The 72,089-nt window shown below is 41.9% G+C and overlaps 1 protein-coding gene across 1 annotated transcript; it reads right to left on the bottom strand.

Annotated features, from left to right (window-relative positions):
• Positions 1-21,993: 21,993 nt before the first annotated feature.
• On the bottom strand, positions 21,994-62,061 carry MINDY4B (MINDY family member 4B). Its single transcript, XM_061192763.1, has 12 exons — positions 61,955-62,061; positions 61,689-61,716; positions 59,711-59,878; positions 51,574-51,693; positions 50,750-50,841; positions 47,940-48,105; positions 46,998-47,063; positions 42,386-42,456; positions 40,541-40,613; positions 39,790-39,951; positions 23,806-23,986; positions 21,994-22,136 (listed from the first exon to the last, which is right to left on the bottom strand). The coding sequence occupies exons 1-12, from the start codon at positions 62,059-62,061 to the stop codon at positions 21,994-21,996; spliced, it is 1,377 nt and encodes a 458-aa protein (XP_061048746.1).
• Positions 62,062-72,089: the final 10,028 nt, after the last annotated feature.

Here is a 72,089-nt window from a genome sequence, read left to right as displayed (position 1 = left end):
GATTTATGTCGTAGAGTGTTCTGCCTATGTTTTCTTCTAAGAGTTTTATAGTGTCTGGCCTTACATTTAAGTCTTTAATACGTTATGAGTTTATTTTTGCGTATGGTGTTAGGAAATGTTCTAATTTCATTCTTTTACATGTAGCTGTCCATTTTCCCCAGCATCACTTATTGAAGAGGCTGTGTTTTCTCCCTTGTATATTCTTGCCTCCTTTGTCAAAGATAAGGTGACCATATGTGTGTGGGCTTATCTCTGGGCTTTCTATCCTGTTCCATTGAATCTATATTTCTGTTTTTGTGCCAGTACCATACTGTCTTGATTACTGTAGCTTTGTAGTGTAGTCTGAAGTCAGCGAGCCTGATTCCTCCAGCTCCGTTTTTCGTTCTCAAGATTGCTTTGGCTATTCGGGGTCTTTTGTGTTTCCATACAAATTGTGAAATTTTTTGTTCTAGTTCTGTGAAAAATGCCATTCGTAATTCCTAAAGATGCCTCCAGAAAACTACTAGGGCTAATCAAAGAATTTGGTAAAGTAGTAGGGTACAAAATTAATGCACAGAAATCTCTTGCATTCCTATACACTAACAATGAAAAATCAGAAAGAGAAATTAAGGAAACACTCCCATTTACCATTGCAACAAAAAGAATAAAATACCTAGGAATAAACCTACCTAAGGAGGCAAAAGACCTCTATGCAGAAAACTATAAGGCACTGATGAAAGAAATCAAAGATGATACAAACTGATGGAGAGATATACCATGTTCTTGGATTGGAAGAATCAACATTGTGAAAATGACTATACTACCCAAAGCAGAAACTGTTTTGTATTGCTGGCGGGAGTGTAAAACTGTAGAACCCCTATGGAGGGGATTTGATGAAATCTAGCAATATTACATATGCATTTACCTAATATCCCAGAAATTCATTTTAAAGATTCACTGGCAAAAATACAAAATGATAAATATACAGACTCTTCTCATCGTAGCACCAAACTCAAAATGCAAATGGAAAGAATGCAAAAGTCAACAAATAAAGGACTAGTTGAATAACTATGGTACACACACAGTGGAATACTAGAAAGCTATAAAAAGAAGGGACTTCTATAGGACAAACAGTCCATTTCTTTCAATAAGGGTCAGGAATAAAAAAAAGAGAACTGGAAACTGTTATAGGTTAAAATAGATTGAATGAAGTCAAATGCAATGTACGAATTTTGTTTGGAACCTGATTCCAAGAAGTCAACTGGAAAAAAGACATTTTTGAGATAATTAGGAAAATTTAAATATGGCATAGGTATTAAATGATATTAAGGGATCATTATTTTTGTTAGGTGTGATAATGACATTGTGCTTATATTTAGAGAGAGGTATAGAAAGATGTATCTGCTGAGATATGTACAGAAATAGCTATGGATAATATGATATGTAAGATATAGTGTTTGCTTTAAAATATCCCTTCCCCACTACTAATAAAGTATGTGTGTTTGTGTGTATGTCTGTGTATGTGTGTGTAGGGAAAGAAATGAAACAAGGGTGGAAAGATGCCTATTTTCATTGAGGTTGGGTGATGGGTACTTGGTTTATCACACTATTCTTTATTTTTGTATATGTTTGAAAATTTCCATAATAAAAAGTTAAATATTTTCAAATTCAAAGAAAATGGATAGAGCCTTTTTAAATAAAAATGATTATTCCCACCCTCTACTTGACTATGTATTTTAATTCACAACATCCCAACACAAGCCAAACTACTCAGTTGCATTTCACAATTATAGTTCTATTTGACAGAATCCCTAATCCATTGGCTTTCACTGTTCTGCATTTCGTGCACCCCAACACCAGCTGGCCCGCTTAAAGGTTGAGCTCCGCCTTTAACCTTAGAGCTGTATAAGACAGAGAAAGGCAGGAGGAGTTATGGGTTCCTGATTGATTAATTAACAAAGAGAGAGGTTTTTATACCCTGGGGCAATGCAACCGTAAGATTTGGAATAGGTGAGGGCTAGTGTGGGAGGGGACTATTGTGATTCAGCCCCCTCTCCTAGGTGGATCGGTTTTAGCAGAGTACCTAATGAAGCATAGGGTCTAGAAATCCGATACCTTAAAATAATCCCTGCTCTAGTTTCTCTGGAAAGGTCTTTGTCTGCAGAGGTGCAGGCTCTCGTGTGAAGACTGCTCATCTACAGCTTGGCGTGGGTCCTCAGCATCCCCTGATGTCCTGCTTCTCTGGCCAGGTCTCAGTGCAGGGTGGCAGTTCGTGCCCTGTACAAAGGAGCCAGAGTGCAAGAGTAGGGACAAAGTCCAGCCCCAGGCTCGCCAATCTTGCAGCCTGGCAAGGAAGGGTCTTCAGGTACCTCATCTTCTGCGGAGTTTTCTGTAACTTGTGCAGAGGTGGCATCTGTGCTAGTGGAGACCCAGGTGCTGGGTGCCCATCCTTAACATTCTCCTGGTTCCATCATCTTCCCAGTATCCGGGCTTTAGGCCTCAATGGTAGGAACCCCGAATCATCTGCATTTTGGGGTTTCAGTGGCTTTGTGTTGATTGTAGAAGTGGGGGGTCTTTCTTATATCATCTACTCAGTCATGTTCAGAGGGCAGCAGTTCTTGGAGTCTCAGGGAAACGCAGACTGTAAAGTAATCTTCATCGTATCCTCCCTTTTCTCCTTTAAACTCTTACTCCCTCACTGCAAAATCAGATGCTTTCAGCATCTTGAAAATTATACATGGATCCTTTTAACAATTTAGATATGCAATGCTTGCTACAGAAATATTTTTAGAATAACATTTTCCTGATTATAAAAATTATACGAGTTCATCATAAAAAAACCTTGGAAATTTTTTGAATGAAGACAAAAAATTCTACCGTTCAGAATAAGTATTAACGTTTTCTAATTATCTACTTTTCATGCGTAGATGTCTATGTAGCTCTATTTGACAATATTAGGAATGACCTGTATTAACAGTTTTACATCTTGCTTTTGTCATTAAGTGTTTAAACAATTTGTTAAAAAATAATTAAAGACTGTACTAGGAAAGGCACTGTGCTGGGCTGTAGGGTATACAATGTGTGTGTGTGTGTGTGAACTCATATATGCATGATTATATTTTCCAGCTTGTTCCCCAAAGAGGCAATAGATGTTATCTCTGCCCTCCCAGACTTTCCAATCTAGTAGAAGAAATAATACATGTACATAATTAACTTCAATACAGTGGCAGCATATAATAAATCATGAATTCCTCAGAGATAACTTGGAGATGGGATGAATCTACACATGCATATTCTGGGCATTTTCCTGTTCTAGTATCTGACATTGAAGAGCTATAACAATAGTCTTGGAGCTTCCCCCCATCTGTGAATGAACAATTTCTGCTTTTCAAATGTAGAAATCATTGAAAAGTTTGGTATGCTCATGACAAAGGGTTGTTGGGATCAATGGAATTTGTCTCATTTTCATTGTTCCCCGCCTCTGAAAGGGGGACACTCTGTCTACCAACACTCTGTTTTGTCAGAGGCAGCTAGAGTCCTGGGGAGCTCTGCCACCTGTCTCTGGAACGTTTTGAAGGTGAGGAATAGATGAGACATTCAAAGAATGAGAAGAGGTTTTGCTCCTCCCTCCTTGGTGTGCCATGGGAAAACACTAATCTAGAGTAATTAGAGCTAAGTAATGGAGAAGGCATAATGGGACATTAGCCATGCATATGACACAACAGGAGATTGCCCCTGCTAATGAGGAGAGAAGACCCAGTCTCCAGTAATTCAGAGACTGCACAGTGAAGTCCCATCTGAAAAGTGAGACTTCCAGGTGGGAGGGGACTGGGAGATCAGAAGTGAGCCTATGATGGGTGAATGTACCCTTTACAGAGGCAGAGAATTCCCAGTGTGTCTCCTGGTGTGTTTCATGTAATTTTCTCCTGCTTCAGTGTCTGATCACCATTATTTATAAAAGGGATAATCCAAAGACCAAGGGGTCACCTATGCCTTTGCAGCTGAGGCTCTGCAGACTTAACTGGTTACCCTTCCAGAAAATGGAGGTGGTATTTCTAGTGCTTTTTATTGTCTTTCCTGGGAAGCTTTCAGGATTTTGGTGAATTTGCTTACACTCATACTCATGGAAAAAATCCCATTAAATCTTGCTTCCGGGTGATTTGATTTTATTTGGGAAAGACAGCTCTCCCCCCACCTTCCAGCAAGGATTTGCATACGTTATTTATTCCCCCTTAGTGCAGATATGCAGATATTTTATAGGAAACTGTGCAGACCTTATTTGGCATTCTTTATTTAAGGGAAAGAATCACTATTTTGTTGGCACTCACCATTTCTGCAGGGAGGAAAGTCATTACATGACAGGAGCTGAGCCATCCAATACCAGGTGGAGAAATTTCAGAGAAAGCCGCCACGGAAGTGCACTGCTCCCAGAGCGCTGTTCGGAGCGCGAATACACTTGGGTCGTCTGAGGGATGTAAACAGCCGGGCCAACTTCGGAGTATTTTTTGGATATGCTTGCATGGAATAATCAGACTAAGAAAGTAAGTCAGGTTCCACCTTGAGAAAAGCTTCAGTGAATTTATCCCTGACTGCAAGGGAGCCCCCTGTAATGACTTAACCCCATTCAGGTGGAAAATGATATTCTTGGTCATCTGACCATGGAAATTTTTCTTAGCAAGACAGGAAGTGGAAATTTAGTTTGTTATGGAATAATAGTGGCAAAAGCAATAAAAGTCTCCCTCTGAGACAGGGACAAGGCAGTGAGGCTCCGCCAGAAGGCATGCTGAATTGTCATTACCAGGGTGGTCATCTGTATTTGGTCCACCCATTTTCTCAGTCTACAGTTCACAAAAAATATTTGCCCAGGGGGTGCGATGTGTGGAGTAAATGCTTTTCTTTGTGCAAAGCCAAGATTCATTTAGAAAGGAGGACTGACCCCTGGTGACCTCTGTGTCCCTCTGCCATCAAACTGAGCTCTTGGAAGGCAGAAATCTTTCTGACCACGTGAACTTCCTGCTTAAAATCCCTTAGGCTTCCGGATGATACCCACACTCTTTGATGATCTGGTCACGGGCTATCCCTTTAGCCTCTTCTCTGATAACTCTTCACTCTGCTCTCTGGGTGCCAGTCATACCTACTTCTTTCTTTTTTTAAATCTAATATTTACCGAGCCTGTTCTGTACTACAAGTCAAACACTGTGCTAAGGATTTTTACATGGGTTAGCTCATGCAGTCCTGATGGCAACTCTACGAGGTAGGCACACAGAGGTTAAGTGACTCACCTAAGGTCCAGCAGTTAATAAGTGCTAAAGCAGGATTTGAATCTGAGCAGTTTGACCACCGAGCCCATTCCCGTCACTGCTGGGCTCCACCGCCTTCTCACCTGAAGGCACCACGCTCTCTCACCTCACTGTCTTTGTTTATGCTGTTCTTTTTGTTTTTCTTCCTCATGGATTCCTTTCCTTGTTTAGAAATCATATGGACGTCACCTCCTTCAGGAAGCCCTCTCACACGCACTCTCCCAGCACCTATACTAAATTGTCATAGCCCTTGTCACACTTGTGTGTGTGTGTGTGGTATTTTTTATAGTCTCCCTTGTCACTAGGCCAACAGCTTCTTTTAGGTAAGAATGACATCTTTGATCTCCACAGTTCTACTCTGAGTTCCCAGAACTTAGGAAGTCCTAAGTATATAGTAAGGCAGTAAATACAGTTTTTTCTTTTAGGCAATGAATGCGTGATGTGTACCTTTTTCTCACCAAACAGTCTGGATATAAGGGTCCAGGGCGGGGGTAGCAGCACTAGGGTGAAGGGTCCTAGTTTCCTATCTTTTTGATTCACTGTCTTGAAGGTGCTGCTTTCGTCCATGTGGGCCTAGATGGACCATCTCCACAGTGTCCACCCACATTCAAACCAGTGGGAAGGGTGAAGGGAATGACGGAGCCCTCACTCTTTCCCTTTAAGGACCCAACTTGGTATTTGCACTCCTGGCTTCTGCTCGCATACCATTGGCTGGAACTGAGTTACGTGGCTGCATCTCGCTGCAAGGGGGCCTGGGAAATGTATTCTGGGAGGCCATCTGCCCAGATAAAAACTATTAGTATAACTGTATTACTGTAGAAGGAGGGAAATGAAGATTTGGGGATAACTATCAATTTCTGCCACAGTGAACAAGAATTTAAAAACCACCAGACAGTCTATCTTGGGCATGTTAAGTTAAAACAGCAGGTGGAGTGTTGAATTTTTAGTTTACTAAATAGTAATTTATTTTATAGAGTCTAAAGCCTTTAATAATTTTCTGGCTGGAATCATTTGTCAGTGAACATAGTATTAATGAATCAATTTAGTGGAACCATGGAGGAGTGGCCTGTCGGGGAAGGTTTCCTGGTGGAGGAGCATCCGATCTGATATTTGAGGCATGTGTAGGAGTTAAGCCAGCTGATGACCAACCCACGTCTCCAGGTCCAGAGGCTGCAGTGGTGACCAGCTATGCCTGGGCCACCCCCAGCTTCACGCTTGCCCCTCAGACTTCTTGCCTTCTGTTCTGGGCCCTCCCTGTTGACACTAATGCATGGGAAGTTGTAAAACCCCCATACATACACAACCAGAAATGCAGGGCAGAAAACACCCCCTGGAATAAACCTTCAACCTGAGAGGAGGGCTGCTAGATACATTTTTTTCCCCTTTCTCACCCAGCTGAACAGTCCTGAGGCACATTTTAAATGGCTTCTCAGGATTTTCCCGGCGGTCCAGTGGTTAAGACTCTGTGCTTCCAATGCAGGAGGCACCGGTTCGATACCTGGTCGGGGAACTAAGATCCCACATGCTACATGGCGTGGCAAAAAAAAAAAAAGGCTTCTCAGAGGAGTGGCAGGAGGTCAAGCTTCTAGTGCCTTCCATGCATCTCACCCTCGCGTGGCACTCCTCCTTCCCTGCCTCCCTCCCCGTGTCCCTTGCTCCTGCTCCGTGGAGTTTCCACCCCTAAATAAAGGAGAAGCACGGAAGCCTTCACCTCTCAGGCTCTGCTTGCTGGAGAACGCGTTGTTTCCTCAAATCGCATTTCCCATTCCGTCAGCAGCATAAATCCATTCTCCTCTGTGCTATCTCTGTGGAAGGGGTAAGGTGCACAATAGCCATCCACATGAGTACCCACCCCAACTTGCCCTGAAGGAGAGTGTAACTTCTGCAAAGATTCAGAGGCACAGGACATTTTCAGAAAGCCATTCAACCACACATTTCAATTTAGATCTCATTGATCCCATGTTAGCATGGAGAGAGAGAGTTATTAAAGACTGCGGTAGAGTGGTTCCTGCCCTGACCTCTGTCTCTCACAGAGGAGTTGTCATTGGCATGGGGTCGGGGCGGGGGGAAGACAGGGGGGTGCAGCTGCTGGCATCAGCGTCCCTCACAGCTTTCAGGAGTGGAGACAGATTTCTCTAGAGTCAAACTAATGTTAGGATAGAAGTCCCTCTCCCCTACCCCATAGCCACAAAAAAATCTCCCACAGAGACTCAGCAAGGCACAAGAGTCTCATCTTGACTGTGGAGTCCCTACTTTTAAAAAAAGTCGCTTTAATTTTTATTTTTTTTTGAAGTATTGTTGATTTACAATGCTGTGTTAGTTTCAGGTGTACAGCAAAGTGATTCAGTCATATGTATATATATATGTATATATACACACACACACACAAACATACAGTAGGTCCTTAGAGTTCCTACTTTACATAAAACCCAGAGGAAATCTTATAAAGTTTCACCCGTTGACCAATCTTGTTTTTGCCTTTTATTTGTTTAATTGTGAGAATATGACGTTAAAGAAATTGAAGAAAAAAGATCAAAGATCAGTCACAGTCCCTCTCACCGAATACAGTGCCAGGGAGCAGCTGGGGTAGGTGGTCTACATGGTGTCGTCTGCATCCAGGGGCCTGCGGATCTTGACTGTGACTGTGCTTCTCTTCCCTGTCCTGGTGAGGCTGGTGACAGCCCATCACCTTCGCGAGCCCCCCAGTTGGCCCCAGGAGGGCCCCTGCGCTGCCATTCTCCCCTGTGCCTGGAGTGGAGCGGATCCTGGCAAGGTCTGAACTGGAGGGTACAATCCAGGTGGTTCCCTTATTAGCCCTACAGGGGCAACCCTCTGGGTGTGGAGGCATCTTCCTGCCCTTGGGAAGAACTTGAATGTTTTTGATACAACAGCAAAACCCATGGGCTTGCGATTTACTTTTCTTATAGAATCGTAAAAACTAAAGTGTAAAGAGAATCATCCGCAATTCCCTCATCTCCTGATAATCATTCTTACTATCTGAATATATTTTCTCGTATATGTACATATAAAATGTTCTCTGCTTATCAGGTGATTGCTTGAGCATCCATGCTACCTTGTTAACAAGAAGCCCAGAATCTCCCCCTGGAATTCTGTTCTATAGGATGCCCCACTCCCCATACTTATTTGTTGAAAAACTCCAGGACCTTACTTGGGATAGAGTAGCTTAGTCCTGTTTCCAGATGCCAGGTGTGAGTACCCCCAGAAAATGTGATCATTCCTCTCCCACTCATTGCATCATAGAATTGCTCTTGAAGACTGATTCTGTGCTATTGGACAGATGACCTTGGTACTCTCTGAAGCATTACAGAGGTGCTTCACATGTTAGCTTCAAGGTCAGAGTCATGGAGTCCCAAAGCATGAAACAGCTGAAGAATGGCACAGCTGGGAAGTAGCCCATCCCAAGGCCTTTGTGTTGAGTCTGGACCAACTCTAAACTCCCCCCAGCATTCATAGCAGCATTATTTACAATAGCCAAGACATGGAAGCACCCTAAGTGTCCATCGACAAAGGAATGGATGAAGAAGTTATGGTATATATACACAATGGAATACTCAGCCATAAAAAAGAATGAAATAATGTCATTTATAGCAACATGAATGAACCTAGAGATTATCATACTAACTGAGGTAAATCAGACAAAGAGAAATATCATATGATATCACTTATATTTGGGATCTAAAAAAATGATACAAATGAGCTTATTTACAAAACAGAAACAGACCCACAGACATAGAAAGCAAACATGGTTACCAAACGGGAAAGGTAGGGGGGAGGGATAAATTAGGAGTTTGGGATTAAAATATATACACTACTATATGTAAAATAGATAAATATCAAGGACCTACTGTGTAGCACAGGGAATTTTACTCAATATCTTGTAATTTATAATAGAAAAGAATCTAAAAAAGTATATATATTGATATATGTATATATATATATATATATATATATGACTGAATCACTTTGCCGTATACCTGAAATGAATACAACATTGTAAATCAACTATATTTCAATAAAAATTAAAAAAAATAAACTACCCCCTTCTCCTCAGGGTAATTTTGTATCATGGCATCATTGCCCTGTGCTGATAGTACTGGATCTTGCTTAGGATCACACCATGATTCTCCTAACAAGTTTCCCTAACTTGAATTTCAGTAAACAGGGGTGGGGCATTACAGTACCTTCTTCTTTTTTTTTTTTTTTTAATTAATTAATTTTATTTTTATTTAGTTTTGGCTGTGTTGGGTCTTCGTTGCTGTGCGCGGGCTTTCTCTAGTTGTGGCCAGCGGGGGCCACTCTTCGTTGCGGTGCCCAGGCTTCACTGCGGTGGCTTCCCTTGTTGCAGAGCACGGGCTCCAGGCATGCGGGCTTCAGCAATTGTGGCCCGCGGGCTCCAGAGCGCAAGCTCAGCAGTTGTGGTGCACAGGGCCCAGTTGCTCCGCGGCATGTGGGATCCTCCCGGACCAGGGCTCGAACCCACGTCCTCTGCATTGGCAGGCAGACTCCTAACCACTGCGCCACCAGGGAAGCCCTACAATACCTTCTTATCCAGAAGGAGGCTGGGCACTTGATGCTCGTGGCTCTACCCATCCCCACAATTCTCCAGTCCTCCCTACTACGGGGAGGGGAGCTTTTGCTAAACTCCATGAAAGGTAGAGACCAATCACACCCTTCTCTCCAGGGTCATGGCTGGCCACCACCTACACTTCTATAATTAACAGGACTCCTCAAGCAGTGGTATATTGGTCAGTGTTTAACCGGCAGATCTCTGAAAAGATAAAAAGCCCTGAGTTTTTGTTTGCCAGTTTTTGTGACGGAAATATTCGTACCAATTTCAACCTATCCAGGTGATGCCACAGGACTTGGAGTTGGGTGTTGACGCACACACTTGGCACACTCTGCCCTGGGAGTCCAGCCAGCTGCAGGACACCACTGCCTCACGTGACTGGGCAGGACAGAGATCTGCTCTGAGTGCATCTTTCGTCTTTGCCTACGGAGAACTGCTAGAAGCATTTTCTAAGTAAGTGCATACGTAACTAAAGTATACCACATTATACACTTAAAAACTGAGACCATACCAAACAATATATTCTTTTAACATTGAAACAAGCCTTCTGGTATCTAGTTGTTTTTTGTACTCATCAAATATCTTAGAGGAGGTTGATTATTTTGTTTAATTATCAGGTTTAAAAAACTGTGCCCATCACTCGAAGCACCTCCTTCCTCCCTCCCCCTGCCCGTAACTTAGTAGGGCCCCTAGTGCAGAGAACACCCTCTTCTGGGGCAGCTCCCTCCACCACGTTTCCCTTGTTTTCTGGGGATTTTGCCCATGGCCTTAAAAATACATTGTGGTAAGATGTGATTTAGTTAAAATAGGAAAACCTTATAAGATCTGTGTATTGATTCAACATATTTTTATTCAGAACTGATGGTGTGCCAGGCACTGTTTTTAAGTGCTGAGATTTATCAGTGGACAAAACAGACAAAATTCCTGTCCTCATGGAGCTAACATCCTAGCGAGGAGAGGCAGACAATGAATGAAAGAATGAATGAATCAGTGCAGGCAACAAGGACCAATGGCTTGCTGGGGCAGAATTCACTTTTTGCTGGAGGAAACAGGAGTCCTGGCACCTTTCAGAAAGATTCCAAAAGTTGGTTAACCTGCTGTGGACTCTTGAAGGGCACTGTCTGAGGTCAGGGAGATGGCAGAACAGCATTCAGCTCTGAAGTCTCCCTTTCTATCAACCCTCAACACTCAGACTCAATGATTTGAGAGCAGTACCAGGGACCCTGGTCTAAGGGCCCTGAGAAAGGATGGGCTGGCCCCCCTCCCCTGTGCACTGCCACCCACCCCCCCCTTACCCAGTGAGCCTTGAACTAATTAGCGAACAGAGGGAGGGGTCGGGGAAGGAGTCCTGGAGGAAACCAGAAGCTCCCAGTCCTGGCCTTGGAGGTCACTAGATATAACACGTTGGGCAGCTTGCTTACCTTCTCTGAATCCACTTCCTCACCTGGAAAACAGGTTACTAAGTCCAACTTCAAGATCGTTGTGAAGCTTACAATAGCAGCTGATACATGGGAAAGCATATTGCAAACCTAACACAATTTAAGTGCCATCTATTTCATATCCTTTTGATTATGAGCTAAAAATATAGTGACAGAGGTGAGTTAGGCTGGAAATTGGTCATGTGCTTTCTTTGTGATTCTCTCTCTTGCTATGTAAACAGCATTTCCAATACAATACTAGATTCTGAAGCTATTTTCAAGTAGGGATTTAAAGCAGAGATTGAAGAAGCATGGATGGTAGCCGGTGGGAGTGTGAGACTTCAGATTAAGTGTGGACCTCCTCTGTTGTAGCAGAGGGCTCTTGGGATTTGACCTAATTGGAAGGTTGCAGCGGGTGCTTCCTTGTTCCTGGATGCTGGAAGGAAGGGAGAGGTTCCCATGGTGTGGGACTCGGGTGGAGGTGAGATGTGTGGGCTGACAGAACGTTCAGGTGCCGGAGTGTTGGGGGAAAGACCCAGTCAGTGTGGACAGTGGCCGTTTTACACGTCTCAACCTTTCTGCCGTCTTGCATTAAATTCCATTCTGTGGAGTTTAAGGGAAAGCCATTTCCTGCAGTTGTAAGTTGCACACACAAGGTGACCCTTGTTGTAACTTAATAACAAACTTAATTTGGGGTCATTATTTGCCTGATACCACAATGCTACTATCATTTCATACGCAGCTCGGCATGCTCTAAAAACATCCAATTTATGTCAAGGCATTTGCATGAATGAAATGGTCACCTTTAAAATTTGGTAATAGCAATTGGCAGAATGTGGACCTAAGTCAGTGTTAGGAAATATTATCTATAGTCTTCAATACCATGTCTTTAAAGTACACGGACACGTTGTGTTTAAAAACGTACGCGAAGTTCTTAACTATTAAACTTCCACTAAAGCGTGAAGCATTTTTTTTCTCTCCTTGATGATTGTTTCACTATTGTCTGAAGGAGCCTAAAGTAGTTAATGTAACTGCTGTCATCCTAATAATTTTGGAAACAGATTGTGGGTTGTAGTTATTTAAAAATGAGAAAATTGGAGCTCAAGAAGGGAATGCTATTTTCTTCTGGTGCAAAATATCAAGGCAGACTAATTACAAGAAATCAGCTTTTCTGACTAAACAGGTATCTGTTATGTCTTTTCCATAAAACATGTGCACAATTACTGGGCTGTACTGTTCTTTTTCTTCTCAGTTTAGCTCTCTGGGCAGCTTGTCCCTTACCAGTCTGTCTTGAGACCTCTGGAGGTTCTTCCTCTCTCCCTCCCTCCTTCCCACCCTCCCTCCCTCCCTTCCTTCCTCCCTCCCTCCCTCTCTCCCTCCCTCCCTCCCTTCCTTCCTCCTTCCTTCCCTCCCTTCCTTCCTCCCTCCCCCCTTCCTTCCTTCCTCCCCCTTCCTTCCTCCCTTCCTTCCTCCCTCCCTCCCTCCCTCCCTTCCTCCCTCCCTCCCTCCCCCTTTCCTTCCTCCCTCCCTCCCTCCCTCCCTCCCTCCCTCCCTTCCTTCCTTCCTTCCTTCCTTCCTTTCTCTCTCTCTCACACCCATCAGCGTCAGCCCTGCTTCACTCCCTATTCTTTTCATCAGTAAAGGGAACTGTCTTGGTTAGATCACCAAAAGATACCTTTTTATCAACATCAAATGACTGATTAAATGTATCTCTCAGACCAATAAATGACTTATAAGGCAGTGTGTGAGAAGGAGGTACTGAGAAGAATAGAAGCGACTAGACGGCTTTAAGAGTTATTGACTCACAGACATGGAAAACAAATTTATGGTTACCAGAGTGTTAGCAGGGGGTGGGCGAGGTAAATTAGGAGCTGGGGATGAACATATACACACTACTATGTATAAAATAGATAAACGACAAGGACCTATGGTATAGCACAGGAACTATATTCAAAGTCTTATAATAAACTATAATGGAAAATAATCTGAAAAAGCGTGTGTGTATATATGTATATGGGAAGAAAGTAGAAAAAAACCCAGCCTGGGTATGGCCTGTACGTTGGAATGGCAGTTGTTCACACAAATTTCTTCGGTTGTTCCCGGGAAGGGGTAGCACTTTGAGGGGCAGAGCAAGGAGATCCGTCACACCTTACATAGTTGGATCTCTTAAATTCTTGGACAATGATTTCATCCTTTCCATTACGCTAGCAGCTGCAACCTGGGTATGCAGGGCAACATGACCTAGATCATTGCAAGGAGCAAAGTATTTTCTATGGTGTACTGTTCCTTTTTTCAAATGGGAAATCTCATTCTATGGAAAAGACTCCAAATTGGTTTTTCATTTTACACGCTAATAGCCGGGGCAGCTACAAACGGCTTTAAGCAGTGATTGCAGCTCTGTGCGTGGAACAACTTTCTGCCTTTTGATTACGCTGGAAGTTCAGGCTCTGGAGTATATCTGAGGTTACTCTGAGCTGGACTCACCATTCGGAAAGGGCTCGTGGTGTGCACGCTTTCCCTCACCTCACCCGTGACCTGGTACCGATTGTACTCTGAGACTGTCCTGTGAACTGCCCACCAGCCAGGGGCTATTTTACTTTCTATGGTGACAGTTGAGTACACTTAGCCAGCTCATTTGCACAGCTCTTTCCACACAGGTGGCTTTAAATTGCTCAGTTAGTGAATCTGTCTTACTTTTAAGCAGCAGTCAAGCGGGTTGCTCACCTTCTACTTTCGTTTTGCCCGTCAGGGCTGCCCTGTCTTTCTGCCTGGTCAAGTCTGATTAGTTCTTGCACATTGTGGCTTCTTCGGCTGCTGCTGAGAGGCAACCTGTGTGTTCACTGCAGCACATCTCTCGTGGATGGTAGTCAGCCATTCAGGCACCCAGGGGAGAAAGGCGAAAGAGAGCAGTGAAGCTGGGGTCCTCTGGGAGAGGAAGGGGCCATTTGCATTGCTGCCCCCCTCCTCATGGGGTTATAATCTCATGCAAAACAAAAGCTAATTAGAGGTGAAGGGGCTTTATCAAGTAGGGGAGGGTCTGATTTCAGCATGTGAAATAGGCCAAAGTACCAGTTTCTTTTTAGGGAACAGTGTTGGTTATGTTAGGGAGCAGGGGATGGTGATGAAATTTTCACCCTCTCCCTCCACCATAACAGTCATGCCTCTCAAAACACGTTGGTCAGAGGCAAAGACTTTCTGTCTTTGCAACTCTATCAGATCCTTATTATTTTACTATGGCCCCTTTCAAACAAATGGTGTTAGTACCCCTTATAAATAGCTATTTTTTTACAAACAGCTTTATTGAGATATAATTTACATTCTATAAAGTTCATCTGTTTACATGTTCTTTAGTGTATGTACAGAGTGTATATTCAGTGCTATGATCTAATTTTAGAACATTTTCATCATCCAGAAAAGAAACCTTGTACCCTTAGCAGTCACTCTCCACCCATCCTCCCTGCCTACCCTCTCCTCCCAGCCCTCGGCAACCACTAATCTACTTTCTGCCTCTATAGATTTGTCTTTTCTGGTCATTTTATATAAATGGAATCATATAGTATGTGGTCTTTTGTGACTAACTTCTTTCACTTCTCATAATTTTTTGAAGTTCATCTATGTTATAGTCAACTGTGATGTGGTCATCTATGTAGGCCATTCCTTTTTATGGCTGAATAATATTCCATGGTATGGATATACAATATGTTGTTTATTTATCAGTTGATGGACCTTTGGGTTGTTTCTACTTTTTGACTATTATAAATAGTCATTTATAATCTAATGCTGATATAAACATTTGCATGAAAGTTTTTGTGTGGACACAGGCTTTTGTTTTTCTGGGGTACATATCTAGGAGTGAATTGCTGGCTAATGTGGTAACTTCATGCTTAACATTTTGAGGAACTACCAAACTGGTTTCCAAAGTGGCTGTACCATTTTACATTTCCACCAGCAATGAAGCAATCAGCATCCTTACCAACACTTGTCTTTTTGATTACAGCCATCCTAGTGGGTGTGAAGTAATATTTCTTAGGGTGTTAATTTGCATTTCCCTAATGGATAATGATGTTGAAGATCTTTTTGTGTGCTTATTTAGACATTTGTAGATCTTGTTTGGAGAAATCTCTATTCAAATCACTTGCACATTTAAAACTGAATTATTATTGAGTTATACAAGTTCTTTACATATTCTGCGTACAAGTCTCTTATCAGATGCATGATTGTCAAATATTTTCTCCCAGTGTGTGGTTGTCTTTTCTTGACGGTGTTCTCTGAAGAACAAATGTCTTTAATTTTGAGAGGTTCAGCTTATCAATCTTTTCTTTTACTGCTTGCGCTTTTGGTATTGTATCTAAGATACCATGGCCTAATACAAAATCTCAGATTTATTCCTATGTTTTCTTCTAAGAGTCCTGTAGTTTCAACTTTTACATTTAAATCTATGACCCACTTTGAGTTAAATTTTGTGTATTGTGTGAGATAAGGGTCCAACTTCATCTGTTGCATGTGAATATCTAGTTATCCCACCACCATTTATTGAAAAGACTGTTCTTTCTCCCATTTAATTGTTTTGTCCTCTTTGTCAAAAATAAATTGACCATGAAATTTAGGGTTTATTTCTGGACTCATAATTCCCTTTCATTGATCTATATGTCTATCCTCAAATGTCCTAGTTCAGAAAAATCTTTTTTTTAATTATAATATGCATATAGAAAAGAGCATACATTTAAATGTATAATTCTGATTAATTTTTGCAAGTGAACACAGCTGTGTCGCCAGTGCTCAGACTTGGAAATATAACATTACTAGCACCCCACAACCCTCTTGTACGCCTTCTAGTCACTAGTCCCACAGGTTACCACTCTCCTGACCTTTATCACCGCAGATTAGTTCCGTCTATTTTTGAACTATATATAGACGGAACTGTGTAGCACGTAGTGTTTCCTGTCTGGCTTCTTTCCTTCAACATTATGTTTATGAGCTCCATCCATGTTGTTTCATGTAGCAATAGTTCATTAGTAACTAATATGAGTTTTTGATATGGCATTATAAAATACGACAACATTTAATGATCTACATAATTCAACAAAGCAATATTTTCCAAATGACTAGTGCATGGGAAAGATGCGTTGAAAGTGCAAGATACACCAATGAATTTTAATATAACAGAGTTTGAAAAGCTCATTGATACGGTTTCGCTTTCTGCATTGCAACTAACCTTTCAGAAATGGCTACTTGTAGAGTTCTGGTGTAGTATCAAAGAAGAAGAGCCACAGAGCTATTACATTTCTCCTTTGTTTTCCAGCTAAATATCTATGTGAGGCCAGATTTTCTTCATGTATTTCAGCCTAAAAGTGTATCACAACAGATTGAAATAAGAGGCACATATGAGAATATATAGCCATCTCATGTTAAGCTGGCCATGAAAGAGATTTACGGAAATGTAATAAAGTAATGCCACTGCTTCCTTTGGAAAATATAGTTGTCTTTCATAAGATAGGTTAACATGTAATAGGTTTATTATTGTTATTTTAAATAAATAGATAAATATTTAAACAAATTTTCAGCTTTAATTTCTAACAGGATAAATATTAACAGAATAACCCTGATAAACAAAAGGTTTTTGGGGTCATTGATCATTTTCAGAGCATAAAGGGGTCCTGAGACCAAAAAGTTTGAGAACCACTGGGCTAGTGGGTAGTTTGGCATTCAACGCGTAAGCATACAAATAAGTATGTAATTATTAACCACCACAGTGAGTGTATAAGGGAGAACAAGGTGCTAAGAGAGACAAACCAGGGAGAGCTAGTAGATGGGGGCATTGTCAGAGAAGGCCCATCTGAGGAAGTGGTTTTTAAGCAGAGATCTGAAGAGTGAGATAGGGGTGAACATCGTTGTTGGCAGAGGGAGCAGGATGGGCAAAGCTCCTCAGGTGGGGGTGAGTTTGGCTTGGCTGGAGCGTGGTGATGAGGGAGGCATGAGATGAATCAGAAGTTAAATCCCACAGGCTCTTGGAGATCATGTTAAGATTTTGGCATTTTGTCCAAAGTCCATAAACATGACTCTACTATATAATATGATCAGATTCAAAGTTTTAAAAGGTAACTGTTGTGTTGAAAACAGAAGTGGAAAAGAGAGAAGGGGAGGGGAGCATCTGGGCAGCTATTTTAATAGTGCAGTGGTGTCTGCACCAGGAAGGCGGCAATGCAAATGGAAGTATTTTAGAGGTAACATTTATAGTTCTTGCTGCACCTCCTCCACACCCCTCCCCCCCCACCGCCATTGGAGCTGAAGAGAGAGGAAGACTCCAAGGAGAGCAGTACTACCCACCATGCTTAGTGACACCAGTTCTAAGTATCACAAAAATTAAATATCCGTCGCATCAGTTTTATAATTATTTGCTAATTTTTGTGTGTGTGATTGAATTGACCACATTTACTTAATTATTTTTGATGAGATTGAAAAAGTCACTCTCATAGCACCACCTTGTGGACAGTAGTGAGAAGTTTTAAAAATTGGGTTTAATAACTGGAGGGGAAAAAAAAAAAAAGACACACCAAGTTCTCCAGAAAGTTTACCAGTTATCAGCCACCCCAAGTCCTTCTTGGAAAGAGAGGGGATATGAACACATTCAACAGAATTAATTCCAGGCTATCCTGAAACTGACTGGCTGTATTTATTCGAAGTCCATTCTCTCTGGTTGAGTTTTGACATAAAAGAGTCACTGACTGAAAATACCTTTTATTTAGATGTCATTTGAGGGCCACCTCCTATATCTCTGGCTGCTCCTTCTCTGTCTCTTTTCCAGGCTCATCAGAACTTGCCTGACCACTAACAATGGAACTCCTCGGGGCTCAGATTCAGGCCCAGTTCTCTTCTTACATCATACTCTCCTCAGGCAAATTTATTACCGACCATCATGTTCCCCACCACTGGTGCCTCGCAAATGTATTTATGTGGTTCAAACCTCTCCTCTGAGGTCCAGATCTTTATTTCTAACCCACTATTCTATCTCTGCTTGTGAATGTTTCACATCCAAGACTGAACTTGGGATTTCCTCCCCTCCAAAACTGCTGTTCTTTTAGTGTTTTTAAATTCAATGAAGACACAAACTTCCGTCCAACTTTCAAACCAGAAACTTAGAAGCAATTCCTGATGCCTCCTTCTCCCTCATCTCCCCCGCCCCCCACCCCCGCCCCAGCAATCAATCTCTTGGCCTTGTCTGCTTTACCCACCACGTAGTCTCACCTGAGTGGCCCACTTTAGTCTACCTTTATTGCCACCACTCTGCTCTGGTCATTTCTTGTCTAGACCCCTGCTGTAGCCTTCTAACTAGTCTCCGTGTCCACTGTGGGCTCTCTAATCCATTCTCCACACTGAGGCATTTTCTCAAAATGCACATCTTCTCAGGCCACTGCAAACCTTCCAAGGCTGCCCATGCCTCCTAGTCTACAGTGCCTCGTGGTGGGTCCTTCCCTGCCCCTCCAGCTGCTTCTCAGCCACGCTCCACCCCACGCTCTGCACGGCAGACCCACTGCCTCTCTGTTCCTCAAGCGTGTCCACTGCAGGGATTGGCACCTGCTCTCCCCTCTGCCCCTCCCCTGCTTATCTCCACTCAGCCTTCCTACCTCAGCTTAGCCGTCTGTTCCTCGGAGATGCCTTTTCCTGAACTTCCAGCCTTTATTATAAGCTATTACACGTCAAGAAATACCTTCCCTTTGAACACTTATCTCAGTTTCCAAGTTTATATTCACTAAAGTGGTTTCTTGATGAATGCCTTTGCTTCAAAAGAGCTCCAGAGAGGAGGGCCCATGGCTAATTTTGCTCACTGTGTCTCTCCAGCACCCAGCCAAGTGCCTGGCACATAGGTGATGTTTAAAAACCTCCCTGAGTGAATGAGTGAACTGTTGTGTCTCTGAGGCCCTGACGAGGCAATGACAACAGTCCACAGTGAATATCCATAGTTTGTGTTACCTACTTATAAATAAAATCAGGTCCAAGTGTGACGGAAGGTTGAACATAACGTGCAGATGCCAAACCTGGCCAGGGAAACTCAGGCCCGCCTGCCCCCCGGCCTGGTCCCGCCTGGTCTTGTGACATTGGTGAGCGTACCCTTGACAAAAATGATACATGCATCTTCGCTAAGAACAAACAATGATTTTTTTTTTTTAATGGAAATGCTTATTTCACCTTGAGGATTATGCGTGGATTTTTTTTTTTTTTTTTAAGTATTTGTTTTTATTTATTTATTTCTGGCTGTGTTGGGTCTTCGTTTCTGTGCGAGGGCTTTCTCTAGTTGCGGCAAGCGGAGGCCACTCTTCATCGCGGTGCGCGGGCCTTTCACTGTCGCGGCCTCTCCCGTTGCGGGGCACAGGCTCCAGACGCGCAGGCTCAGTAGTTGTGGCTCACGGGCCTAGTCGCTCCGCGGCATGTGGGATCTTCCCAGACCAGGGCTCGAACCCGTGTCCCCTGCATCGGCAGGCAGACTCTCAACCACTGCGCCACCAGGGAAGCCCACAAACAATGATTTTGAGGGACATACCAAAAGTATTTGCCGTCTCCTCAGGGGCATGGTCTCACTAAAAACACATTCAGTTTAGGTAACTGTTCAGAAAAATTATTATCTCTATCTGCATGCAAATAGCTTTCTCCTGCTTTATGTTTTAGAAGCTGACAGGACAATTAAAGTCATTTATCTCAAAACACAGAAAGTTCAAAGGTGAACTGCCAGTCCTAGGAAATTTCTAGCTACTTTTAAATAACATGTTTCCACGTTACAAAAAAAATCAAACATTATTGGGTGCCGTGTTCATAAGTTGAAATAAACACTCATTTTCACTGGATATTGACATACAAAGTGATTAATGCCTTTCTATGTCAAAATTATTATACAACTATATATAAAACATGTTCTTAATCTTTCCTCTATTATTTTACTTATTAATACATTTGTTCCAGGAATAATTTAAGACATTATAACAGCACACAAAATACAGCAAAATAACATAAATTATAAATCAATTAAGAATTCAAAAGAAAAATAGGGTAGGATAGAAAATAGATTCAGAAATGAGGCCAATTAAAAAATACCTTTTGTAAGGACTAATATACTGCCAGGCAACACTGCTGGTTGTCTACACAACAGTCATCCTACCCTTCTTCCTTCTACAGAGCCCTGATTATGTTCTGATATCGAGTATCCTGTGCTCAGTCCTGGAGGATGAACCATGGTTGATCTAAGAGAGTCATGGACCCCTATCTGGACCATTCTTGTTAGAAAGGAATGTCCTTACTGTGTGAGACACTTTTAGTGAGATCTCTTACTTGTGGCTGGGAGGTTTCTGACTGAGGCACTTGCTATGGTTCTCATTAGGCGCTAAGCTTTCCAGCAGTCCACACCAAAAGGGAGATTTAGTTAGAAATAAGTCAGTGTCCGTAAAACGAAAACAGGTTAGCACCTCAGGAAAAGCACAATATTGATAAGACTAAGAAATATGCTGAGGGTCTGTAGGGATCCACTCACTTGTCCAATGTATTTAAAATCCTGAATGAAAGCATCAATGATGAGGATACTGTAATCAGCAATCCAAGCCATATTGCCTTTTTCTTTTGACATAATTTATTATTCACCTTGAAGTTTCATTTTCTATATGCTTCTCAAGTTGAAACATTATTCTCTGAGCCAAAAGAAAATGCATTTAACAAATTAATTTGGACAACGGGTGCAGACAAGTTGTTCTTTGCAAACGAACCTTTGGCTTATGAATACAAAGCCCTAATTCTATGAGTCGGTACACCAGTGGGGTGGGTAGGAAAAAGGTCTAGATGGTCCCCATGTGCTTCTTTTAGAAAGAATATGTGTCTTGCTCTGTGTATTTCTACAGAAAAAGTGTAAGCATTCAGCAGGACAGGGAAAGATCATATTCTAAAAAGAATTGTTTTCGCCCTTGAACAATGACATAAGAAGACTTTTTTTTGTATATAATTTTATTTTGTCTAGGAATCAGACTTCTTTCTCAGTTTATCTGTTTGTCCGTCTATGTATTTATATCCAGCTTATAGAGAAACGAAGCAAACATAGCACTGATAGAAAGAATCTCTCCTTCTGTGTGCTCTCCTTGATGGCTTGAACTCCCAGCCAGCTGCAATAGCCAGCCTACCAGGAATAGACCCCACTTCAAGCCCATTTACTATTTTAATGACAAGAACTTGCTAATGTGGGCACTCAAAATATAACCTTGGAAGGGGATGCTCTTCATACCAGGAAATCTTTGAGAAGGCTTGAGTTCTTGCCATAACTAAAAATCTGATGATGTATTACTGATGACTTCATCCCCAAATGAAAGCTAGCTCCCTGCTTCCATAATCCCCGGGGAGAATCACACTGAGAAGAGAGGAATTTGGAGAGGACTTGAAGGAAAGAGACTTCAGTTTCTCTTTTGAATAAAAATGAAGGCACCAGTCTAGGTGAGTATAGAGGACACACCTTCCAGGTGCTGCAGTAAGTGGCCTGTATGTCTCCTACAGCACTGATATAGCAACTGCAGAGAGTTCACAGAGGACCAAAGAAAGAACAGACTGCTCACGGGGGGCGGGGTTTGGTGGGGCTTCAGCATGAGGAATGTAGATGTGAAATGGTCTCTCCCCCAGTTAGGCTTTGTATCCCAGCGGTGCTGACACTTCAGACGTCATGCACATCCTGGCTTTCTCTTTAGAAAAGGGGAACAGTTCCATTCCAGTTGATGGTGGCCTCTCTCCACTTGCTTCTGATTGCCATCTCCACTGGAGAAAACCGTCTTACTGGCCTGTGTTCATCTTCATGTCGGACTCTTTCCCAGTGATGAGAGTGAGTATCTGAGGGGGGAAACAGCCAGCATTTGGACCCCAGCCTATGTATACCATTTTGGAGGAAGCCAGGAAGGAAGGAATGTAGGATGGGTGGGCAGGAGTTGGGCTCAGCAAGCTGTGTTCCTAGAACTGGGTAAGCAGAGGGGGATTCTAGTAGATGATGGTATTTAGACTCACCCCATACAAAACACGACCATGATAACCTGGGTTGTTGTAGATTTTGGAAACGGAATATTGATGACATGTAATGGCATGGTCCAGCACCACATGGGACACGTAGAGCCGGGTGTAGGTCACTGGATGTTGTCAGGAAAAACAAGAAAAGAGAGAGCTTACCACTTCTCAATGCTTCTAAGAGTACCTTTGCATTTTGGGGTGAAGGGCAAAGTATTCTCATGAGGTAGTCAAGAACTGAGTTCCAGGCCCAGGTTGGTCTCAAATGACATTGACACCAACTTGAGAGGGTACTTAAGGGTACTTAACATCTCTCAGCCTCATTTACTCAATTAGAAATCAGTTTTTGGCCACTTCAGTTTCCTCTACGTAAAATAAATATCATAGTATCTACCTCAGCTGACTGTTGGGAGAATTTAATGGGATAATGTACGTAAAGTTTTCAACACAGCGCCCGGAACAGAATGCTTGCCATGCATGTGAGCTAATAAAAACAAAAAACGATGCTTTCCTCGAAGAAGAGAGTAAAGTAGAAACAATAATATATTTTAAGGAATGTATTGTCAATGTCCCACTAAATGAAATGGGCTCATGTATATCTATATATCTATATAGATATTTCTCATGATTAAAGAAAAAGAATTAGGAGTTACACAGATAAAGCAGTCACTAAGATACTTTTCCAAATTTAGTCATGATAATGAAAAGTTGCTTAACACCAGACCTGTGATACTAAATGCAAAGAGTCAGACATCAAATCAACAAGGTTCCATCTATGGTGCCGAGGTACCAGATACAGCCTCCCAGTCTCATCATGGTTTTTCCCTTGTCCAAAAGGCTAATGTTTAAAGACATCTTAAGATTAGTCTTTTTTCCTCATGTGTTTAAAAAAATATGGTGGGAATTGAAATGGATTGTGTGGTCGCCCTTGGACCAGAACCTCTAAGGTTTGCTGGGACTGTGCCTTCATTATCATTGCTTTCCTAGTGGCTGGCACGGTGGCTGCCTCTTAGTAGGCCTCAAAAATGCTTTTTGAACTAATCTGAACACAAATGCCCTCTCAGTTTCGTTACTATGTCCCGGGATGATTGATCATCTGATGTTTGTTCTTGGGATAGACTAGACCAATTGGAACCCCCCTGCCCCTATCCCTTTGTTTTTCTAGTTCTTTCCTTGGGCATTACATGCCTTGTGCTCACAGATAGAAGACCCCAGGGAAGACTTTTTTGGAAATCTGACTCTCAACCTTTTGTTTTTTCTCTTACCTAAAAGTTGTTGGTTCCTCTGTGCTACTTCTAGACCCCCGACCCTTATTTAAAGCAGGTTTAGAATTCCCACGTTACAATGCTTAGGTTAGGCCCATGGGATTGATGCCTAGGTTTCATTTCAGAGATCACACTTCTACGCCTTCCTGCAGAGCTAGCATGAGCTGTGAACCGGCGGTAGCTGCATCTCTCTGAGCACATTAAAGCTCAGGGCACTTGGGGTCTGGAATGCTCACCTACGGTAAGGTGCGCAGGCTTGTTCTGTGCGGGCTGGCCACTGTAGAAGTACAGATCAAACAGGCGCTCCACTTTCCAGTCTGATAACAGCTGCCTGTTTGTGCTAAAAAGGACGCTGTAATTTCCGTTGATGTTGCACAGCCAAATAGGTAACTTGGGAGTCTTCAGCATGCTGCCCACCTGCAAGGGGAGAGGGGGATACAGATGAACGTAGAGATTTGGCCACACTGTGAAAGATGCTGATATGGCATCAGGATCAAAAAGCAGCTTGGAGGCTCGGCGTTGCGCGGGGAGCTGTGCAGGGTGCAGTGTGTGAAGGAAGATTTCAAACGAAAGCTTCATCATGAATGAATTTACATTTATGAATGGCGTGGTGGTGATGCTGCAGTTTTTCTCTGCATGGATTGTATTTTAAAACATTTTGGGGATGGGCTCACGGAGGAGGTGGGACCACCTCAGTTCAGTTTGGAAGGGAGGTGGAGAATAAATAGATAAACTGAAATAGAAATGTAGGGGTGGAACAGGAGAACGTCAAGTGGTCTTTGTTGTTGACTAGTGTATTTATTTACCCCTGTTCCCAAGGTAGGTCAGTATTTCATTCAGCAGGTGGTCATTCTGGCAGCACTAACCATTTAGAATATAGGAAAAAGAGACTATTTAGAATATGGAAATAGTGAATATTTTGAATACAGAAAAAAGCTTCTGGGAAATAAGGGGGACACACACACCCTCACACTCACACAGATATACATATATCTGCGTGTTAACGTGTAGATCGATTGTGAAGAGGTACTTAGAGCTGAGTGTACTAGTTTAATATTACTTATAATGTTAAGTTCACTGTTTTAAGCAGCTTGTTATCTGGTTTTTCCAGGCAACTGTCGATTCAGCCTTGAATTTTCAAGTTACTGCATTAGATTCACAAAAACACCACTCTGGGAGGTGCCGTAATAAAGGGTCCTGCACACTGCAGTAGCCCCTGAGGGTATCTCGATATTACAGTGTATTTTTCTTAATGATGTCTCCCATTTTGTTTGAAGAGGTAGGGAAGCACATTTTTTTAAATGCCATTGAAACTCATTAATGTTAAAAAAAATTCTTTTTTTCTACTTAAAGAGACAAACATGAGCTACATGGAAACCCCCATCATTTTCACACGATGCCAGGGAGAGCTCTGGACCCTCAGCCCTGGCATGTCTTCCCATAACAAAAGGATTCAGTTCTGTTTCTTTTCTTCTCAGTCCTTCAAGTTGTCCTGTGTGCTCAGGAGCAAATTCTTTTGTGTGGAAAATCCAGCTTTGAGAAAATGATCACGTGTTTTGTAAACCCAAGTACTAAAGGCTAATAACTTGACATTTTGATTTCTCAATAGTTCTATTCAAATCTCTTCCTTTTTCTAGAGTTTAAATTCTTCAGTTGTGGGTGAGTGGGTGAATCAGAGGTGCTTTTGTCTTTAAGCTTTTCTCTTCAGCTACTGGAGAAAAATTATATTACTGTGTTTAAAAGAAATGACCTCAGTTTTAGTTGATAGTTGGAAAAAGGGGTGCAAGCCCAGCACCCCAGTCTGGGTATGCTCATAGTGGGTGCAGGAGTTGCTCGTCTGCCACACCAGCACTGGCCCCTCTGGGCTGAGTATAACATGAGCCTCTCACACAACAAGCGTGGGGCAAGTCGCCCACTGGCTACGTCGGAAATAAAACACAGAGGATGTGCCACTGAAGCAGCCCCATGTGTTTACGTTCCAGGAGCCACCCCCAAGTTCCAAAGAACACTGTCACCATTCATAGTTATAAAATAAGCTCTTTCTTTCTCAGGCCTTCTTGCGATGGTACCTCCTGTACTAAGGTTATGTGTAATCAAAATATGATCCGTATGAATTGGGATTGTTAAGGTTGGAACACATGGATAAACCAATTAGGAAACTGAGGGCTGTTTGTAATAAAAAGCCACTCCATTTGAACTTCAGGTCGATGTTCTGGCTGATTTTAAACCAACGAAATTTCCTGTAAATTATGTGTGGGTGGATGTAATAGACTGGAGGCATATATGATATTGTTTCATGGAATCTTTGTAACGTAGGCAAAATTCAACAGGCGCTCAGATTCATACTCTGCAAGGGGCTGACACCACACTGTTGTGATTTTATGCAACAATGCAATGGTTTTCTTTCCTGAACTCAAAGCTACTCAAGATTTTATTAAAGTAGGAGGAAAATGAAGTAGTCATAAATATAACAATCTCCAGCACCCAAAGTGACCATCCAGAGACCCCACACTAAGCAGGCAGAGTCCCGCTTGCCTTGAGAGATTCTGGTCAAGAGGAAAATGTCTGTCACAGCACTTTGGGTTTTAACTCCAAGGGGTGAGCCTTTGGATTACAGCTGAGAACATACCTTGTTTAAAGGGAGTCCCACAAAACCAAAACTGAGCACCTCCCAATGGAACCCAGCCAAATATCATGCCCCTTTCATTCCTCTGAGCACCATGTAATCTGTTTGACTGGAATCTTCTGTTAAGAATTTGTATTGCGGGTTCAAGATGGCGGAGTAGAAGGATGTGCGCTCACTCCCTCTTGCGAGAGCATGGGAATCACAACTAAAGGCTGAACAGTCATCGACAGGAAGACACTGGAACCCACCAAAAAAGATACCCCACATCCAAAGAAAAAGAAGCCACAGTGAGATGGTGGGAGGGGCGCAATCACAATAAAATCAAATTCCATAACTTATGGGTGGGTGACTCACAAACTGGAGAACACTTATACCACAGAAGTCCACCCACTGGAGTGAAGGTTCTGAGCCCCATGTCAGGCTTCCCAACCTGGGGGTCCGGCAACGGGTGGAGGAATTCCTAGAGAATCAAACTTTGAAGGCTAGCAGGATTTGATTGCAGGCCTTTGACAGGACTGGGGGAAACAGAGACTCCACTCTTGGAGGGCACACACAAAGTAGTGTGCGCATTGGGACTCAGGGGAAGGAGCAGTGACCCCATAGGAGACTGAACCAGACCTACCTGCTAGTGTTGGATGGTCTCCTGCAGAGGTGGGGGGTGGCTGTGGCTCACCACAGGGCAAGGACACTGGCAGCAGCAGTTCTGGGAAGTACGCCTTAGCGTGAGCGCTCCCAGAGTCTGCCATTAGCCCCACCAAAGAGCCAGGTAGGCTCCAGCATTGGGTCGCCTCAGACAAAACAACCAACAGGGAGGGAACTCAGCCCCACCCATTAGGAAGCTTGCACAAGCCTCTTAGATAGCCTCATCACCAGAGGGCAGACAGCAGAAGAAAGAAGAACTACAATCCTGCAGCCTGTGGAACAAAAACCACATTCACATAAAGATAGACAAGATGAAAAGGCAGAGGGCTATGTACCAGATGAAGGAACAAGATAAAACCCCAGAAAAACAACTGAATGAAGTGGAGATAGGCAACCTTCCAGAAAAAGAATTCAGAATAATGATAGTGAAGATGATCCAGGACCTCGGAAAAAGAATGGAGGCAAAGATCGAGAAGATGCAAGAAATGTTTAACAAAGACCTAGAAGAATTAAAGAACAAAACCTAGAAGAATTAAAGAACAAACAAACAGAGATGAACAATACAATGACTGAAATGAAAAATACACTAGAAGGAATCAATAGCAGAATAACTGAGGCAGAAGAATGGATAAGTGACCTGGAAGACAGAATGGTGGAATCCACTGCTGCAGAACAGAATAAAGAAAAAAAAATGAAAAGAAATGAAAACAGCCTAAAAGACCTCTGGGACAACATTAAACACAACAACATTTGCATTATAGGGGTCCCAGAAGGAGAAGAGAGAGAGAAAGGACCCGAGAAAATATTTGAAGAGATTATAGTTGAAAACTTCCCTAACATGGGAAAGGAAATAGCCACTCAAGTCCAGGAAGCGCAGAGAGTCCCAGGCAGGATAACCCAAGGAGAAACATGCCGAGACACATAGTAGTCAAATTGACAAAAATTAAAGACAAAGAAAAATTATTGAAAGCAACAAGGGAAAAATGACAAATAACATACAAGGGAACGCCCATAAGGTTAACAGCTGACTTCTAGGCAGAAACTCTACAAGCCAGAAGGGAGTGGCATGATATATTTAAAGTGATGAAAGGGAAGAACCTACAACCAAGATTACTCTATCTGGCAAGGACCTCATTCAGATTCAACCGAGAAATCAAAAGCTTTACAGACAAGCAAAAGCTAAGAGAATTCAGTACCACCAAAACAACTCTACAACAAATGCTAAAGGAACTTCTCTAAGTGGGAAACACAAGAGAAGAAAAGGACCTACAAAAACAAACCCATAACAATTAAGAAAACGGTAATAGGAACATACATATCGATAATTACCTTAAATGTGAATGGAATAAATGCTCCAGCCAAAAGACACAGGCTCGCTGAATGGATACAAAAACAAGACCCATATATATGCTGTCTACAAGAGACCCACTTCAGACCTAGGGACACATACAGACTGAAAGTAAGGGGATGGAAAAAGATATTCCATGCAAATGGAAATCAAAAGAAAGTTGGAGTAGCAATACTCATATCAGATGAAATAGACTTTAAAATAAAGAATGTTACAAGAGACAAGGAAGGACACTTCCTAATGATCAAGGGATCAATCCAAGAAGAAGATATAACAATTATAAATATATATGCACCCAACACAGGAGCGCCTCAATACATAAGGCAACTGCTAACAGCTATAAAAGAGGAAATCGACAGTAACACAATAATAGTGGGGGACTTTAACACCTCATTACACCAATGGATAGATCATCCAAGCAGAAAATTAATAAGGAAACACAAGTTTTAAATGACACAATAGACCAGATAGATTTAATTGATATTTATAGGACATTCCATCCAAAAACAGCAGATTACACTTTCTTCTCAAGTGTACCTGGAACATTCTCCAGGATAGGTCACATCTTGGGTCACAAATCAAGCCTCAGTAAATTTAAGAAAATTGAAATCATATCAAGCATCCTTTCTGACCACAACGCTTTGAGATTAGAAATCAATTACAGGGAAAAAAAAACGTAAAAGCACAAACACATGGAGGCTAAATAATACGTTACTAAATAACCAAGAGATCACTGAAGAAAGCAAAGAGGAAATCAAAAAATACCTAGAGACAAATTACAACAAAAACACGATGATCCAAAACCTACGGGATGCAGCAAAAGCAGTACTAAGAGGGAAGTTTATAGCAATACAAACCTACCTCAAGAAACAAGAAAAATCTCAAATAAATAATCTAACCTTACACCTAAAGGAACTAGAGAAAGAAGAACAAACAAAACCCAAAGTTAGCAGATGGAAAGAAATCATAAAGATCAGAGCAGAAATAAATGAAATAGGAACAAAGAAACAATAGCAAAGATCAATAAAACTAAAAGCTGGTTCTTTGAGAAGATAAACAAAATTGATAAACCATTAGCCAGACTCATCAAGAAAAAGAGGGAGAGGACTCAAATCAATAAAATTAGAAATGAAAAAGGAGAAGTTACAACAGACACCACAGAAATACAAAGCATCCTAAGAGATTACTACAAGCCAATAAAATGAACAACCTGGAAGAAATGGACAAATTCTTAGAAAGGTATAACCTTCCAAGACTGAACCAGGAAGAAATAGAAAATATGAACAGACCAATCACAAGCACTGAAATAGAAACTGTGATTAAAAATCTTCCAACAAACAAAAGTCCATGACCAGATGGCTTCACAGGTGAATTCTATCAAACATTTAGAGAAGAGCTAACACCTATCCTTCTCAAACTCTTCCAAAAAATTGCAGAGGAAGGCACATTCCCAAACTCATTCTATGAGGCCACCATCACCCTGATACCAAAACCAGACAAAGATACTACAAAAAAAGAAAATTACAGACCAATATCACTGACGAATATAGATGTAAAAATCCTCAACAAAATACTAGCAAACAGAATCCAGCAACACATTAAAAGGATCATACACCATGATCAAACGGGATTTATCCCAGGGATGCAAGGATTCTTCAATATACGCAAATCAATCAATGTGATACACCATATTAACAAACTGAAGAATAAAAACCATACAATCATCTCAATAGATGCAGAAAAAGGTTTTGACAAAATTCAACACCTATTTATGATAAAAACTCTCCAGAAAGTGGGCATAGAGGGAACTTACCTCAACATAATAAAGGCCATATATGACAAACCCACAGCAAACATCATTCTCAATGGTGAAAAACTGAAAGCATTTCCTCTAAGATCAGGAACAAGACAAGGATGTCCACTCTTGCCACTATTATTCAGCATAGTTTTGGAAGTCCTAGCCACGGCAATCAGAGAAGTAAAAGAAATAAAAGGAATACAAACTGGAAAAGAAGAAGTAAAACTGTCACTGTTTGCAGATGACATGACACTATACATAGAGAATCCTTAAGATGCCACCAGAAAACTACTAGAGCTAATCAATGAATTTGGTAAAGTTGCAGGATACAAAATTAATGCACAGAAATCTCTTGCATTCCTATACACTAATGATGAAAAATCTGAAAGAGAAATTAAGGAAACACTCCCATTTACCATTGCAATAAAAGGAATAAAATACCTAGGAATAAACCTACCTAGGGAGACAAAAGACCTGTATGCAGAAAACTATAAGACACTGATGAAAGAAATTAAGGATGATACCAACAGATGGAGAGATATACCATGTTCTTGGATTAGAAGAATCAATATTGTGAAAGTGACTATACTACCCAAAGCAATCTACAGATTCAGTGCAATCCCTATCAAATTACCAATGGCGTTTTTTACAGAAGTAGAACAAAGAATCTTAAAATTTGTATGGAGACACCAAAGACCCCGAATAGTCAAAGCAGTCTTGAGGGAAAAAAACGGAGCTGGAGGAATCAGACTCCCTGACTTCAGACTATACTATAAGGCTACAGTAATCAAGACAGTTTGGTACTGGCACAAAAAGAGAAACATAGATCAATTGAACAGGATAGAAAGCCCAGAGATAAACCCACGCACCTATGGTCAACTAATCTATGACAAAGGAGGCAAGGATATACAATGGAGAAAAGACAGTCTCTTCAGTAAGTGGTGCTGGGAAAGCTGGACAGCTACATGTAAAAGAATGAAATTAGAACACTCCCTAACACCATACACAAAAATAAACTCAAAATGGATTAGAGACCTAAATATAAGACCGGACACTATAAAACTCTTAGAGGAAAACATAGGAAGAACACTCTTTGACATAAATCACAGCAAGATCTTTTTTGATCCACCTCCTACAGAAATGGAAATAAAAACAAAAATAAACAAATGGGACCTCATGAAACTTAAAAGCTTTTGCAAAGCAAAGGAAACTACAAACAAGATGAAAAGACAACCCTCAGAATGGGAGAAAATATTTGCAAACAAATCAATGGACAAAGGATTAATCTCCAAAATTTACAAGCAGCTCATGCAGCTCAATATTAAAAAAATGAACAACCCGATCAAAAAATTGGCAGAAGACCTAAATAGACATTTCTCCAATGAAGACATACAGTTGGCCAAGAAGCACATGAAAAGTTGCTCAACGTCACTAATTTTTAGAGAAATACACATCAAAACTACTATGCAGTATCACCTCACACCAGTTAGAATAGGCATCATCAGAAAATCTACAAACAACAAATGCTGGAGAGGGTGTGGAGAAAAGGGAACCCTCTTGCACTGTTGGTGGGAATGTAAATTGATACAGCCACTATGGAGAACAGTATGGAGGTTCCTTAAAAAACTAAAAATAGAATTACCATATGAACCAGCAATCCCACTACTGGGCATATACCCAGAGAAAACCATAATTCAAAAAGACACATGCACCCCAATGTTCACTGCAGCACTATTTACAATAGCCATTCATGGAAGCAACCTAAATGCCCATCGACAGACGAATGGATAAAGAAGATGTGGTACATATATACAATGGAATATTACTCAGCCATAAAAAGGAATGAAATTGGGTCATTTGTTGAGACGTGGATGGATCTAGAGACTGTCATACAGAGTGAAGTAAGTCAGAAAGAGAAAAACAAATATCGTATATTAACGCATATATGTGGAACCTAGAAAAATGGTACAGATGAACCGGTTTGCAGGGCAGAAGTTGAGACACAGATGTAGAGAACAGACGTATGGACACCAAGGCGGGAAAGTGGTGGGGGGTGGTGGTGGTGTGATGAATTGGGTGATTGGGATTGACATGTATACACTGATGTGTATAAAATGGATAACTAATAAGAACCTGCTGTATAAAAAAATAAATAAAATAAAATTCAAAAAAAAAAAAGAATTTGTATTGCTTTGGGTTAGACACAATTTATCAGCTAAGCTCCCCCAAAGGAGGATTCTAAATATGTTTTATTGGTGAGATTCCACCAATGCAGAATTTGTGCGTGTTGCCTCATGTTGCCATGGTAAGAAGGAAATAAAATTGTGATACCGTGGTGCTATGAATAAAATACCTTTCTCCTTAAATTCACTCATAGTGTAATAAGCCCAGTGCGTTCAGCCTTACATGCAGCAATCAAGCCTTCCATAACATGTATCATTTAACGTAAATTTATGAAGATAGGAAGAAGGATGGGACAATTCTAGGCACCAGAGGGTGAGGATGGAGTCCACGTAATTCTTTCCTATGCCGCCGTCTAGAACAATGGCTCTTACAGTATGCCTTTGCACAGCGAGCTTGATGTTGAAGTCCCAAGGCCCCCAGCCGGTGATCTGAACCGGAGAAAGGTGCTGGAAATGTTGTGTTTTCTTCGCTGATTCCTGGTGACAATTTGTGTGCATGACTGTTCGTGGTCTGGCTCTCATCTCTGCCACCTGGAACTTGAGTTGATGTAACTTCTCTCAGTGAGTTTGCAGGGATGTTGTCATGTTTGCAGGGCACTACCTCAGTGACTCAGTGGTAGAGAACAGTGGGTGGAGCTTCATCTGGTACTTTTAGGCTTGGATATCTTCCTATCAGTCTCTTTAAAGGGAAAATGTAAAGAGGGAAGAGTGTAGGACTCGGATGGTGATGTGCTCTGCCAGGGCTGCCGGGGGAATAAATCCAGCAAGACCTAAATGGCTTCAGTCCCTTCTAAAAACCAGAGTTGATTTTTCTTCTCTGTGGCAGGTGCGAAGGTAATGTGAACCTCCTAAGGCTTTCCAGATGGTGTTAGACTCCAACTGCTTTATGTTCTCACTTAGGTATTGGAACCTCACACTCAAACCTGTACCTTCAAATAGAAAAGTGACAGGAGGCTTCAAAATAGTGCCTTATCCTGAGGGGAGCTGGCTGTGTGCTGCAGGAACCATCCGTCTGCTGGGCTCTGGCGGCCCTGCCATGTCATCTAATGAGAGCTCCCTTTTTATTTTTTAATCTCACCTACTGCGCTGTGACATTGGGACTGAAAGACGTGTGTTTTTGCAATCTCTGCAATTTTGTCACCGAGTAAGAAGAGATTCACTTCGGGAAGACAGATGCAGTGGTACAGGAGGGGTTTCACCTCGACAGCAGAATCTGTCAGGCAGCACGTTGGTTTTCTTTTGAACTCAGAAACCTTCTTATATTAGGTTTCTATTACCAGTGCCTACATAGAATCTTCTGATTTAGAGCACCCACCCTAGGCGGGAGTCCCTAAATACCCATAAAATGCTTAAACCTATATGCTTTTGGCATATTCATGTGTCCTGTGCAGAGTCACCATGCCTCAGAGCAGAAAGGGAGGGGAGCGATTATGAGATCCTCCATCCAGTGATGCTTAAAGCATTGTCCTAGAACCACATCTGGTTCTTTTCTGAGCAAATTGCTGTTCTGCAAGAAGCTCTATGATAAAATGTTATGAAATACTAGACATCTGTATGCACTGCAGTCAGATGGGGCTTCTGGTTAGCACGTCTCTGAGTGCCACTGAGCTTGTCCTTCTAGCACGTAAGTGAGAGATGTGGTCTGACAAACCACAGGTGAAGGGTGACAGATACTTGAAAGGGTGCGTGCTACAAGTACCTGCAGTTCATGATCAACTCAAACTCACCACTGCTTTAACCTAGAAGTCAGTGGATAAAGTTCTAGATGTTGAGCACAACCGTCATGCATTCTAAAACTGAGCCATGATTTTGCCACCATCTAACTGTTGTGGTTCAGCATCAGTGTACCTGTGACTGATCTTATAGACTCTGTAATACAGATCTACATCTCTATGTCAATACATTGATGCGATCGATTACGAAAGTACTTCTGATGATATAATGCCAAGAACTGGCATTTTGTATTTACCACTTTATCAGAAAACAAGCCAAGATGATCATGACAGGCAACGTGGCACGGTGGGCTGAAGGGGCCTTTGAATGTAGCTGGGTCTGGGGTCAGAACCCTGGCTCTGACACTTCCCTAGCTGGTGGCCTAGGGCAACTTCCTATACTTTTCTCAGTCTGGATTTTCTCGTCTCTAAAATGAATGACCAAACAACAGCCACTGCACTTGAACTAACACTGATTATAACTTTGAGTGGAAGTGAGGATTAAATGAAAGAAGGTATCATTACCAGTGGCTTAGAGAGAGCCTGGCACACAATATGTGCTCTACACAAGTGGCTGTTGGCAATATAATGACTAAATGAGCTTTAAAAAATACCATCTTCAAGGATGATGAGAAAATATAAAATTCTTATATACATGAAGTCATTCTATGTAAAAATTATTTTAATAATAATAGATGAGTTGTGGATTGCTTTTATCCTGGAATATAATGAGCTGCTATAGAAAATAAAAAAGCACCTTCAGATTAAATAAACTTTATATGTACACATGTAGATGCCTAATACAGTCATATATCTCAGCAGTTCAAGTAAGAATACTACCTACCAGCCTATATTTGCTGTTTAATACATTTGTTCTGAAACCAAGCTTCAAGTGCACGTTAGAGACAACATAATAAACATCCTCCGGGTTTCAAGCCATTAGTGTACAATTTCAGGCAATTTTTACCGCGGGCAGGATTCATAGGCGTCTCCCTGGGGAGAGAACACTGACTCTAAGAAGAAAGGATGAAAAGCCACATTAGTCCCTTTTCGAAAAGATGGAAGCTTTGTAGATATGATTTCTATGTAGATTTAAAAGCTAACGTGGCCTGTCGCCATCCTTTGCCCTACTTCCAATTTGTGAGCAGGCCTTTGGACGGTGGTCCTGAGGTCGGGTACATTTTGCCCTCTTCCCAGCAGGAAAGCTCTTATTTATTTATTTATTTTATTTTTTTTTACCTTAGGCCTCGGCCTCTTGATTGACTTTAAGGTCCCAACAAACATCCACTTTATTATTGGAGGATATTTTAGGCTCTGCAGGTATTTTTCTTTAGAGCATGATTTAGTAGCACTATTGGTCAGAGCTGACTTGTATCAAAAGAAATGCGATCCAGGGAAAATGGTAGCACTGGATTGCTGTGAATTCTTGACTCTCTGAGGCTCGCTGTCTCTCTCTCTCAATCTCACTCTCTTTCTTGGAGCAGGGGCGGGGGTGATGGTGGGGTGCATAGCCTTTGATATAGTTTCTTTTGTTGGAGCAGCTTAGTAGCTATTTAGCAAACACCTGTTTACTTTTAATTTAAGATAAGGTTTGAAACTTGCCCCGAAAGCCTTGCAAACAGTAAAAAGGAATAGAAAGCTGTCAACCTTTCTGATACTGATTGAAAGGAGATACTCTTTCTTGTAATTTCAGTTGAAGTAGCTAGTTTTCCAATTCTGCACACCATGGATTTAATCAGCTAAGCCTAAGGAGATTTTTTTTTTTTTTTCTTTCGTTTTTTAGAGCAGTGATTCAGTCAGGGCAATTTTGTCCCCCAGGGGACATTTGGCAATGTCTGAAGACATTTTTGGTTGTCACGCTGGGCGGGGGGCATAGTGGGTAAAAGCCAGGATGCTGCTAAACATCCCATAATGCACAGGACAGCCCCCATCACAAAGAATTATCCAGTCCAAAATATCAGTAGTGCTGAGGTTAAGCAGCCCTGTTCCAGAACAGAGGTTTCTAACCTTGGATGCCCGTTAGAATCACCTGAGGACTTAAAAAAAATTCAATGCCCAGGTGCTCTCCAGGCCAGATAAACAGAGTCATTGGGTAGGACAAGGCTATACAATTTGTCGGGTCCAGTACAAAATGAAAAAGTGGGGGCCTTTGTTGAAAAAGTGTTAAGAATTTTAAGGCAGTGACAGAGCATCAAACCAAGTGCAGCACCTTGTAAGTGGGGGGCTGAGTGTGAGCACACAGGTCCTACACATGTGTAGTTGACACTGTTCTGGAGGGTGACCTGGGCATTGATAGTTTTAAAAGCTCTACAAGTGGACCAAAGACTGACAGACACCTCACCAAAGAAGACAGACAGATGGCAAATAAGTATATGCAAAGATGTTCCACATCATATACTATAATGTTATCAGGGCAATGCAGAAAAAAACCCAATAATTGAGATACCACTACACTCCTATTAGAATGGCCGAAATCCAGAACACTGACAATACTAAATGCTGGCAAGGATGTAGGGCCACAGAACGTCTCATCCATTGCTGGTAGGAATGTAAAACGGCACAGCCACTTTGGAAGGCACTTTGGTAGTTTCTTACAAAACTAAACATACCATATGATCTAGCATTTGCCCTCCTTGGTATTTACCCAAAGGAGTTGAAAACTTACATCCACACAAAAAACCTGCACACGGATGTTTATAGCAGCTTTATTCATAATTACTAAAACTTGGAAGCAGCCAAGATATCTTTTGTAAGTGAATGGATAAATAAACCATGGTTTATCAGTAGAATAATATTTGTTCAATGAAATGTTACTCACAATATTCCAATGGAATATTATTCAGTGCTATAAAGAAATGAGGTATCAAACTCTGAAAATACATGGAGGAAATTTAAATGCATAGTATTAAGTGAAAGAAGCCAATCTGAAAAGGCTACATACTCTATGATTCCAACTAGGTAACCTTCTGGAAAAGGCAAAACTATGGAGACAGTAAAAAGATCATTGGTGGCTGGGGTGGGGGGGACGGAGGGTTGCACAGCAGGGCACAGACGATTTTTAGGGCAGTGAAACTACTCTGTATGATGCTATAATGGTGGATACATGTCATTGTACCTTTGTCCAAACCCATAGAATGTAAACACCAAGAGTGAACCCTAATGTAAACTATGGACTTTGGATGATAGCGATATGTCAGTGTAGGTTCATCAGTTGTAACAAATATACCACTCTGGTGATGGATACTGATAATGTGGAGGCCATGCATGTGTAGGGACAGGGGATACATGGAAATCTTTGTAAATACTTTCCGTTCAGTTTTGCCGTGAGCCTAAAGCTGCTCTAAAAAAATAAAGTCGCTTGAAAAAACAAAACTCTCCAGGTGATTTCAATGTGCAGCCAGTGTCAAGATCGCTGTTATTTAGCTTTTATTGCCTATCCTTCCTATAGCACTCAGTTTATGTACGTGGTATTGGCCCATGTATAACTCCTCTTTGTATTGGACACAGAATTGCACAATCAATAGATGCTGAATGAACATGGCTGAATAAAACACTCTACTGTTATTCCTTATCATCTATTATAAAACCTTATGTGTGGAGAGGTCATTCGGGCTTTCCAAACAGGCTTCAGCATTCATGATTTTGTTTGCTGTTCACGTCAGTCATGTGGTTGCAGGGCAAGTGTTAGGACATTAGTCTGTGGATGAGGAAGCAGGCTCAGAGCAGGTAAGTGACTGGCCCAAGTCATACTCCTGTGAGTAGCAGGGCAAGGCCTCCAGCCAAGTCTCCTGGTTCCCAGGACAGCGCTGTTTTCCACGTGTTAGGGGAACCTCCCCACTTTTACACCAGGTTTCTAAAATACGGTGCACGTGCCCCTTGGTGGCATGTGGCATGGAAGTCAGGGCACAAGGGGTGAACTTTAAAACAAAACATGTTTACTTATTTATTTAATATATATTAGAAAAAAATAGCATATCAAGTCCATAGTTTGTATTACTGCTGCAGAAAACGTTAGATTCAAATTGTAAAAGTGAGTTGATTTAAAGGAAAATATTAAGCAAATAACAGCAGAGGTGGTGCGAAGATATGACAAAGCTTTTGAATTACCTAATTAAATGACAGAACTATGAGAAACACTTTTAAATCTTTGTAGTTTAAAATGAGGATACAGTGAAATAATATTGTGAAAGAGCTTTGTAATAGTAGACAAAGCACTAAAATTGTTGTGGTTTTTGCACCCTCACTCCTTGAAACTTGCCCGAAGTGTATCCTACCAGACTGAGTCTTGGCCTGTTACTGGGCTCTGATCGGTACAGAATGCTTTACCATGGACCTCAAGTGACCATGCATGGGTGAAAGAAAAGAAAAATATGTAAAATGAAATCTGTAAGTCCCCTATTTCTGGCTTAGTTTTCCTTGTCATTATATATATATATCAAATTCTAACATGAATTCCCAAATTGTCTGGAACAAACGATTAGGAACTTTATAATAATAACAAATCTATTCTCTGTCTAGGGCATATTCAAAGTACAGTCTTCACATTCATACAGTGCAAATCGTTGCATCCATTAAATGTGATGAAGGATATACATTCATTGGCATATAAGGACGTTAGTGTTAAATGAGAAAGGCAGGGTTCAGAGGAGTAGAATAGAACATATTTATATGAGAAAGAGAAGGAAGCATTTCTGAGAGGATTGACCCTGGGTGACGGGATTGGGTTCACTTCTTTTGCTTTTAGCTTATCTGTCACTTCTCATTTTTTCTTTTTCTTTTTTTAAATTGAAGTATAGTTGATTTACAATGTTATGTTAGTTTCTGGTGTCATTTTTCTATGATGGACTAGATTTCAAACTCAAGGAATACTAGGTAAACTTTTAAGACACACTTGTACACAAAATATACTAATTCTGCGAAAGTCAGACGCTACGTTCCCAATGCTATCAGACGTGATTTGTATGTGTTGTGAGATGCTGATTTCATGATTAACACATTGTAGCTGGAGCCAACAGCAGGAGGAAAGACAGATGAAGCTATGGATATAAAAGGACATTATAAAGTGTAAAGCCCTGTACGTTGAAAGGGATTTTGAGCTGGAACCAGGAGAGTGAAGGACAGGCTCTGAGCAATGGGGCCTCATTTGGTGCTGGTGGATGGTGAGCCTGGGGGAGGGGGGGGTTTGTCACCATCACATTGAATTCCATCCCGGCTAGTGTTAGGGCCGCTCCAAAGAAGTGCTGCTTTTCGTAGAATCTGCCTTGCCTTCCCTGGGTTTTGTAATGAAATTTTTGTGAAAATATCACAGAAGCATCTTTGATTTGTGGTTTGGGTGGGTATACTTGCTTCCTCACTCTCTCTCCTCGTTGTTTTTACAGAATCACATCTTACTTAATTCTCTGGCTATGCTTTTCAACAGCACAGTCTACTTTCTGGTTGTCAGAGGTTGTACATCCCCTGAGCTAGAAAGCTTTTTGAGAGGTGTTTCGTAAGTGGGATTCCCTTTTCTTTCGGTTATTTATTTTAAAGCTTTGAGCAATAGATAGAATATATGCATTCATGTTTGCATAATAAACGGTTGGGAATATAACCATTCTCTGCTGACAGTATTGATTTCTGATGAGTGGGGATGCCAGGAGACTTTATTTGTATATTTCAAGTATTGTTTAAAAATTATTTGCATATTACTTGTATTACCTATACTCTGTATACATAAAAATTATAAAGTAAAATATGAAGCAAGTAGACTTGGATATTTCCATTTAGATGTTGAAAAATCTCCATGTGTGTCTATATGTGCAAGTGGAAGGCAGGCAGGAAAGTAGTAAAGGAAAAAGTAAGCTCCAATTTGAATTGCCTTGTCCAAATAGTGACACTCTGGTGGTGTGGTTGAGAATTGGGACACACTCACCTGTGAAAGTCTATCATCCTCTGAGGTGTCCTTATGCCACTGCAAATAGCCGATGTCACTGCGGGTCAGGACCCCACATAACATTTCCTGAGACTTTCCTTTCTGACAGCCGTTAAAGACGTGTGGACTTGCTCTTCCAGTTAAAATCATGTTCAAAACTGCCTAGATGACACATTTTACAAATATTTACATTTCAGGTAGCGTTGACACAAGGACTTAATTTCTTTTTTCTTTTAATAATCATAAAATGTATCATTTTTAGTGAAAAGAATGAAATCCCACAATATATAATTCTGGGAAAACGTATGTCATGAATGTTTGGTAGTGTTAAAACAGGAGTTTATTGATTTTCTTTTCTTGAGCCATGCCCCATAACTCCCCATGGGCCCTTCCTCCCTTCATATTTTTTTTAAACTTTGGTTTCCATAGTTGTGATTTAAGCTGCATGAAGCTAAGAAGTTTTTATAGTGCTTTTCTTTCAGTTATTAGGGACTCCTGGGGGGTCTTGTCAAGATATTTTCTAATGTTTCTAGAATCTCAGGGATGGCAGGCTCTCAGAGGTAAACTAGAAAGGACTGTAATGGAAAGTGGAAAGATAGAATCTGATAACAAACTCAGGGAAGCATCTTAGTTTTTCAAAAATAATTTGATCACTCTTCACTTAAGGAGAGAATATACTTAGTTGAAAGGAAAAAAAAGAAAAAAGCCTAATTGAGATGCTACAATAAAAAGGCAAAGTCTTCCAACCCACCTGCCTGCACAGGAAACCTCCAGCATTTGGTCGTAGCAGATGAGTGGTGGAGACGTCCAGGTCCTTCTGAAGCCTGCAGAGTGGGAGGAGCCATCAGCACTCACAGACGATGATGCTTCAGGGACATGCAGCCTCTCCTCCCTCCACCCCCCAACACACAGCAGCAGTAGCTTGGGCTTTTGCCTGGCCACTGTCCTTCCCATGTGCCTGGCATGTTTCCATCTGTCGCTGGGAAAGCTTCTAGGACTGGGGCTGCAGAGGTGATTGGGCAAGCTCTGGATGCCGTTGGGGGAAGCCAGCGATAAGTGGTCAGGGAGGAGGACGAAGCGACAGACCTCACACGTTAGAATCCCCGGGTGTGGGCTCCGTGGGGGTGCTGGGCTCTGTAGCAAAACTGTTTGCGCTGAGTGCCGAGGGACGCTTGGCTTAGGATGGTGACACGTGACCCCTCCAGAGAGTGCTGGCCCAAGGCAGAGTTGACCAGACTGTTCAAGTGGAAGCCACCAGCTTGGGAGTTAAGCCCATGTCTTGGCTGCAGCCTCTACTGTTTCACCAGGGCCAAGGGGTCAGGGATCCATCCAGGACAGTATAACATCGAGGTGGAAAGCGCTCGTGTTGTCACCCAGAGGGAGATGCTGAGTTATGTGGGCTGTATGTGTTCTTGAACGAGCCTGATCACAGGCCTGGAAGGTCAAGCACTTCCGTGAATAAGACCTAAAGACGTGGGTCAAGCATCAGGTATAATTCAGGGCAGCGTTTCCTAAATTATGGCATGATGTTAGGTGGTATAGATAGGAGCATTTAAAAAATTTTACAGTGATGTGTTTCATACATTTTTTTTTAGCACAGCAAATACATGATTTAGAGGATATTAATGTTTAAGAAGAGGATGATATTTAAATGTCTGTTGATTTTGAATTCTTTTTCTTTTATTTATTTTTTGGCCGTGCCACACAGCATGCGGGGTCTTAGTTACCCGACCAGCGATTGAAACCGTGCCTCCCCTGCAGTGGAAGCACAGAGTCTTAACCACTGGACCACCAGGGAAGTCCCAAGTGTGTGTTGATTTAAGGACATTGTTAAGCAAATAATAATATAGATCATAAAAGTATGATATGCAAAAGACAAGTTTTCAGGAACACTGCTTCAAGGCTTGAAATTCTTCCTTTCTGGGGACCCTCTGTTTCTCTCTCTCTGACTCTCAAAAGCTTACCCTTTTCTCAGGGTCCAGAAGAAAGTCTGTTTCTTCCCAGAAGCCTTCCTTGGCCACCTTATCTGTTGGGACCCCTCCCTCCTCTGGAATCCATGAAGATTCATTGTCTCTGTACTTCATTTGGCACATCAAGTACCACCTGGGACTTGCTCAGTCTCTCTGTGTACCCCTGGTTTTTCCCAAATTGGAACCTGCAAGGAGGTCAGGGCCATATCCTCTTTTATTTGTATTTCCTACAGTGCCAAGAACAGGGCTTTGCATTTCATAGGGACAAAATAAATATTTGTGGATATATATTTTATCGTACATAGAAATCATTAAATATTTTCATTTATGAAAACTGTACAAATAAGCCTGAGTGGTATCTGCCAATATTTATAACCACAAGAAAAAGGAACCTACTACTGTGCTAGAAAAGTAGATTCAAACTTTTCTGATGACATCCACTCTCCCATGAATATGGCCAAACTGAACTACAGAAAAGGATGCATCAACAGAAGAGTGTCCACTAGAAAAAAATTGGAAACTCATGTTTCCAATAAGGCATGAAAATATTTTCCAACACAAGAGAGCATTGTTTACGTGACCCCAGAGCCATAGGAAATACCTGTGCAAATATTTGTAGAATTTACCTTTCAAATGTTCTGGAGAAGATCAGGCTGTAAAGAAACAAGATGACACCATGGCTTCCTTCTCCTTTGAACTATTTGAAAAACAAAGGAAAAACACGTTTGCATAAACGCGATGCATCTCTGTGTATCTGTGGGCATGAATTCAAGGATTTACACCTGAGAGATTTTTTTCTAGCTGCCGAAAGGACCGTGGGAGCTCTCTCTGCTTCCCTAGGTCACCTCCACCCTCAGATGCATCCTCTTTCCTTGCTTCAGGCGTGCCAATGGCACCATCATTCTCTTGGTTTTCAACCCATCTTTCCTCCACTTCTATCAGGTGATTCTCTTCGAATCATGGCTAAGACATAGTGTATACTTCCTCTCCATTTTCCAGCGTCTATCCTAGCTCAGTCCCTCAGAGCTGCTCTGGCCGGCCCTTATCCAGCCTCCCTCAGTCAGTGCATCCTTCCTCATCACCCTGTGAAACTCAGGGGGAGCAGAGAAGCTTTCTAGAAATAGCTTTGGAGTTATACAAACCTGAGTTCAAACCCAGTTCTACTATACTGACTCCAGCTTCTTTAAGTTTCAATCTCATCTGCAAATGTAGATAAAAATACCCTTTTCCTAGGATTGTTGCAAAAGTTAAATGAAATAATGCACAGGACCTACCTTAGTTCTTAGAACATGCTAGAACCACAGCAAAATTACTGTCTGTCCCTCTCTAGGGCACTTACTCCCTGTCTCTTTTCTTGGCCGGTTACTTTTCTGCTCCGAACTTTCCAAAGGTGCCCTGTGAGCTCCAGGATAAAATCCATCCTCATTCAGGGCCTCTCAATGGTTGGCCTTATCTTAGCTTTGTGTCAATACTTTACCTGCAGAAAAGAAGCTCCTTGTCTGGCTCTCAAGGTGCCCAGGGTTAAAGCCTCTTCTTTAAAGGAATTATATCAGGAAGCCTTCTGCTAAAATGCATGCACTTTTCCTTTTGTGGATGAATTTGTCCCCTTCACTATCTGTGCCCTTGCAGGGGCTGGATCTTCAGGCAGGAGAAGAAATTTCAGTGCCCACAGAAGCCAGATGGGAACCCAAATGGGTGTACGGCAGGACGTGAGGGAAACAGGGAGAGGTGGGGCCCGAGGCAAGGGAGAGCACTTGTGTGTCAGTTTCCTGTTGCTGCCTTAACAGACGACCACAGACATGTTGGCTTTAAACAACAGGAATCCATCATCTCATAGTTCTGGAGGTTAGACGTCCAGCCCCGGTGTCACTGGACTCCATTCAAACTGCTGGTTGGCCTGTGTTCCTTCTGGAGGCTATGATGTCTCCTAGCCTTTTCCAGCTTCTAGAAGCTGTCCTTATTCCTTGGTTCATGACTCCACATCACATAGCCTCTTCTCCTCTGCTTCCCTCATCACATCCCTTTTTCTGAATCTCCTGCCGTCCTCTTTCTCTTATAAAACGCTTATGATTCATTGGACCCACCAGAAAAATTCAGAATAATCTCCCCATCCGAGATCTTGAACTTAATCACATCTGCAGAGTCCTTTTTACCAGTTAGGTAACATCATTCAGTCTATCACGACTTGTCTAATGGGAGTCACTGCTCCCTTTATCAGCTGATTGAAGACATGCTAGAATACAGGCCTAGTGCTGTCAGATTTTCTGATTTTGGGTGGGAGTGGGGGGGACCTAAACATTTAGTTTTTGTGTGTGGTTTTTGTTGTTGTTGTTGTTGTTGTTGCTTTTTGCTGCTCTGTGCAGATTGAGGGGTGGCTTAACCTTAGTTCCCCTACTGGGGATTGAACCTGTGCCCTCAGCAGCGAAAGTGAGGAGTCCTAACCACTGGACCACCAAGGAATGCCCAAACATTTAGGTTTTTACGTGGAATTTTCTGATTATTTTTGAAGTTCACCAACTCAAGTTTTTAAAAATACAACACCATATGATCTAATGCTGCAGATCCTATGTGATAGATGTATTAGTTTCCTAGACCTACCCTACAAATGGCCAGAAATTTGAATGGCTTCCAACAGTAGGAATTTATTCTTTTACAGTTCTGGAAGCTAAAAGTCTGAAATCAAGGTGTCAAGAGGAGGGCCATGCTCTCTCTGAAGGCCTTAGGGGAGTATCCTTCCTTGTATCTTCCTAGCTTCTGCTGGCTGCTGGCAGTCCTTGGTGTCCTTGGTTTGGGAGGTGCATCACTCCAGTCTCTGCCTTCATTATCACATGGTGTTCTCCCTGCCTGTGTCGGTGTCTATGACCAAATTTGTCTCTCCTTATAAAGATACCAGTCATTGGATTAAGGCCCACCCTAATCCAGCATGACCTGATCTTAACATGATTACATCTGCAAAGAAACTTTTTCCAAATAAGAACACATTCACAGGTACTGGGGGTTAGGACTTAAACATATCTCTTTTTTGGGGAGAGGGGAGATGCAATTCAACCCATAATAACAATAGGCCTACTGCCCACATGTAACTCTCAGACCTCTAGCTTGTGATCTCTGCCTGAAGACAGGGCACAGAACTGCTTCATTTTGATAGTGAATGGCGTTTGGTAAAGGTCTGGATGGGGGCTGATCACACATGCAGCCCCGGTTAGGGAGTGCCCTTCAGAGGAACATCTATGCATCAAGATGCCCCCTCACTCAGGAAATGGTGCCAACGCTTTCCCCGCGTGGCTATGGTAATGGTCAGCTTGGGTCCGCTTGACACGACTCTTGTGCAAAGCCCACCTGCACCATGCAGTCTGATTCTGCTTCCTTTCATTACTTATTCCAGCTCAACTCTTAGTCTTTTTTTTAATTTTATTTTTTAAATTAATTTTTATTAATTGAAAATTATTTTAAAAATTAAGCATAGTTGATTTACAATGTTGTGTTAGTTTCTGCTTTACAGCAAAGTGAATCAGTTATACATATACATATATCCCCTCTTTTTAAGATTCTTTTCCCATATAGGTCATTACAGAGTATTGAGTTCCCTGTGCTGTACAGTAGGTCCCCGTTATCAACTCTTAGTCCTTGAGGGGGAAAACCTATGTATAGCTCTAGCTCTAATCATCTTATTCTCAACTCTGGCTACACTTAAGAAGCCCTTGCAGATGTGAAAGACTTTCTTATTGAATCAGACTCTCCCAGGTCTGAGTTGAAGAGATGGAAGACAGAGAGGGAAGGGTTTGCCTCTGTTTGCTGGCAGAGTCATTTCTTACATGGTTCCTCTCCATGTAGCCCCATTAAACATCTCCCTCTACCACAAAGAGTCCCTAAGCAGGCTTCTAGCTTAACATTTCATGTCAGGTATTTAAAATCTATCATATAGCTTTCATTAGTTTCCTATTGCTGCTGTAACAAATTACCATACATTTAGTAGCTTAAATAATACAGATTTATTATCTTACAGTCCTAGAGGTTAGAAGACTGAAATGGGTCATACTGGCCTAAAATCAAGATGTTAGCAGCCCTGCGTTCTTTCTGGAGGCTCTAGGGGAGAATCTGTTTCCTTGCCCTTTCCAGCTTCTAGCAGCCCTGCCCACATTCCTTGGTTCATGGCCCCCACCTTCGACCTTCGATGCCAGCAACAGTGGGTGGTACTCTTTTCACATCACATCAGTGTTCCCCTCTCTTATGCCTTCCTCATCCACATTTAAAGTCCCTTGAGATTACACTGGGCCCACCCGGATAATCCAGGATAATCTCCCTATTTTAGAGTCATCTGATTAACAAGCTTAATTCCTCTTTACCATGTAATGAAACATTCACAGATTCTAGGGGGTAGGGTATGGACATGTTTCAGGGGACCATTCTTCTGCCTACCACATAGACCCAAGAGAGGGTGGGGGAGGAAGGTCTGGGGTAACTAGTTTAAGCAAGATCATATGGCTAGTGTGTGGCTGAGAACTCATGCCCAAGTTTTCTGTCCCTATGACCTTTGAAAGGAATGGGGTTGTGAGTTTCATGAATCAAATTTTCCCTTTCCATACAAGCCACCTTTATATGGCTTCATGGTTACTCTGCAAATTGTCCTCTGCTACATTGTAAGGTTCTGATTCTTTAGAAAATCAACTTTCATTTCTTTATCCACAGAGGAAACTTAAAAAAGCACCTTCCGTTTTCCACCATCCCTATCCCCTACTTTGTGTCCCTCCCACACAGGAGGTGGGGAAGATTCATTGCAGGGGAGGGCATTGTGTGGAAGGTGCTGATAGAAGACGTGAAAGGGGGCCGCCTTTTTCAGGCTGGCAGTCATTTTTTTGAGCCAATGTGAATGGCCATTTTGGCAATTTAGACTACCATTTTTGTGTTTTATCCCTTAGATGAGGCAAGGCTGCTCTAACATTTTCTCTTCCCATAAAAGCAATCTTATTGTATATGCCCTCTATAGTATTATTCTCTGGGTTTGATTAGCCAAGGAGAAAGAGGCATTTGTGAGTGGGCCTGTGTGTGATCTGGCCCCTTTCTAGATTGTGGGGAGGGAGAGACGGGTTTCTCTTTCCCTCATTCTGCCCTCTCTTAGTCCTCAAAATGACCTGCTTTTCTTAACAAGCATCATTAGAAATACACTTTATAAAAGGAAGAAGATTCCTGTAAGATCAGTTCAACATAAAGGAATTATCTCAACACTTAAACACTTACACACTGTAAATGATCATAGATGAATTTCTCTGTGGCTTCTTTCTCTAAAAGTTCAAACAGCTGGAGCTATAAATCAGAAATAGAAGATAAAAATGAAAAGGAAGATGAAAGTTATATCTAGAAGATGTCAACTCACTGTTAGTACCTCAAGGGAGTTCTTTGTTTCATTGTAAAATCACATTGCTAGAAACTGACATGTTATCTTACACAAGGCCATGTAAAACACACATGGTAAGATTGGGTGGCCACCGGCCTCACTCTTACATTCCTCAGTTTTAAACCAATATGGTATCTTGAGCAGGAAAACTGTAAACAGATTTTTTTCCCTAATACGTAGAATTTAGCCAAGTTTAAAAGAGTGGCTATGGAAATGGAGTTTATGATAATTTCAGGCATGGGATATTCTTTAAAAAAATTTTTTTTGTTGAAGTATAGTTGATATACAATATTATATAAGTTACAGGTGTACAATATAGTGATTCACAATTTTTAAAGGTAACACTTCATTTATAGTTATTATAAAATATTGGCTATATTCCCTGTGTTGTACAACATACCTTGTAGCTTACTTTATATATAATAGTGTGCACCTCTTAATCCCCTACCCCTATGTTGCCCCTCCCCTTTCCCTCTCCCCACTGATAACTACTACTTTGTTCTCTATGTCTGTGAATCTGCTTCTTTTCTGTTGGGTATGGAATATTCTTGATCATGGTGAATTCTGGAAGGAGAAATTCACAGCAGGCATCTTTATTTTGGCTGCTTGGATTACGTATGCCCTTGACCCTTGCCTCTTTGGCAGGTACCTTTGGCCACATCAGATGCTTACATCATGGAGGTCCACCCGGGAGTATCAGTTCCACCTCCATTTCCATGGTGAGTCTAATACACACCCAGGCTTCATCATCCTTCATCTGGCAGGACGGGCAGGAGTGCACTCACCCGTTCAGTGACACCGTCCGCAGAGTAGTCAGGAGTCGGGGCGACGTAAGCGTCCTCGGTGACAAGGCAGATGGTGGCTTTCCGAGCTGCTCCTGCGGCCCACAGGGCGCCCGCGAGCGCCGCAGCCAGCGCGTGTTCCTGCTCTCGCTTGCTTGTCGCGCGCAGACTTCAGCACAGGAGGAGGGTAGGAACACATCGCAATGAATGCCACCTAGCTGAGGGCCTGGGCCTCCACTCTCATGAACCCTTCTGAGTACAGGATGGGTCAGTTTGGTTCCTTCGTCAACCTACACCGTGGGAACATTGTGGAGGGCCTCATCCTCTCTGCCCGCATCGAACGGGCATCCTCACCCCAGAGCATTAATCCTCTGGGCTCTCCACTGATCTCACCCTGGGCATTACTGCCCCTGCTGAATCCCAACACTGTCTTCTCTCCTGAGCTCCAGCCAGGCTCCATCCAAACTCTCTAGCCCGATAACACAGGCCCTTCCCAAGTGCAACCCCAAACAATCCTTCCAGTTTTATCTCCCAGTTTTCCATTTTGCAAACCCTCTGCCCCAGACGGACTAGCTCCCTGGACATATTTTCTGCATTCTGCCTCCATGCTTTTTCTCATGTACTTGTCTGCCTTTAATATGCAAGTTCTGTCTGTTCTTCCTGCCTGATCACATCCTACGAATCATTTGAGGCCGACTTCCCCCTTACTAACTTGTAGTTTACACTCATCTGGCACTCACTGGGCCCAGAATTGTTCTAAGCACCTAACACATATTACCTCATTTAATCCTTATGACAACCTGTGAGGTGGATGCTATCAATATTATTAGTCCCATTTTAGAGATGAGGAAAGTAAGACAGGGAGGTTGAGAACTCTGCCCCTGCTCATTCACCTTTAAAGCAGTAGAGCAGTGATTTGAATGCAGGCAGTGTGCCTCCTGACTTAACCATTAGATTGTTCTTAACCATTAGATTCCATCAAATAATCCCAGTGGGTGAGACTTCCCCGGAAATGGGAGCCAATCTTTACATCACAGACCTTTCCTATGCTCATTTTCTAAATGTTTAACATTGACAACTGTCGTCCTGATGAAGAAACACATGATAGAGGTAAATGAATGAACTCAGCCATGACTTATAGCAGTGGTCCCCAACCTTTTTGGCACCGGGGACCGGTTTTGTGGAAGACAATTTTTCCACGAACGGGTGGGGGGAGGTGGTTTTGGGATGATTCAAGCACATTACATTCATTGTGCACTTTATTTCTGTTATTATTACATTGTAATATATAATGAAGTAATTGTACAGCTCACCATAATGCTGACAGGAGGTGGAGCTCAGGCAGTAACGCCAGCGATGGGGAGCGGCTGTAAATAGAGATGAAGCTTCCCTCGCTTGCCGGCCGCTCCCCTCCTGCTGTGCGGCCTGGTTCCTAACAGGCTACAGACCGCTACCAGTCTGTGGCCCGGTGGTTGGGGACTCCTGATTTATAGAATCCATCTAGCTCTATGGTGATACCGAAATGAGTAGCAGAAGCCTCACACTCCAAGACCCTTGTCCAAGGTAGAATGAGAGTAAAACAAAGTGCTGTGAGACTACAGAGGAAGGAGGGAGAACTTGTGATCGGGAAGGTTCAGGACGGCTTCACGGAGCAGGTCGATAATAGCAATTACGCATTACCATTTATGTAATACCTGCCACATGCCAGGTACTGCGCTAAATGCTTTCTATTCATGTAGCAAATGTTGTACGTGTTCCATCTACACTCCTTGGGATCCCTTTTACTCAGTTGGTGGACATGTCCCCCCCCCCCCCCCATTGCTTTGGGTACTGCTGCTAGTGGCTCCTACTTTTCAACTTTCTCTGAAGAATTGGAGCCACCTTCCCTGGAAGTGACTGGGAGTTGTGCCACCTTCCCATAGGAGGGTCCATAGCGGATGCCTGATGAGGGTGGGAGGTGAAAAGGCCCCGCCCCCTTATCTGAAGATGGAGCAGTTGCCCCCCAGAGCTCCCATGGATCGGGCAGAGGCTAGACATCACTGGAAGCCACATGCCTCCCCTGCTTCTCCTCCTTCCCTAGCCTGCTTCCCTGCTCTCTTAGGGGTTTCTCCTGCGGGCATTCATTCCCTTAATAAATCACCTGCATGAAGATTTCCCATCTCTGGCTCTGCTTCTAAGGAAGCTGGCAATTCACGTTCTTAGAATAGATTAGACATTCAGTTCCTGTTTTGGGTGATAAGTTACCCTGCCTGAGGGAAGGTAGATGCCTTTTAATTATTTCTGTTTCCTCTAATATCAGCCATAGAGTCTTACACATGATAGGGGTTTATTAGCATCTAAGAACAAAATAATTTGAACTGATTTTTTAAATAGGCAACTACCAAACACTGTACTTTGTCAGCGTGATTAAATAGGAGGATGAATCCTTCATTTATTAGGTTTGTCATCACCCCTTTTGTTCTCTCTCTGGAACTGTTAGGTTGGGACTTCCTATCAAATGTTGTCAAGTAAGCCTATCTGGAGACCTGGTGCTTCATTTTCTCTGTCAGGGTGCTCTGCATTGGAGCATAAAAGCTGTCAGTGTTATCCCTGCAACTGAGCATTGAAAGGGACTCTGGAAGACCTCTGCCTAGTCACGAAATTCAGTCCCTCTGGGAGAGCCAGAGCCATTTCTGTCTTACGAGGCAAGTCCTCTTATGAGGCAAGCCCCCTTCCTGAGGCAACCTGGGGGATTTTCCCTGCTGGTTATTTAGCCTATGAAGGTTCTCGGGAAATGGGTAATTCTTTTCAAATACTTCTCATAGGCCTCTTACCTGAGAAAGTTACAGTCTTTTCCCTTCCTTGTAAACAACAAATATTTAATGATGGATCCTTGTACAGCCATCTGAATGCTTCGGGCACCTCCCTGAAAAGCGGAGGGTGAATAGTGAGGAGCAGGGCTTTACAATGGTGGTGGAACCCTCAGGGCCCACGTTATAAAAGAGAAGTCTTGGAAGTGGATGTCATAATTTATTCTTCTCAGCAGCCTTTTCCCTTCTGGTGCACAGCATCCCCTAGGCTTAGTGAAGGGCCACTGTTCTCTACATGTGCCATCCCTCCCCGTGGGCTGTGGCCGGGTGCCATGGCTGGGCTAGAATCTGCAATGACTAGCTTCTCTGTGGAGCCCCATAGACTGGCACCCTGGGATGCCTGTCCCCCTCCGCCCCGCCTTCACTGGGCTCGTGCCTCATGTCCAACTGTTAGATTTGCAGGAGGTAAGGAACTAGTCGGCTAGCTCTTGAAATTCTGCCTGGCTATGGATCCATGATTTGAATTATTGAGGTATTAAACAAGCCAGAAAGAAACTCCTAGATCTCTTCCTGCCTCTAAATTCTTAGGAATGCTTAGGACCTGGAGAAAAGAGCCAGGAAAATGAAAATTTGGAAGAGGGTGGGGAGGAGTTTGAGACTTTGTGACATCCTAGATAGCGTGTCATAATTTTCAATAGTCTGTTATCATTTAAGGTTAAATTTTAAATTGTTGATATGTTTCTACAATATGATGATAATGAAAACATGCCTCATATGGAGGAGGATGGAAGGAAACACAGACAGGGAGCATGGGATTAGGACTTTAAAAAATTATCACCTGCTATTACCTTTCCCACCTCCAAAGCGAAAGCCAGGTCAGAAAAAGGATCATGAAACCGGAAATAGGCCTCTGTCCAGTCAGAGCTGAAGACCTGGACTGTATTTCCAAAGAGGCTCTGGCGCAGTTTCTGAAAAGAAGGGAAATAAATGGTTCAAACAAAGAGAATTCTTCCTAGACACAAGCCTTCAGCAAACAGACTTAAGCAAGGTGGTGAAATCGTGGAGGAGGGCCTGTCCCCTTCCTAGAGTCAGGTTCACACATTACTCTATTCCCTGATTGTAATTGTGCAGCTCTGTGCAAAAGGTTTGCATAGGGTTCACTTAGGGCATTTTATCCTGAAGGCTGAGAGTGTCAACTCCGCACCTTGTTATCCCCATCCAAGTTCTGTCCCTGTGTCTGTCTCACCTTCCATTGCCAGCCATCTTCCCTGTACCCCCTTAAGGTCCATGACGGGCGACTGCTCTCTCCTTATGCCTCTCATTCCTCTAACCATGACTCTGTAACTCCTATCTCTCCCACGTTTGGGTCTTTCTCTCTTGCTCCAGAAAAAAGGAATAGGCAGGACTCTGATTCCAGTCTGAGTACAATAGTGATGTAAATTGGTATTAAACAAGCAGCCTCTGTTTTTTGGCCCTAGAATCTTTAAGTTTTTTTCTGGATACTCTGCAGCATGTTAAGATTGGAGAGGGTCTTTTAGAAAATCCCAGAAAATTGGGTACAAGCCTTTGTAAACCAAACCCATGACAAAAAGGGAATCCCTTTATAATCAGAGGCATATTAATCATTCAGCTTGTGCTAGGTCCTGTGTGGGCTATGGATATGGAGAGAGAACTTCCGACTGAAGTACTCAGGAAGGCTTCGTGGAAGAGGTGGCATTTAAACTAGGCTGGCAGATGGCATCTAGCATTTATTGAGTATTTTCTACGCACCAGGCACTGGGCTAAGTGCTTTGCATTCATTATGTTAATTTAATTCCTTGAGAAAGGTACTGTTATCATCTTCCTTTTACACGAAAGTATTTGCCTAAGGTCACCCAGCAAGTCAGGCAGAGCTGGTATTCCTACCCATTCTAACACCACTGATCTGCCTCCCCAACTTTAATCCTGTATGTGCCATCCTTATAACTGCTGTCATTTTTGTATGCCAGTGATTATTGAATTAATATTTCTCATTAGCTTGGGCCATTCTTTTATAACTTAGAAAACATTTATTTAAAGCATTTCTTCCTTTCTCTCTTTCTTTCTTTCTTTCTTTCTTTCTTGGTAGGGAGGTTGGCAATTTCTCTTTTATTTCAAATCAGTTCACCGTCATTAAGAGCTTACAAAGGGGGCTTCCCTGGTGGCGCAGTGGTTGAGAATCTGCCTGCCAATGCAGGGGACACGGGTTCGAGCCCTGGTCTGGGAAGATCCCACATGCCGCAGGGCAACTAGGCCCGTGAGCCACAACTACTGAGCCTGTGCGTCTGGAGCCTGTGCTCCGCAACAAGAGAGGCCGCGATAGTGAGAGGCCCGCGCACCACGATGAAGAGTGGCCTCCGCTCGCCGCAACTAGAGAAAGCCCTTGCACAGAGACGAAGACCCAACACAGCCAAAAATAAATAAAATAAATAAATAAATAAATAAATTTATTAAAAAAAAAAAAAGAGCTTACAAAGGGTCAGATATATGCATTATCTCATTTAATCCCCATTTTACAAGGAAACATTTAAATAAATAAAGCGTTTATTTAAAAGGACACTTTATACCACATCCTTAAATGAGAATCAAAATCACTTGCCATAATAAAAAAAAATAATAGAAATAAAACGATGTTATTGGATTATGCTAGAAACCGTTGCCTGTGAAAGCTCTGACTGAGCTCTGCACTCTTTGTAATTAAAAAGGGAGATAAGAGGTGTTAAAGAGGTGTGAATGTGTGCTGCCCTTTACCCGGTCTTCTCCCTGGCCTGCCAGAGTGCAGAAAGGGCTGACTTTCCCATGAGGTAACTCAGTGCTATTCAGTGTCACTTACTGCCATATCCCCAAAGCACTCCATGCTCCAGCACAGGCACATGTCCCACACTCTGTGACAGACCACACAGTGGTCTGTCGCCTGTAAAGGCGGGGAGGCTGGGTAGAGAGAGAGATCTGCAAACGCACACGCATGGTACCAGGGTATCCAGCAACAGTGAGTAGTTCACTGGGTCTAGAACACTGTGTGTTCTGGGGCCACAGGGCAGGAAGTCAGTGGAAGCTCAGAATGGAAAGTACCTTGGGTCTGACCCTGGAGGGCTTTGAATGTCACACTCAGGCATTTGGAGCCAGTTGAAGAGTGTGGACAAAAGGAACATGGAGCCCACCTGGTCCAGAGCCAGGGTACCTCTTCCCAGCTGTGCATAGCGCGGGCTCTAATGGTTTCCAAGAAGGACAGATGCAGGAGAAGCATGCATCTGGAACGGTCTTCCCCATCTCAACCCAGGGTCTGGTTCCATGGCTGGAGTTTATTTCCTGGCCACCTCTGCACCCACCCTCAAAAGAAAAGATTGCCTCTACAGAGAAATAGAGACAGGTGCATTTCAGAATAAGCAGGAGCCTAGAATTGCACCTGAAGGAAAATTACCTGTCCGGTGTCCATCAAGGAGAGGGAACAGAAAGCACAAAGGCTGCTCTTGGGAGACGCAGACTCGGTGTGCACCGTAAGCAAAGAGGGCCACCACCCCAGGACATCCCCAGCAGAGCACTGAATATGGACCGAAAGTGTCTCCCTGACATCAAGACTGCACAGAAGAAAACGGCTCACTCCTGACTCCAGGGTTGAGAAGCCCCAGCTCTGCTCCTCGCCGACCACATGAACGGGGACAGATTGTCAAACCTCTCTAAGACTTTCTTTGCTTATTCTGAAATGGGGATAACCCCTGCTCTGTCCCCATCACTGAAGTTGAAAGCTATCCCTGCAAGAGGAGAAGTATGGAAAGGATTGTGGGAACCATAAGTGCTGTTATTACCTTTGCGAAAACACAGCCTGTCTACACTGGAACCTCTTATGCTGCATGGAAGAAAGTCCCAGAACCAGATGGAAAAAGACCAGAGACTGGCGGGAGTGAGGGAGGAGAAGCCATGGATAATGCGACAGACTAAGACAATTGTGGCTAAGAAAGCTTAGAATTCAAATTCAATTTAAAAAATTCAGTAAGCCAAATCAAATTCCCGTTTCTGTTGCCAGCTGCCCCCTCCAACGTAGGGAGCGCCGCTGTCCAGATTCACCTCGGGAAGGCCTAGAACAGGGGGGCTGCAGCCTTCTCAGGGAGCCCCCAGTGTCCAGGGTGGCAACAAAGATGACTCACCTTACTTACGTAACACTGACTTTCTTTTCTTTTCTTTTTTTTAAAAATTTTTATTGGAGTATAGTTGATTTAGAATGTTGTGTTAGTTTCTGCTGTACAGCAAAAGTGAATCCGTTATATGTATACATGTATCTACTCTTTTTTAAGATTCTTTTCCCATATAGGGCATTACAGAGTACTGAGTAGAGCTCCCTGCGCTGTTCAGTAGGTCCTTATTAGTTATCTATTTTATATATAGTAGTGTGTATATGTCAATCCCAATCTCCCAATTTATCCCTCCTCCCAACACTGACTTTCATATCCATATAATTTATAACAAGATTAACCTGACACGTAGTCAGTGATACATGTACGTTGTTGTGCTGCCTGGTAACTAGACACGAATGGTAAATGGTCCTAATAAATGACTCTAATGATTGTTATTATTTAACACAATCAAGCACGGTTTTTCTCTCTTCACTTTGTTAGTTTTCCAGGAATACCTCTCTTCCCTGATTGCTGTGATGATGATAATGATGGTGATCATTCTCTCTCTCTCTCTCTCTCTGTCTCACTCACTCACACACACACACACACACACACACACACAGACACAGAGGTCCTGGATCATTCTTCCCAACAGATTTCATTTCCTTACCCTGACTGCCTTGGCCATTGTCCCTGGTCTTAGAGGGACCTCTTGTGACCACCTGTGCCCATCCAGACCTCTCCCACATGCTCCCTGCCCACAACTTGAAGTAGAATAATTCTCTTTGAAGCTCCTTCCCTCAATCTTTTCCTGCTTTAGAAATTACTGGACCATCATGGAATCAGAGAGTTTAGAATTACTGCGTCCTAAGAAGATATTTCTAAACTAGCCCATCGAATAGAGCGGTAGTCTCTTGACCTGGCTGGGTTCACCATCAATTTCTCAGCATCTGGTGCAGTACCTGGTACGTAGTAGGCTCGCAAGAAGTAGTTGTTGAATTTTTAAAAATCTGATTCGGCTCTCTTGTTTTGCAGTTAAAGGACTTGGGGCCCAGAGCAGTGAAGTGGTATGCCCAAGGTCACATATATAGTAAATGGTAGTGCCAGGAATCAAATGCAAGCCTTTCAACTGGTACCAGTTAGGGTCCCAGCAGGAAACAGATGGCACTCAAGTCAGGATAATTAACTTGAGGAAACTTTAATTCAGGGACCATTTACAAAGATGTGGGCTGCATGTGGGGCAACAACAGTGGCTAATGCAGGGTCCCAGGGTTAGCAAGAGTGAGAAGTTTTTACGTCCCCGACACCTGGATGGGTGGAAGGGAGAAGAGAGTCCTGGGAGAGGACTGCCTTCTGAGGAGAGGGATTCAGCCAGCTTTGCACACCTGACTTCATTCCCTTCCATCCCTCCAGGCTCCCTCAAGGGCTCCCATTGGTCAAACTCAACAGGAAGTCAGAGGAGGGAGCCCTATTGATGGAGTGAGGACAGCTCAGTCTCCAGCGCAGAAAGCAGGGCGGACAGGGGTAGAGTATGCTTCTGAAGGGGCACACAAATGATACCCACTACCCTGTACAGAGATGCCTCTCTTGGGGATCACCCAGAGGCAATGAATGAATGAATGAATGAATGAATGAAACATTTACTGAGGACCATCTATCAGCCAGACCTGTGTTGGGGTTACCAGGCTGTGCTTCCTGCTCCCCTAAAGCCAGCCCATTGCCTGTTACCCTCGATTAGAGCTTCATTCTTCTGGTTCTCCCCCAGAATATTTTGATCTCCCAGTATTACAGTTTTAATATGATCCTGCTGGGTGATATTGCAAATACACTAGGGGTTTGTTTATTGGCTGCTGATAAAAGAGGCTATAGGAATGTGTTCCAGGCTGGGTCCTGCAGAAGGGCCTGACTGTGGAGGAGGATGAGAAACTCCTGCTAGTGGGAAGCACAGGGGGGAAGGGGGTGTTGCTGTGGAAGAGCCCAGAGGAGGACCCTCACCTTCTCCGATGATCCCACCTGGGCCAGCAGCCTTGCCCGCCATTCATGACACCACACACACTGTAAGACGTGAGGCTGGGGGAAGGAAGAACCCTGTGGTATTGGAAATAGGGCAACAAAAGGCGAGAAACAGGAGAGCTGGGGAAAGCAAAGGGGCATTGGCTGCTTTGCCCACTCCCTACTTTCTCAGCAGATTCCCAGCAAAACGTGTGTGCCAATGTCATGAAATGCTATGAATCGCAATTCCAAATGGAGGGGGGAAATGAGAACAGCAGAATGACAACGAAAAGCACTCTCATGTGAGTGCTAGGATCCAATCGCTCTAATAATTTGCCAGGCGGCTGCACGGCCAAAATGTCAATTAGAATTGGTCAAGCTTCCAAACTGCCTCCCTGGACACGAGTATTCAGAATCCCAAGGCTCATCATCTTGAAATCCCAGGGTGTGTTTAATTAATGCTACTGTTATTTAAAGGACACATTATCATCTGGTCCTCATAATGGGAATATGTCCAAATTTGTTTTTTTTTTTTGAAGAAAAATCAATTCTCTTTGCTTCTGGGACTTACTTAACACTCCATCAGGTCTGATTCTTTCGTCTCCCAGCCTTTTCCAAAGGGAGAGAATTACCTTGGAAAAGTCACTGAGGAGGTCTCCAATTGCATCACGTCTGTGTTTGCAGACAAGTGGGAGAATTCAGACCCAGACTCTCCTGCCTCCACAATATAGAGAGGAACTAGAAGACTTTGGAAACACCTGTGAATGCCTTTTTTTCCTGTTTGTAAAATGCATGACGGTGTTTTTAGAAATAGATTGTCCATTCACATGGTTCAAAATCCAGAAAGTACAAAAAGCTATGCTGAGAAGACTCCCCCCGACCCAGGGCTCTTGCGCCTCTCCCTCCTCCTACTGTTACATTTTAGGAAGTCTTCTGGAATTTCTGTGTGCATATACAGGCAAATACGGTATCAGTGTAGAATCACAGTTTTCTCTATTTTCCATACAAAAGGTAGCCTATTTCCTGATATGTGTAAATTTTAAAATGACATTCTCCATAGAAACTCATTAGTAGCCAATAATACTTTTTTATTAAAGTGTTCATTAAAAATCTTTTACAGTAAAATATGGATACACTCGGCCCTCTGTATCTGCGGGTATGGGTGGGGGGCAATGGTATTAGGCCATTTTATATAAGGGACTTGAGCATCGGAGGATTTTGGTTTCCTCTGGGGGCTCCTGAAACCAATCTCCCGAGGATACTGAGGGGCGCTGTAGTTGCTCTAACTACGGTTTCTACAGCACAGAGTAGGCAGAATAACCACTGAGGCTGGAAATGCTAATAGGATTACACATTACCTGTCTTCATTACTCAAAAGGAGAGTGATGAAGACACAAGTTAAGGCACCGTCCAGGGACTTTGAGGCCAGTGAGCAAAGTGCAGCATCTCAAGAGAGCCCTGCCGGCCTGTCTTCCTGTGACATCCGGCATTGGAGCACAAGAGGGAAGGTGGCTTGAGGCAGAAAGATCTGTGAAGATAAGAAAGAGCACGTGGGCCTCCCAGCACGTTCGTGCCGCAGCTACGGCAGTGGAGAGGGTTGCTCTGTGAAGCCTGTGAGGATGTGCATGATGAAAAAGAACACGGGGGCTGTAGTCCCTTGTGTATGATGTTCCATCTGGGGAGCCTCAGGAACAGCTACATGGAGGGTTGGAAATACTGCAGTCAGGGCCAGCCTGGCCTCTGGGCTCGAAAAGCAGGTGGAGACTGTGAGGTTTCCCCAGAGGGGGTCTGGCCCCCACTCCTGCCTCTCATCAGGGACCCTGCCTGCAGGGCACAGAGTACAGAGCTTTATGTCCATGGCAGGTCTGACCGTAGGCCTTGTTGGTCTTTGCCCAGATGACCAGGCTGGTCCCGGGTGGGTCCTGCAAGCGTGCCCAGGTGCCGGGCAGCGTGTCTTCAGGAAGGAAGTGCTTCCTCCGACTTTTGTCCTTCGGGCCCCAAGGAGAGGGCTCTGCCTAAGTATCTAGAATGTGGTCTGGAGGTTGAGGAAATGGGGTGAATGTGGGAAAACTGTCCTCAGAAGCCCTGATTTTCACTATGATTGAAAGGGCCATATTACAGGACAATCCTACTTGCAGGATCTCTCACCCTCGCTGGTGCTTTTTCCCTGCCTCGACCCCTGGCTTCACTTCCCCAGTTCCCGATCATGCCTCTTTGACCATGACAGCTGGTCCTTTGGCCATCTGCCAAGGCATTGCCCCCAGCCCATGCAGTGGGGTGCGTCTGGTCTCTGCCTCAGCCCCTCTCCCCAACCCTGGTCAAGTTTTGAATGGAACAAATAGTCCCTGGGAACAGTAGCTTCCAGGTCATCGGGTTCTTTTCAAATCTGCTTATTAGTTGGCAGCCCCAGGGAATGTTTCTTTCTTGAGATCATATCTTTGCCCCAAGACTGGGCCTGGAAACGTGCCCCCATCTCCCTCCCTCCTGCCCACACAGGACAGGGGTCCTGTCTCCCACATCTACCTCGTCTTCCACCTTTGCAGTCCTCCCCGTCTGCCCTGTCCTACCTTATATGGTAAATTATTTGAATTTAACTCCCTCATGGCTTCACACTTGACTGTCACACTGAGGGAGTAAATAAAGAGAGACTGAGAGTTTGGGAGGAAAAGCCTGTAACGTCACCGGTGTCCTTGAAAAATACCATAAATAAGTCATTTTAATTATATTCGCCTTTTACCAGTAACCACCATCTGTAGTCTTATCTTCCATAATACTCTCACATGACAGCAGATAAGATTCCCCGGCCTTGTTGTTTGGGGAAGATTACGTTTCATTTCATGTTTAATTGACAAGCTATACTTACCGTGGCCACTGCTAGGGAGATAGGAAAGCCGCCCGATTTTGAAGAGATGATAGAGGGTTTGGGAATAGAACAAAGGCTACTTGATGGCCACTGTCCGTGTCCTTTTGGCTGAGGTATTCCCGTTCCATCTTCAGTTTCACCGGCAGATATATGGTTGCCTTCGCGATTCTGTGTAAAATGCCAGCACCAAAAAACAAAGCAAACAGAGCTGGTGATGACCTTTTTTTCCCCTCTTTTCTCTCTTTCTCTCTGAAATATCAGTGTTCAGAAAATGTTGTCTCCCTTTTAAAGATGTCTGAAAAATTTCATAAATAGCAATAAAAGAGGCAGAAAAATCCCAGTGTCTGTGTCAAAAGGGTTTCTCCTAAGTTTTATGTGACTCGGAGAGGTTAAGTGTAACTATGGAAACATAATTAACGCTATCAAGACCTTGACTTGAAATTATGTTTATAGAAGAATGTAAATGTCACTGTCTCTTGTTTTGAGAAGGCAACATTTTATAAACAATGAGTGAATCTCTCCAGTCTATCTGAGGTATTTGTCATTATGTTGTTAACTGGCCAATTAACAAAGTCATGTTACCTCCTTTTAATTCTCTCAGATTCCTGTTGCTTAGCAAGTGAATATAATAATTTTCTTCCTTAAAAAAATCCACCCCCTACCTTTAAGAAAAAAATCTATTTTTACTTTTCTTAACTGATTCTTACGGCATTTAAATATAAGTTAGCATTGATTCTTCTTCCAATTTACTTCTATCCTAATTTCATGAAACAAATTTGCCCAGTTGGTAGCTGAAACATGAAGAAAACTGCCTTCTTAGTTTTTCTGGATTCCTAGAGGCTAAGATGCTTTCTTATCTCAGAAACACAGCATCCAAGTCACAGAGTACTGGTGGGATAAGATGCATTTCGTAAATCACATGGAAAATCTTTACATTTTTGGCAGGGGGTTTCCCCCACCTTGTGTAAAGCATAACTTGACATTTATTTTTTTTTTCCTTGCAAAGATTGTTTTATCTTTTGACTATTCTATTCCCCCAAATGATAGCTAGCTCCATTTAATACTTTCAGGACTAAAATAGAAGTATTATCTCCCCAATTCTAATAGATTGGGTAAGAGAGTTTCAGCACAAATAACAAGGCTTTTGATCACAGGTTACTTGGAGCAAGGGGCTTTAGTGTTAATAGTTAAAATATTAATAATTCAGTTGTTTGATTGTATCATATGTTAGTGCCAAGAAAATCACCTTAATATTTTATGCTGTGTTTGTTCAGTGATTGAATTAATAACTGAAACACAAAGTCCATTACCTTCTAACCTTTTCAGGTGACGTGAGAGAAAAACATCTTTCATCTTATACTGTATAACAGATTTTAAAATACATTTTAACACCTGAATTCAGTCATCTTTTCCTTATTTGAAGATGGTAAGGAAAACAGTTTTTCAGAAGCTGAATCAAGACAGTAACTATTTTCAGAACGACTTTTCTTCAGGATCACTGAAGCACTTGGGTGTCAGAATCTAGTGTTATTTCACAAGTGTAGGAACTCTAGATTCTCATATTTTTTTTCTAAAATAATAACCACATGGTGCATTTAATGATGAAGAGGAGCTCAGCTCGGTGCTCTGTGGTGACCCAGATGGATGGGATGGGGTGGAGGGAGGGAGGGAGGTCCAAGAAGGAGGGGACATATGTATACATATAGCTGATTCACTTCATTGTACAGCAGAAACTAACACAACATTGTAAAGCAACTGTACCCCAATTAAAAAGAAAAAGTAGGAAGAGATTTTTATGAAAAAAGAAAGCGCAAGAAAAGATCTTCAACAAGGTTTCTAGTTTTGTGTTTTCACACATTAAATGCTGGGTGCCTGAGTGACATTATGCACACAGAATAAATGCAGATTATGCTGTTAATGTGATTGTTTTGAAGAAGCAGCTAGAGGAAAACACACTGGCTTTGAGAAAAATAATTACCTGAGAAGTTGTATTATTGGTTCCCAACCTATAAATGAAAGAGAAAACATCAAGAGAATTACTCACTATGTTCAACCCTTATACCCTCAAACCTCTTCAACTTCAACCTTGCTAGGGATGGCTCTTCCTGCAAAACAGTTATACCTGAAGCATTTAAAATGTAAATCTGTAACAGACACTTCTCACATGGCAAGCGTAAAAGCTGATTACTTAAACACCTAAAATCCCTCTGGTTCTAGAGAAATGAGAAAATGAGAACATCTTACCGGTGATAACTAAAGATTTCCCTCCACTTGTCCAGAAATGAAATCTTCCTAGTTATCTCCTCTAAATCCAGCTCTTGGGAGCTCTGTTCCCGGTCTGAGGGCTCCATAGCTGTTTAGGTAATGTAAGGAATTAGAAGAAGGAAGTTGTTCAGGTGGGAGAGAGAGGGCTGGCAGTGAAGTGAGATGGCTGGCATAGATACCCAGGTGAAGTGTGTGCAACCCCTACTTTTTGACCAGCAAGGAGATCACGCCACCCAGTTGCAGCTTTGGGTGCTTTGTAAGCCCCTGCTATCAGATCATGATTAAACTTTCATTAGAGGTAGAATATTTTTGTGTTTTTCTTCACTGTATGGACGCCATGAATGTTTAATCCAAGACACAGATTTATAAACAAAGGGACTGCAATTACTTACCTGTATCAAAGCAACTGGGATAATTTAATCGATGAGAGATACCATGCTGGTGGAATGTGATAGCACCTTATTCTGTGGTGCCTCCTTGGAAATACGTAGTCAAAGAGGATAAAAGCCATCATGCTGATACTGAAAAATGATAGCAACTACTATTGGGTAATACGTAGGCCGAGGAAGAATCTGGCCAAAGGATATTTGATATAGATTTTAGTCCACAGAAATATTACACAATTTGAAGAGGGACTGGTTTGATTTGTTTTGGGGAGAAATTTAAAAGTATGTCTCTTCCTATTGGCTGAATGAATTGTAGCTGTAATAACTGGCATAAAAAAGAACATTGATGGTTGTGTCGGTTAATTTTATGTGTCAACTTGATAGGCTATGGTACCAAGTTTTTGGTCAAATACCAGTCCAGATGTTGCTGCAAAGATATTTTTTAGATATGATTAACATTTAAATGGTAGCATTATGATTTCTCAGGGTATATGCCCAGTAGTGGGATTGCTGGGTCATATGGTAGTTCTATTTTTAGTTTTTTAAGGAACCTCCATACTGTTCTCCATAGTGGCTGTATCAATTTACACTCCCACCAACAGTGCAAGAGGGTCCCCTTTTCTCCACACCCTCTCCAGCATTTATTGTTTGTAGATTTTTTGATGATGGCCATTCTGACCGGTGTGACAGATGAATGGATAAAGAATATACAATGGAATATTACTCAGCCATAAAAAGGAATGAAATTGGGTCATTTGTAGAGACGTGGATGGATCTAGCGACTGTCATACAGAGTGAAATAAGTCAGAAAGAGAAAAACAAATATCGTATATTAATGCATAAATGTGGAACCTAGAAAAATGGTACAGATGAACCAGTTTGCAGAGCAGAAATAGAGACACAGATGTAGAGAACAATGTATGGACACCAAGGGGAGAAAGTGGGGGTGGGAGATGGTGGTTGTGGTGTGATGAATTGGGAGATTGGGATTGACATATATACACTAATATGTATAAAATGGATAACTAACAAGAACCTGCTGTATAAAAAGTAAATTAAATAAAATTCAAAAATTCAAAAAAAAATTTAAATTGGTGATTTTGAGTAAAGCAGATTATCCTTTGTAATGTGGGTGAGTCTTATCCAATCAGTTGAAGGCCTTAAGAGAAAAGACCAAGGTCCGCAGAGGAAGAAGGAATTTGGCCTCTAAACAGCCTTTAGACCTGAGCCTGCAACATCAAGTCTTCCCTGGGCCCCCAGCCTGCCAGCCTGCCGTGCATATTTCAGACTTGCCAGTCCCCACAATCATGTGGCCAATTAGTTTAAGGAAATATATATATATATATATAGAGAGAGAGAGAGAGAGAGAGAGGGAGGGAGAGAGAGAGATCCACATGTCCTATTGGATCTGTTTCTCTGGAGAACCCTGAGAAATACAATGGTTTATCAAAACAAATAATGGTTACCAGAAAAGTGTTCCTGCCTTTTCTGACCTAGATTGGACCTCTTCAGCAGGAGGTCACTTTCTCTATGATATATCTGATCATGAGTTTTGTGAAATTCTGGGAATACTAAGAGGTCAAAGCAAAGAGGCTATGTGGATTTATGATGACTAGAGTAGTCAGGGCTGAGGGGACTGGTTATATATTGAAACACAGCAAGTCACCACATCAACCAGAGGCAGATTTGAATGTCCACAGTTTTGCGTGGAAATGCTCTACTTCCAGTTTCTTAAACTAACTTTTAGTGATTGCTTAACCATTTCATATTCACAGGTCTCATAAACTTCCACCAGGTTCAGTATTTTTATTGTAAACATAAGAGGCATAAAGAAATCCTTTTTTATTTCCCTCCTCTAACCATACATCCTCCTTTAAAAAAAGCTTGACTCTGCTTTCCTCTTTATAATTTTATAGTTTTAATGGTGGCGTCAGTATTTAATATTTATTGGGCACCCCCTAACCCCCGCTATAGAAAAACAATGAAAATAAATACTTGATGCTTGCTCTCAAATAATATAAAGGTGAGAAATGTCTTGGAATTTCCAATTTAGAAAGTCATATTAAAAAATTAATTCTGGATCTACCATTTAAATAATTTAACAACCCTAAACCAAGAAAGAGGAGTAGCTGAGAAAACTATTTTTCTTAAGAATCATTATTAAGTCTGTATATTTGGAACTATGTCTGTGTCCTGGTTTACAGAGAATTCTATAAAGGTAGAAGCATAAGTCCCATTGACTAAACAACTTACTAATGCACCATTCTGTTGGGTTCAATAAAAATATTTTGAGTACTTCCTGTGTGCCAGGCACTTGGAGATGCCAAGGTGAGTAAGATGTGGTTCTTGCTCTTTCTAGCAGAGGAAACAGGCACACAGGGAGGGGAAAATGCTGAGAACAGTGGCTTGGGGCTGTGGGAGCACAGGGGGCAGGTAGGAGAGCACAGTGGTAAAGGGCATGGCCTCTGGGCCCCAGCTGCTTAGTTCTGAATCATGGTTTCACCACTTGCTAGCTGTGTGGCCTTGGGCAAGTTATTTAACCTCTCTGTGCCCAGTTTAATCGTCTGTGAAATGGGGATAGTTCCATATCTTTACCATGTTGAGACTTCTAATCGATGAAAATGGTATATCACTCTACTTATGTGGATCTTATTTATCTTTCCATTGTTTAATCCTTAAAAGTAGAATGCCTGAACCAAATGATATGGTTATTTTAAAGAGTTTTGCTACTGCCAAATTTTGTTATTGTTTGTGAGCATTCCTTGCCCAGCCCCTTTTTTTCCATTTATTTGTAAGTTGGAATTCATGGTCCCATTCTTTTCAATCAAGAAAGTGTTGTCTTTACTACCCTTCCTTTCTTTTTCTTTTCAGTTAGATGTTGATAAGAGTTCTATAAATGGAAAGGGCTGGCCTCTGGACTACACCAGGAGTTAAGAATGTGACTCAGCTACATCCAGAGGAAGCCACCGCTCTCTTGGGTATTTTGTCAAAAGACTTAGAGTAGGAGCTGGGTGTAAGAAGTAGGGTGGAAAGAAAGGATGGGATTGGGGGATCTCGGGCCAGATCTGGAGAGATAGGGCAGGAATGGTGTACACAAATATGTAGAATTTGGGGTTATCCCCCTCACTTTTTAATACCTTTGCCCCCACCCCATGGCACATGAAGTCACCTAAATCTCCTGTCCCAAGACTGCCCATGATGCATCAAAGGATTGGGGCTGAATACAGGGTCTCATGCAGCAATGGATCTGCGGCAGCAAAAGGAAAGAGTACAAAGCAGGGGCCATGGGGGAGGAGGGAAGTTTTGCAGCCCTGCAGTGGGACAGGGGGATGGTGCAGGGTCTGAAATCCTTCACCTATAAAGGAAATACACTATGTAAGTGCAGAAAGCTGTGCCTGAATCCATTTGTTTTCTTTCTTGATAATTTTGAAAAATAATACCAATGATTTCGTGAGAAAAGCTAGTTTTTATTTCAAACTTGGAAATTAACATGTAAACATTTAATGTTATTAACATTTGCTATAGGTTCCCAGAAAACTATGACTGATCTTTACAGTATTTACTCAGTTCATCCTTATGGTCAAATTTGAAGACCTTGGGCTTGCAAGCATTTTGACTGGCTTGAAAAATTATCCCCAACCTTTCTTCTTGCTGTTTTTATATGAGACTTTATAAACAGAGATCTGGAAGCAGAATTTTAGAGCCTTTTGATTTTTTTCTTAAATAAAATCTTGTTAGTGTTTAATTAACCTTACTCCTGGAAAGCTCTTCCTTAGGATTAAGTTAAATCCTTTATGGTTTAATTATCATTCATTTTCTTTAGTTCTTCTTTCTGTGGAGATGGAAATTTCCTGATTATAGTCCTCCCTTAAAGAATTCTGCCAATCCACTGGAAACTAGAAGATAGTTGATATATTCCCCTTTTGTTGTTTGGTGGTGTGGTAAGGAAAAGAAAGAGGGTGTCAGGCCCAGGGTCAAATCCCAGGGCCTCTCCCATGATCGTAACCTTGGAGAAGTTATTTAGTTTCTCTGAGCTTCACTTTCCGTATCTCCTTTGACTTACCTCAAGGAATCATAATGAATATGACCTATGTGAAAACTCCTAACCTTTAGCCAATGTTTTCTTGCCTCTTATATATTAAAAATTCTCCTTTAAAAGTTTTACTTTTCCTTCCTTTACGCATTCTAGGGGTGATAGCACGGGCTCGGGGTAGAGCTAGAAGTCAAAAAGTCCTAAAGTATGAAGACTGGGGCATTTGTCCCTCAGTCAGTGGCCATGAGGTCGTTGGTTGGTCACTTAGTCACTGGTATGGGCCACATTCCTCCTCCAAAAGGTCTCAAAGACCAATGTGGTATAATGGGATATACATATTTGGTCTTTGTCCCCAGTTCCTGTCAAACTGTTGGAATTTCAATTGTAGAACACCTAGGTGGCGTTGGAGAAATGGTGAATTAGTTGGTTTGGGGAAAAAAAAAAAATCTCTCATCTGGTGTCAGAAAGAATCTGAGAACCAGCATTTAAAGCACATATCCTGGAGTCAGAGTGGGTGGGAATCTTTGCTCCTCTGCTATATTAGTTCTCTATTGCTGCACAAGAAATTACCACAAACTTAACAGCTTAAAACAATACCTATTTACTATGTCACAGTTTCCCCCGCTCAGGAGTCCAGACACGGTTTAGCATCCTCTGCTCAAGGTCTCACAAGGCTGCAATTAAGGTGTTCACCAGGCCTTGAGTTCTCATCTAGACTGAGTTCTCATCTAGACTCACATAGTTGTTGGCAGAACTCATTTCCTTGTGACTACAGAACTTATTTCTTCAAGACCAGCAGGAAAAAGGGAGGCTCTGCTGCTTCAAGTCTTTGATCTTGGGAAAAGCCTAAGCTCTCTTATAAAGGACTCACTTGATTAGGCCAGGTCCACCCAGAAATATCTCCCTTTTGATTAATTGGAAGTCAAACTGATTAGGGACCTTAATTACATCTGCAAAATTCCTTCACCTTTGCCATGTGTGGTAACATAATCATGGGAGTGATAGCCCACCACCTTTGCCATAGTCTGTTGGCTTTTTCAGATGGTCTCTTTCCTGTGTGAGTTGTGTCTTTCAAGGAATTGGTCAATTTTATTTAAGTTATCAAATTTGTGAGCATAGAGTTGTTTATAGTATTCCTTTATTATCCTTTTAATGTCCATGAGATCTTTAGTGATGTCCCCTCTTTAATTTCTTTTTTTTAAAATTTTGATTTATGTTAATTACTATATATGGCTTATATCATCATATGTAAAAAGTAACCAAGCAGAATTTTAAAAGCCCTTAGCTATTATACATTATCTACTCACTTCTTTTTTTTTTTTTTTTAACATCTTTATTGGAGTATAATTGCTTTACAATGGTGTGTTAGTTTCTGCTTTATAACAAAGTGAATCAGCTATACATATACATATATCCCCATATCTCCTCCCTCTTGTGTCTCCCTCACACCCTCTCTATCCCACCCCTCTAGGTGGTCACAAAGCACCAAGCTGATCTCCCTGTGCTATGCAGCTGCTTCCCACTAGCTATCTATTTCACATTTCGTAGTGTAGATATGTCCATGCCACTCTATCACTTTGTCCCAGCTTACCTTCCCCCTCCTCATGTCCTCGAGTCCATTCTCTACATCTGCGTCTTTATTCCTGTCCCGCTCCTAGGTTCTTCAGAACCAATTTATTTATTTATTTATTTTTTAGATTCCATATATATGTGTCAGCATACAGTATTTGTTTTTCTCTTTCTGACTTACTTCACTCTGTATGACAGACTCTAGGTCCAACCACCTTACTACAAATAACTCAATTTCTTTTCTTTTTATGGCTGAGTAATATTCCATTGTATATATGTGCCACATCTTCTTTATCCATTCATCTGTCAATGGACACTTAGGTTGCATCCATGTCCTGGCTATTGTAAATAGAGCTGCAATGAACATTGTGGTAGATGACTCTTTTTGAATTATGGTTTTCTCAGGGTATATGCCCAGTAGTGGGATTGCTGGGTCATATGGTAGTTCTATTTTTACTTTTCTAAGGAACCTCCATACTGTTCTCCATAGTGGCTGTAACAATTTACATTCCCACCAACAGTGCAAGAGGGTTCCCTTTTCTCCACACCCTCTCCAGCATTTATTATTTGTAGATTTTTTGATGATGGACATTCTGACTGGTGTGAGGTGATACCTCATTGTAGTTTTGATTTGCATTTCTCTAATGATTAGTGATGTGGGGCATCCTCTCATGTGTTTGTTGGCAATCTGTATGTCTTCTTTGGAGAAATGTCTATTTAGGTCTTCTGCCCATTTTTGGATTGGGTTTTTTGTTTTTTTGATATTGAGCTGCATGAGTTTCTTGTATGTTTTGGAGATTAATCCTTTGTCAGTTGCTTCATTTGCAAATATTTTCTCCCATTCTGAGAGTTGTCTTTTCGTCTTGTTTATGGTTTCCTTTGCTGTGCAAAAGCTTTTAAGTTTCATTAGGTCCCATTTGTTTATTTTTGTTTTTATTTCCATTTCTCTAGGAGGTGGGTCAAAAAGGATCTTGCTGTGATTTATGCCATAGAGTGTTCTGCCTATGTTTTCCTCTAAGTGTTTTCTAGTGTCTGGCCTTACTTTGAGGTCTTTAATCCATTTTGCGTTTATTTTTCTGGATGGTGTTAGGGAGTGTTCTAATTTCATTCTTTTACATATAGCTGTCCAGCTTTCCCAGCACCACTTATTGAAGAGGCTGTCTTTTCTCCATTGTATATTCTTGCCTCCTTTATCAAAAATAAGGTGACCAAATGTGCGTGGGTTTATCTCTGGGCTTTCTACCTGTTCCATTGATCTATATTTCTGTTTTTGTGCCAGTACCATACTGTCTTGATTACTATACCACAGACTATAGCTTTGTAGTGTAGTCTGAGGTCCGGCAGCCTGATTCTTCCAGTTCCATTTTTCTTTCTCAAGATTGCTTTGGCTATTCGGGGTCTTTTGTGTTTCCATACAAATTGTGAAATTTTTTGTTTTAGTTCTGTGAAAAATGCCGTTGATGGTTTGATAGGGATTGCACTGAATCTGTAGATTGTTTTGGGTAGTATAGTCATTTTCACAATGTTGATTCTTCCAATCCAGAACATGGTATATCTCTCCATCTGTTTGTATCATCTTTAATTTCTTTCATCAGTGTCTTATAGTTTTCTGCATACAGGTCTTTTGTCTCCTTAGGTAGGTTTATTCCTAGGTATTTTATTCTTTTTGTTGCAATGGTTAATGGGATTGTTTCCTTAATTTCTCTTTCAGATTTTTCATCATTAGTGTACAGGAATGCAAGAGATTTCTGTGCATTAATTTTGTATCCTGCTACTTTACCAAGTTCATTGATGAGCTCTAGTAGTTTTCTGGTACCATCTTTAGGATTCTCTATGTATAGTATCATGTCATCTGCAAAGAGTGACAGCTTTACTTCTTCTTTTCTCATTTCGATTCCTTTTATTTCTATTTCTTCTCTGATTGCTGTGGCTAGGACTTCCAAAACTATGTTGAATAATAGTGGTAAGAGTGGACATCCTTGTCTTGTTCCTGATCTTAGAGGAAATGGTTTCAGTTTTTCACCATTGAGAACGATGTTGGCTCTGGGTTTGTCATATATAGCCTTTATTATGTTGAAGTAAGTCCCTCTATGCCTACTTTCTGGAGGGTTTTTATCATAAATGGGTGTTGAATTTTGTCAAAAGCTTTTTCTGCATCTATTGAGAAGATCATATGATTTTTCTCCTTCAATTTGTTAATATGGTTTATCACATTGATTGATTTGCGTATATTGAAGAATCCTTGCATTCCTGGGATAAACCCCACTTGATAATAGTGTATGATCCTTTTAATGTGTTGTTGCATTCTGTTTGCTAGTATTTTGTTGAGGATTTTTGTATCTATGTTCATCAGTGATATTGGCCTGTAGTTTTCTTTCTTTGTCTGGTTTTGGTATCAGGGTGATGGTGGCCTCTTAGAATGAGTTTGGGAGTGTTCCTCCTCTGCTATATTTTGGAAGAGTTTGAGAAGGATAGGTGTTAGCTCTTCTTTAAATGTTTGATAGAATTCACCTGTGAAGCCGTCTGGTCCTGGGCTTTTGTTTGTTGGAAGATTTTTAATCACAGTCTCAATTTCAGTGCTTGTGATTGGTCTGTTTATATTTTATTTCTTCCTGGTTCAGTCTCGGAAGGTTGTGCTTTTCTAAAAATTTGTCCATTTCTTCCAGATTGTCCATTTTATTGGCATATACTTGCTTGTAGTAATCTCTCATGATCCTTTGTATTTCTGCAGTGTCAGTTGTTACTTCTCCTTTTTCATTTCTAATTCTATTGATTTGAGTCTTCTCCTTTTTTTCTTGATAAGTCTGGCTAATGGTTTTCAATTTTGTTTATCTTCTCAAAGAACGAGCTTTTAGTTTTATTGAGCTTTGCTATTGTTTCCTTCATTTCTTTTTCATTTATTTCTGATCTGATCTTTATGATTTCTTTCCTTCTGCTAACTTTGGGGTTTTTTTGTTCTTCTTTCTCTAATTGCTTTAGGTGTAAGGTTAGTTGTTTATTTGAGATTTTTCTTGTTTCCTGAGGTAGGATTGTATTACTATAAACTTCCCTCTTAGAACTGCTTTTGCTGCGTCCCATAACTTTTTTGTTGTCGTGTTTTCATTGTCATTCATTTCTAGGTATATGTTGATTTCCTCTTTGCTTTCTTCAGTGATCTCTTGGTTATTTAGTAGTGTATTGTTTAGCCTCCATGTGTTTGTAGTTTTTACAGATTTTTTCCTGTAATTGATATCTAGTCTCATAGCGCTGTGGTCGGAAAAGATACTTGATACGATTTCAATTTTCTTAAATTTACCAAGGCTTGATTTATGACCCAAGATATGATCTATCATGGAGAAAGTTCCATGAGCACTTGAGAAGAAAGTGTATTCTGTTGTTTTTGGATGGAATGTCCTGTATATATCAGTTAAGTCCATCTTGTTTAATGTATCATTTAAAGATTGTGTTTCCTTATTTATTTTCATTTTTGTTGATCTGTCCGTTGGTGAAAGTGGGGTGTTAAAGTCCCCTACTGTTATTGTGTTACTGTCTATTTCCCCTTTTATGGCTGTTAGCATTTGCCTTATGTATTGAGGTGCTCCTATGTTGGGTGCATAAATATTTACAATTGTTATATCTTCTTCTTGGATTGATCCCTTGATCATTATGTAGTGTCCTTCTTTGTCTCTTGTAATAGTCTTTATTTTAAAGTCTATTTGTCTGATATGAGAATTGCTACTCCAGCTTTCTTTTGATTTCCATTTGCATGGAATATCTTTTTCCATCCCCTCACTTTCAGTCTGTATGTGTCCTTAGGTCTGAAGTGGGTCTCTTGTAGACAGCATATATACAGGTCTTGTTTTTGTATCCATTCAGCCAGTCTATGTCTTTTGGTTGGAGCATTTAATCCATTTACATTTAAGGTAATTTTCAATATGTATGTTCCTGTTACCATTTTCTCAATTGTTTTGGGTTTGTTATTGTAGGTCTTTTCCTTCTCTTGTGTTTCTTGCCTAGAGAAGTTCCTTTAGCATTTGTTGTAAAGCTGGTTTGGTGGTGCTGAATTCTCTTAGCTTTTGCTTGTCTGTAAAGGTTTTAATTTCTCCGTCGAATCTGAATGAGATCTTTGCTGGTAGAGTAATCTTGG

The sequence above is a fragment of the Eubalaena glacialis genome, chromosome 6 (assembly GCF_028564815.1).
Source record: "Eubalaena glacialis isolate mEubGla1 chromosome 6, mEubGla1.1.hap2.+ XY, whole genome shotgun sequence".
Classification (NCBI taxonomy): domain Eukaryota; kingdom Metazoa; phylum Chordata; class Mammalia; order Artiodactyla; family Balaenidae; genus Eubalaena; species Eubalaena glacialis.
This window is presented reverse-complemented; position numbering and strand designations above follow the sequence as displayed.

Coding starts and splice junctions, on each gene's coding strand:
- MINDY4B (XM_061192763.1), bottom strand. CDS start 62,061: ATGGAGCCCTCAGACCGGGAACAGAGCTCCCAAGAGCTGGATTTAGAG. Junction 61,717..61,954: donor GAAATCTTTAGTTATCACCG/GTAAGATGTTCT, acceptor TTTCATTTATAG/GTTGGGAACCAATAATACAA. Junction 42,457..46,997: donor TCTATGATCATTTACAGTGT/GTAAGTGTTTAA, acceptor TTTTTCAAATAG/TTCAAAGGAGAAGGAAGCCA.